This window comes from Glycine max, chromosome 12, assembly GCF_000004515.6.
Source record: "Glycine max cultivar Williams 82 chromosome 12, Glycine_max_v4.0, whole genome shotgun sequence".
Taxonomy (NCBI): domain Eukaryota; kingdom Viridiplantae; phylum Streptophyta; class Magnoliopsida; order Fabales; family Fabaceae; genus Glycine; species Glycine max.
The window spans coordinates 36,349,512-36,414,663 of NC_038248.2; the positions used below are offsets into that span (position 1 = coordinate 36,349,512).

Here is a 65,152-nt window from a genome sequence, read left to right on the forward strand (position 1 = left end):
CACTTGCTATGGAACTTCCCAGCCACCTTTTGCAAAACTGGATCAATTTTGAAATTTAAGCAAAGTGTTTGTGGAATGTGAGGACTGAATAATTCATGAGACGATTGAACTCATTGAAGTGATTACAAATGACCGCCTTTCTTATAAACTAAATCTTTTTTAACATAATTAAATGCGCCAAACCCTTGAAAGTCAATTTCCCATAATGTTTGTTTGCGGTATTCATTGCATGACATATCTCCTGCTTCAACACAAACACATCTCAATCAAAATCTAAGATAGTGTCAGGAATTGCATAATAAATAAACTCTAATTCTGATAATAACATGAAATAAAGTTGAAACTAAAACAGTGTTTTTTAATCAAACCAACTGAAAACACTCCTTTGCCTCCTATCACTTTCCTTTCAATTCCACAAAGAAAAGTAAAGAACACACAAGTTTGAAAAACCACCTGGAAAAATGGAAACACAAAAACAAAAACAAAACTATTATTCCATGGGGGCTACCTTCGGTCACGTAATTTTTAACTGGATAAATCTTGGTCACACTCAGATGCAATTCAACTATAAATTATAGATTATTAACCTAGATATCAGGCTCCAGAATATTCTTGGCCTTTAATTTTAATTCTCTGTCTCGCAATGCAAAGTTGAAGAATAATTAATGTTTGTTCTCACCTTTGTCACGATGCTATGCTCATATAATCTCACGAATACAAATTCCTTCTGGTGTCTGTTATTGATTATTATGCATTTATGTGTGGTTTAAACAAGGTTTTGAAAAACAGAAATTACGTACTCTTCTGTGTCGTTGATTTTCCACTTCTGTGTGGTCTTCGCAATCTCACGAATGCAATAGATTCTTGTGAGACACACATGTTTAATTATATAATAAAATAAAATATGTTAAAATTTGAAAAAAATGGAAAATTGTTATATAGTTCAAGATCTCTAGATCTATGTATTATATATAATCTCGATCCATCTATAAATAAATATCATGTAAAAATTTGTCACACCCATAGATGCATATAATAATTTTTTTTCAGTATCAAATATTAATCTCACTGGACCAAAAATAAAAAAAAAATCATCTGTCTTTCTCAATCCATTCAATCAAATACTAATTTTCCTCATAATATGTAATTACTATTGATTCAAAAAAATTTACATAAAAAAAATTAAACATAATATTTTCGTTAAATAAATGTATAATAATTTCTTTTATCCAAAATGAAAGATGATAAATATTCTTAAGTTAATTTCTTTTACATGTTGAATAATCATGAAAAAAAATAAGACATGTTAAAATTTTGATTAATGCAAAGGAATGTGTGACCACAAATTAATTTTGTATCTTATCGTCCAAAGGAATAATCTCTATCTTACTGCAAACGCATCTTCAGCCCGACGAAAATCTCACTTTAGTGCCAATAAAGATGCCGCAAACCAAATCAATCATCAGTCCTTTCATCTTTTCAATTTTCTTTTTTCTCTCTTTACCAGGACTTCATGTTGTCATTGGATAGAGAGGATGATGAATAATTCAAAACCAAAAATGATAGTGAAATGTTTTGTTGCCACCCTGTTTCTACTAGTTGCCTTACTCCCAATGGTACAACCAATCATGACTACTTTTACCTTAAAACTATACTGCTGCCACACCTTGCAGTAACATGAGAAAAGTCTAAACACACAAATTAATAGATATTCAAAGCTCACTAGTTGATATTAAAATTATATTTTATACTATTCTAAGTCTTCGCTACGAATCCAATTCATGACTTTCATTTAATTTTTCACTCAACTAACTAATATCATGATCAGTCTAGTTAGAATAGAAATGAAAATGAGTGTTAATTTAATCTTTCTTTTTTTTGGTTAAGAGAAACTGGAAGTACAAAAATTTGACTTCTAAAAACAAAGTTTTAATTTCCTCTTCTTCTTCTTCTTCTTCTTTTTCACTTTTCTTTCAATTCAAATTTTAATTTTTTTTTTCTATTCTTTCGCTTTTTCTTCACCATACCAAACCATTAAATAATTTTGTATTATTTGTTTGAAGTTAATTTAATTATCTGATCGATGTAGAATCTTTTAAGACCTAAAATTATTTAAAAATCTATGTTAGAATAACGAATTTTAATTTGTCACTGACAAACTTTTATAAAAGTTAATGAATATATAAATTATTATATATTAAAACAAAAAATGAATGCAATAATAATATATGACTTTATTTATTTAGATATATTAATTTTTTAAATTAAAATAAATTATAAATAATTCAAACCTTGATTTTAAAATTATTTTTTTTAGAAAAAGTAATTTAAATTATTTAATAAATAGAGCAAAGTCAATTTTCCTTGCTTATTACCTAAGTCAATTTATATTCAATGCAAGTCAAGCTATCAATAGTATACTAACCTTTGTTTGGGTGTGTAAAAACTAAAAAAAAAAAGTAGTAGAAAAAAAATAGATAATAGATAAATTTTGAATTTATTCAAACAAAGAGAACAAAAGGAAAAATTGAGCTCTCTATTCATTCGTTTGATTAAATAAAAAAATATAATTACATAAAATTACATTTAAATTGTAGTTTAAATCTATTTTTAATTCATTCGTTTTAACTTTTTCAAAATAGTTTATAACATCACTTGGTGATATAAATGACATATTTCAAAACATCTAATGCCAACAAGGATTTTAAGGTAGCATATAACCTGATATGATGTGATTATATGCATGTTAAATGAATAAGTATTTACAGAGACTTTTCAAAGATTTAAAAATATGTAAGAATTAAAACTAATAAAAAAACTGTAAAAAACTAAGCATATATAAAGTCATATTTAAAAAACTAAAAATATATTTTATTCATTAGCGTTTAGATCATTATAACCAATAAAGTAAATTCATTTTCAAGTTATATTTGTGTCATTATCATGTGTAAAAACTCTCCTTCCTTATCATTTTCTTCCAAAGTTTTGAGAGAAAAGTCCACACCCAAATCTTACACTTTTTTTCCTTCAATTCTTCGTCGTTCCAAACAGTAAGCTTGTTTTGAGAAGCGTGTTTTTTTTTTCTCACCATTTTTGGCTAATTAAGTAAAGAGTGAATTTACATTCGGCTAGAGAAAAAAATAGTACAACTTAATTTGCACAGTTAAATTAGTGTACTACTGTTAGTGCAGTTTAATTAGTGTACTGAACTAGTAAAGTAGGCTAGAGTGATTCAATAACGAGAGAGATGTACCTTGCCATGTGTTCAAGAATGTACGCAAGCCATTAATTTGTTTTTCCTACATGAATCATTTGATTTTTGTGTAGTACAAGATGAGGACTCGGTAGTAAAAAAATAAAAAGGTAATTTTCATAAAATAAAAATTAAAGTTAAACATATTCATAATTTTTTATTTGATCCTCTAAAAAACAGTTTTTATTTGATAATCTTCTACCCTTGAATAACATTATTGTACTCTTATTATTTTGTTAAAGAGAGGACGATACGATTTAATTTTTAAAAGATATATCGAATAAAGTTTAAAACCAATTATTATTATTATATTTATACGAGTGAGTGTAATACGTATAAAACCACAAATTATTATTTAAATTACTTCAAGATAATTATTTTAAAAATTATTAATAAATTTCATATATGACAGATTATATAACTAGATGATTATATAACAAATTTTACACTATAAATATATAATCATTTTTCTCTATTTATATTTATAATAAAACTAAAATTTCATTATTTAATTTCCAACAAAATCTAGTATTATATTAAATATAATTTGAATCCATACATTTCTTACCCACTTCATACAAAATATTTGGATAACATTTTAGTTTTACTTTAGTTCTCTTAATGGATCTAAGCAACTTTATACAATGTTCAGTTTTTATGTTTATTTTCTACAACTTTGGAATATAATTTTTTTTTACTTAAAAACTAAATTATGCACTTCGTCTTTATTTTTTTATAATTTAAAAATATAAATATTTTTAATAACAAAATAATTTAAATGCACAATAAATTAAATTTAATCACGTAATGCTATCGTGTTGTTAGGCGAAATAACTCTCTTTACACACAATAGTGAAGATAAAAAGATATGAGACAAACACACATTCCCAGCTATTGGAAAGAATATATATAAGAAAAAATAATTGATTTCACACTAATTAAAAAAATAATTTATCTAATTTAATTTTAGTAATATTAAGTAAAAAATGAAGTTATTTTTAAAATATAATCTTGATATCATAAATGAAAAAAATATTGAAAATAAACTTATAATTAAATTAATACTGCTTTAGAAATAATATCATTAATTAAATAAGATAAAAATAATTAAATTCACTTATATTTAAATACATCCTATCCAACAAGTTTCTTGTTTATATTTGACTCCAAAAGAAATATTCTCTCCGTTTCAGAATATATATCATTTTAGAGTAAAAAAAATTGTTATGTTATTTTACAAAACAAATGTTGCATTAAATATTTTATTTTTAAGGATATCTTTACTAAATACTTAATAGAAGTAATGCATATGAAAAATAAATGAATCATTAATTAAATAGATAAAAGATATATTAGAAAGTTATTTAATATTTTTTTAAAAAAAATTAATAAATTATTTATATTTTAAAAAAAATCTTAAACGTTATTTATTCTGGAAGGAAGAGAATAAGTCACAATACCTTAAATAGAAACAACAAAAAACACAACTTAACATTGATTTGACATCTCTAGCTTATATTTACGAGAATATCTCAATAATTATCTATTATTTGAAATAAGATTACAAGTTTTATAGATAAATTGAAGAAAATTCTCCTCGTTAGATTATCCCCTCTCTCATTTCACTTGGGTGATATCTTCTCTCCTCATAATGAACCTGTTTATACACATTGCATCCTTATCTTTTAAATCAAACTAATAACATTCTAAATTTAAACGATAAGGCTGTTAGCTATCACTAATGAACGCAACTTGAGTACCAGACTTCCACATTTCTAATAAAACTTTCGACACAATTAATCCTATATAGATTTATCATCAATTTCATCAAGCTTCAATGCTCGTCTCACGTACCAATGTTAGGAAACAAATCCCTTCATGCATAACAATATAATGATCAAAAGATATCAAAACACACACACACACGTAACACCATAAATAGAACTATCGAAAGACACATTTTAGTAAGGTTGGACACTTCTTATCTATAACTACGATAACATCTCAAATATTATAAATTTTCAGCACAAACCGTCACCTATAGACCCATCTCTAACTTAGGTATCTTCTCTCTTCAACAAAACCTATTTTATACACCTTGATTACATCTTAATGTTTAAAACCAAGCTCATATAATCATAAAATCTAAATGATAAAGAACGATATTTTATCTCTATCTGGTCAATATCTTCCAACATATATAAATAAATAAAAAGTGTGCTAGTCATTTTGTTCATAGAATATTCAGCAGGAAAAATCAGACACGGGATAGCCGCAATCCATGTCCGAAAAAGAGTTGAAGAGAATCACAAGGGAGACATGACGTCGAGGCTTATATTCAAAAGAACACAGTACAAAAAAATAAAATTATTTAAGTAATTTTAGAAGTATCGAATATTTATTATTTTAATTAGTTTATGTATTTTAATAAAGTTCATGTGCATATATGCTTATTTTGAAGAGTTTTTTAATATTTAAAAGATTATTTAACATGATTTATATGAGTAATTATATTTTACTTAAAACACTAGTTGAAAGAGAGAGAAATACTTTAAATATAAGATTGACGGTTTATTCTAATGATTTATTTTAAAGATGAAATTGATCTTGTGACGCTTAAAATCGGGTAGAAGACATGTGCAGTAAGCCTCTAGTTAGGATCAGAGGATTTTAGCTAAAAGTTCCAACATGTTAATTTTTAGCATCATGTTTGGTAGTATATATTAGGAGTATCTCTCCTTCTACTACTTTTTATTTCAGCAATATTATTTATTAATTTTATTTTTTATACACTTCTTTTATCTAATTCATTTTATTATAACACGGTTGGCTAAAAGAATGATCGATTGAATAGCAATATAAATTTTCTCAATGCATATATAGTATTTACTTTTACTTATTATACCATCCCACTTTTTTATTTTATTTTTTCTCTGAAAGTGTTTTGTTTCTTTAAATGAAAAAAGAGAAATTTTTAAAATTTAAAATCAACTAGTATTTTTTCTATTTATTATACATGAGTAAAATTTATTTTACTTAATTGAAATTCATCATAAATATATTATTTTAATATATAAATGATATTGTAATTAAAATTAATAATAAATAAATAATTTTAATATAAAAATTATAATTTGAATTTGCAAAAATTAATTTAAATTTTGATACAAAATTATTTTAAATTACCAACAATTGTTTTAAAAATTAAATTTCAATTTAGTAAAAGAAGGTAAATTGATCTCAAACATAAAGATAAAGGTTTTTGTCTGTCATGGTATCTCTCAACTTATCCTGTAAAAAATTAATCATGTTGTGTTACATAAATGTCTTTGGTTCAAGATAAGAGAATTTTATATATAAAAGGAGTCAAATACAAAATTTTCAAATTAAATAAATTATTTTTTATATATAAACAGAAAGAAATCTTACACTATAGAAAACAAAAACAAAAATCAGTTAAAAAGCAATCAAAATTTTTCCTGAAGTATAAAAAATATTCTACGTTCACTTCTATATTCTAATTTTTCCTGAAGAATCAAAATAGAAAGAAGATCCTTTTCAGATTATTTTGGCATCATATACACACTAGATGGACATTTTTGCGTTGGCACCAGCTGCCAGGTGATTTTCAGGTGGCTCGACACCCACACAAGACGGCGCTGTCACAGAGGGAGCAGTGGCATCAAATGTGTTTTGCAATAATTAAATCTTCCGCATTATTTTCTTTAATCATTTCTTTTTAAAATGGCTGCATGAGCCATCATTCAAATCCTTGAATCATACCACTATAAATACGTGTATTACCCTATGATCTTCACCACACAACATTACTTGTTCACCACCTTGCTCTCCTTGCAACTTCCACCCCTACCACCTACCTTGATTCTCTTGAGACTTTTTTTCCAATGGCGTCAAAGTTTATCTTTACCACTGTGGTTTTACTTATGCTTTTGTGCTTGCTTCTGATGAGGGAGCCTTCTGGTTTGTCAATGTTCTTTTTTTCTTGTTATTACCATAGTTATTTGAGTGACAAATATTGGAATATAAGATTGTGTATTGTTTTATTCATATTTTTGTTGCTAGAGTATGTGTTATAGCATTCTTATAATTTTTGTTCACTGGTTGCAGGTTGCGGTTCTGCGTATGAATGCTTTGGTGCTAATGCAGCTGATCTAAGGGACATTCCAAACAGGAAGGTCTGACTCTCTCTCTCTCTCTATATATATATATATATATATATATGTGTGTGTGTGTATGTGTGGGGTTTAAACTTCAAAGGGGTTAATTTCTCTCTCTTTTTTTCACGTGATTTTTGTATGATCGTAACGTGAGAAAGATCTTTTTTGGTACATAGTTTCTGGGGTAAATTTCTATAACTTTATCTTGTGGTGTATATATGCAGGTGCTGTCTGTTTTGAAGGATAAGAAAACTAGTGCTCTGAAGGCTAGTCTGCAAGGATCATCAAGCAACAAGTATGGTGAAAAGCCACTGAATTGGGAGTTAAGGAAGGTTCCTTCTGGTCCAGATCCGCTGCATCATAATGGTGTCAACCCCAAAAAGCCTCAAACCCCTTAAACTCACCGATGGAACCTTCTTTGTGCTCTTGGCCTAGTATTAGTTATCAGTGTGAACATCTACCAGCTTATGGCATAAATATAAACATACACTCATCTTCCTTTTCATCTCTTGTTTTACCTATTTTCCTCTCTCTTTTTTCTTCTTAGTATTTCCACCCCTTTTTCAGGTGTATGTTTATGGGTGTTGAAGTTAATTAGTGCTTTAGTTTTTACTTGTAGTAGAATAGATGGCATCATCTAGTTTCTGTGCTAATTTTATGTTAATTAAGCAGTATTTAATGCATGCAGTTTTTTAAGGCTGGAATGAAATGTCGTTATGCAAAGGCAAATTTAAATTAAGTTAACTAATTTAAAACCAGTGAAATATGGAAAAGGAAAGAAAAGGAAGAAGCAAGTCTTATTTGACAGATTATTTTTTTTAAGTAATAATACTTAAATATTTTATTATTTTTCTTTATTTTTTTATTATATCGTAAATTTTATTGTATTTGTATATTTTTAATGTTATATATCATGAGTGATCATGTAACATTCTTTTTCTATGTGGTAAAAGATTATGTGCACAGCTCATTCATGGATTGGACGGGAAAAACAGTGACATGATGTGTTCTGCTCCTTTCACCCGAATACTACAAAAGTATGTATATGCAGATAACTAACCTAGAGCTTCTATTCATATCTGTTATGTTATCTATGCTATTCTGACGCGGGTCAGCTAGATATGACAGCAATGTCACTAAGGTGACGCAAGCGAATCATTTCCACTTTCAAAAAGTATCCAAATATCCAACCCAACATAACAAATTGAACAAACCAAATAATGGGAGCAAAACCAAATCTGGTAAAATATTCTCTGCCCGTATTAACAAAGGTATATATACATACATATGTATATATTCATGAAAATGAAAGACAAGTGAAAATTATAATAATACACAATAAACATAATCTTTTACCACATAAAAAAAGAATGTTACATGATCACTCATGATATATAACATTAAAAATATACAAATACAATAAAATTTATGATCAATAAAAAAGTAAAGAAAAATAATATATATATATATATATATACAAATTATATTATTCATTCAATATATGGATAAATGAAAAAAATACTATTACTCTTACTCATACAATATTTGTTTATAAGATCATTTTTTTTCTATCTCCCTTTCATAAAGTCGAAAAGAGTCGCTGTTGTGCATATGATTTGTTAAGATGATGATGGCTAAACCTCACCAACTCGTGCCTTTCTACGCTACACTTCTCGACGCCTGTTCTTTCTCAATCTAAAACGAAACCACGCACTTACCATCACCTTAGGCATTTCACACAATGACTTCATTCGAAGCAAGCTTGGGTCTTCCTACGCTTGCTGTGCCCAATTGCACGAAGCCAATATCCTCTTCTCCTTCACCATTCGCCAGCCCACTTTCCTCTTCAACTCTCTCATCAGAGCTTATTTTCTTCTCTCAATCTTTTCTCCCAATCCCTCTCCATCTTTCGCCAAATGGTGCTTGCTCATAAACCCTTTGATCGTCACACCTTACCCGTGGTGCTCAAATCTTGTGCTGGCTTATCGGCTCTGCGGCTCGGGCAACAAGTCCATGGAGCAGTTTTGGTTAATGGGTTTGGCTTAGATTTGGCAAATTCGAATGCTTTGATGAACATGTATGGTAAGGGCGGACATTTGGTATGTGCACGCAAGGTGTTTGATAGAATGTGGAAAAGGAATGAGATTGCGTTTTCAACTATGATGGCGGGTTATGGAATGCATGGAAAGTGTGGGGAGGTGTTTGATAGAATGGTGGAGGCAGGGGAGGCCAGATGGTGTGACTTTTACGGCAGTTTTGAGTGCATGTAGTCATGGGGGTTTATAGATAAAGGGAGGGAATATTTTGAGATGATGGAGGTGAGGTTTGGGGTGAAACCTGGGTTGCAACATTACACGTGCATGGTGGATATGTTGGGGAGGGTCGAACAGGTGGAGGAAGCAGAGAAGTTAATTTTGAGAATGGAGGTTAAACCTGATGAAGCCTTTGTGGGGTGCCTTGTAGGGAGCATGTAAAACTCATGGGAAGCTTGAGGTGACTGAGAGAGTAGTAGAGAGGGTTTATGGAAGGGAATTGCGTTTTGCATCGTCGGTTTGAGTTTATTGTACGTGGCATTTGCTAACGAGAGAAAGCGTACAACTTAAAGGATAAGCATGTTCATGTATCTTGCGTGGCCATAGTTTTAACCTTATATTCATTATTATATAACCAATTTTGATCGTGTCTTTCAAATTTATTTCCCAGTTAATGATAAGCAATTTAGACTGGTATATATAGTTATAAAAAATAGTACGTTTGTAGATTGGTGTGCTTGCAGAAAGAGTACATTTGCATTAATTGCTTTTTTGAACTGAATTAATAGGTCTATTACCTAACTGTGAGTTTGCAACTCAATTACAAAATTTAATCATCCTCATAAGATTCTTTTCCGGAGAAATCTGGAATATAGCCACATATTTGCAGCTCAAAGGACATAAGCTCCAATGCTGCGTAAATATGGTCTTTTTCCTCATGTGATTTATCACCAGAAACAAATTTGTGAATGCTGGAGTCAATCTCAATGGAACTAAAGCCTGGTTTCTTTTGTATACCACGCTTCTTCATTCTCCTCCTAACCTTGTTTGCACCATCCCACTTTCCAACGGCTGCATACATGTTAGAAAGAAGCACATAATTGGAATCTCCCCCAGGGTCCAATTCAATAAGATAATTCATCACGTTTTCAGCCAAACTAATGTTCCCTTGAGTCCTACAAGCTGCGAGCAATGAACCCAAAATCACTTCATTTGGCTTCATGGGCATATTCTTCAACACATTCAATGCCTCCTCTAACCTCCCTGCTCTACTATAGAGATCCACAAGACAACCATAATGCTCGATTCTTGGCAAAATTCTACGAACTCTTCATGTTTTCAAAGATTCCAAGTCCCTCATCAATAAGTCCAGCATGACTACATGCCATTAGAGCACCTGTGTAGCTGACCCCATCTAGTTTGAACCCTTCCTCCTGCATTGAATTGAAGTTATTCAGAGCCTCATCCGCAAGCCCATTAGCAGCAAAATCCACAATGATCGAGTTCCATGAAACTAAGGTTCTCTGGGGCATTCTATCAAACACTTGACGAGCAAGCTCTATGCATCCACAACGAGAATACATGTCTCTCAACGAGTTGGAAACTTTAACATTGTTCCTGAAATCTTGCGTCATCACAAGTCGGTGCACCCACAAGCCAAGACCGAGTGTGCCCAAGTTGGCACACGCCGCAATGACGGCAATAACAGTCACATAATCAGGTGCCACACCAGAAAGCTGCATTTCTCGAAAGCACTCTAGAGCTTCCTCGTGATAATCTTTCTTCACAAACCCACCAATTAGCGCAGTCCAAGAAATAGCATTCTTCACGGGCATTCCATCAAACACTTGGAGAGCATCTTCGAATCTCCCATTCCTCATGTACCCATCAATCATCATGTTCCAAGACACCAAATTTCTGACACCCATTTGGTCGAATGCCAACCTAGCGGACTCCACACGACCGCATTTAGCGTACATGTCAATCAGTGCAGTGTCCACCATGACATCAACACATCGTTGATGTCCAAGCCCAGTTTGCGAACATGTGCATGTATGGCAGTTCCAAAGGAGAAATTAGTGCGTGCGGGATAGTGAGCACAAGCAGAGAGTAACGTGATGAAAGTGATGTGATTGGGTTCAATGGCAGCTTCTCTCATTTGCACGAATTTGGAAGCAGCTTTTACCAAGTGACCACTTTTGCAATAGTCTGCTATGGACGTTGTCCACGCTACAATGGGGTCGGTATATTTTGTGGTGTGTCTTAGGGAGAGGCTTTGGTTGGTATTGGAGTTAGTAGTAGAAAAAGTGGAATGAGTTTGATTTAGAAGTGAATTTGGTGAAGGAGATTTTGGAGGGTGCGGAAGTTGAGTTGGTATAGCCTTGAACGGAGGAAGGATCATTCTTCTCGCAAAATCAAAATCCCCTCTCTCTCTGGGATTACGCTTCTGTATTTGAATGTTTTTTTTTTTATTATTATTTACATTATTGTTTTTTGAATAATTCTTCCAATATATATATTTTTTTATTATTTATAGAAAATTCTTCAAGTATATCAATAGTTCAGCTTCAGCTATAGTACATAATTTCACGAGATGATAAAAGCTAGAACATGGATGCTTAAGAAATAATTTGAGATTAATTATACATGTGTAGATTTGAAATAATATATATATGCAAATAAGAAATGTCAAACAAGATATTTTTTTCATATTTTTTAAACTCTTTCTTTATTTTAAATAAAACTTTATGTTAAGTCCATAAATAAAATGAACCTACATAATTCTATTGGAATCAACAAGAAATTCTATCTAAAGAAATATCGAGTAACTTTTATACTTATTAATCTTCTCATATAAATTATGAGTGTGTTTGGTTTCACATCTTTCACCATCAAATATGCGTAATCATTGAAAAAGTGAGATAAAAATGGTTGATTAAGATGTTTGGATGTTCCAATAAATATGATTGTGTCTCAATCAATTTTGTGGGGAAGCTACTCTAGGTAGCTTTTGCTTAAAGGGAGAATTGATTTTTATCTTTAGGTCTAGTTTTTTTTTCTTCTCAAATTTCCCTTCAATTCACTTCTTCGCCAAATATATTTCATGTGTGTTTCACAAAGTTAATGAAGCAAAGACTCATTACCAACACTATTGCCAGTGAAATCTTTAGTCTTGGGAGGCACCACTTGTCATGACTCTCTAGTCATGTTACTAAGATGAACAATGATGGAAATGCAAAAAGAAGGAAACAAAGGAGTTCATGGAGGTACACGACAAAAGAGAAAATTAACAGATAAAAGAGAAAAATTACAATAGCAAAATGTCACATTTTAATATAATATTATCGTTAGTAGTGGGGTAAGATTATTTTTATAACAAATTGTTGTGCAATCGAGGGATAAACACTGAGAAAATTTACACTAATGAAACCATGAGCAATCACATAAGTGAATTTGATACTACACTTTAACCAAAAATCTTAAGAATCGGGTTTATGAGTCTTCTCTTCACTTATATGGTGTTCAACTTTGTCATTTTTACCTTAAGTGAGATTTCACCTCACACTTGTACTCTGACAATTTGCCTTGACCCTTGCCTTGTAAGTTGTGTCCTTTCACGTTTTTGTTTCCTCTTGACATATAGACCATCGCCTTATGAACTCCCCATCACATTTTGTCTTTGTTGAGAGTGAGACATAAGTGCAATTTGTATCGCCTCTAGATCGATTGAATCTTTCTCGTACGTTAAGGTTGTCACCAAATATTCGTAAGAAGAAGGCAAAGAACACAACATAATACATGTTTTACCCTCGTCCTCAATCATCACCTCCAGCCTTACCAAATCGTTGATAATTTGATTGAAGACATTCACGTGTTGTTGGAGATTCAAACCCTTATGTATCTTTAGCCCGTATAGTTTTTTCTTTAGATACAATTTATTTGTCAGCAATTTTGACATGTATTGACTCTCTAATTTCTTCCATACCCCCAAAGACGTCAACTACATCACGTGATAGAGGACCTCGTCTGCCTAACACAAGTGTGTTGTTGCCACAACTCTCTCTTGCAACTCCTCCCAATCCAAAGCCTTCATCTTATCAGGCTTAAAAACTTGTTAACTCCTTAGTAAGTATACCAATTTTTTCAAGTAGTAATTTAAAACGGTAAGACCAAGTATCGAGTCCACATGGACTTCGACTGTACTCAGGGTTTATATATGTCCAATTTTAAGTAATTAATGAATTGAATTGAATATTTGTAACATAATGACGCATAAATGTAAATTCGACATAAACTAAACAACAAAGCTAGCATGTGCCTGGGTGAGAAAACAAACACTCAGAGCAATGAAGTGATAGTTGATGCAAAATTACAAGCATGTTAAGTGCTCAACCTACAAAAACTACTCTTGATGCAACGTTAATGATTTTCTCTATTTAATATTATTTCAGTTATTACTTACATCTACTTGCATACTCTAGTCATGATTCCTCACATGAAAAAGCCTAACATACCTAATTTCACTCCTAATCCCTTAAGAGATAAATCAGACAAATTGCATTATGAACAAAGATGCATAATTTAGGCTAAATAACACCATTCAATCCCTAGGGATGGATTACCTAGATGTTTTTTTTTCCAATTCTTAAAAGTTAAACACTTTCTAATGCCTAAACCTTATAACACTACATGAGCATGGGCGATTAAGCCATAAACACAATACTAAGCACATAAAAGAGACAATAATATCATAATAACATTAAATAGATAGTTAGAATCATTACATCAAAAGTATTTGGTAGCTAAGCTCCCAACAATGATAGGTTTAGCCTTTCATTGTAATGAAAGACTTATAAATACAAAAATGGACAAAGGAAGTGGAAGAAAATGGAGGAAGATGGAGAAGAATGGAGATGAAATTCTCCAAATGAATGGTTCTCTCTCCATTGGCCGTGCCCTAGCTCCTTGCAATTCAATAGAATGAATGAATGTATGTTCCCTCCTTTTTTTTTTCTCTTAAAACACAGCACAATCATGTTTTTCAACATTGATTATGCACTAAGCAAGATGGTGTGTTGAGCGCAACACAAAAAGTCCAATTGGCTTAAGCGCGCACCATGCGCTAAGCGCACATGCACATGACAGTTGACTTCCCATGTGACTTCTGGCACTAAGCGAAGCTGTCACGCTGAGCGATCCTCACACACTAAGCGAGGTTGACGTATTGAGTGCGACTCTTCAACTTTTCAATTCTTTTCCATGTCTTCTGTTGTATCTCTACAAAAATTATACCACCAAAAAACACTATAAATTTACTAGTTTTAGCATCTATGGGATAAAAACTCAGAAGATGTTAAATTCTTAATGTTTAAACACAAAAAAAGCAATAAAAGAGAGAAAAATTGGATTAAGTGCCATAACTCGAAATTCTCAATTCCATTGAACTTTCCGACTTCGAAGGCCTCGGAGTTAAGTGCCATTTGATAGCAATATGAATAGGCTGGTCAGTGCTAGTCAAGACGATGAAAGCACGGGAGCATTGGCGCGAGGCTATGAGGCACCTTCAAAGAAAACCGGAGTACCACCTGGTTGATCCTCCGGGAGGCACCAACAACCTCTTAGAGAAGGCCACAACTGAATTAGTTGATTTAAGATTTCTATTCCATGCTTCGAGGACCACTTAGTTGAAGAAGTTGGTGAAGCTGGTGGCCAAATAGGGCAGGTGGTCCTAACCGTCAAGGATGCTAGGGAGGTAAGATTAATTTTTTTATATACATAAATAATAGAGTTACAGAAGTTTATACATAATAACAGAGCTAGTAGTAGAAAAAGTGGAATGAGTTTGATTTGGAAGTGAATTTGGAGGGTTAGGAGGCAGAGTTGGTGTAGCCTTGCACGCAGGAAGGAACATTCTTCTCGCAAATCAAAATCCCCTCTCTGGGATTACGCTTCTATATATCTTTGTTGGGATAAATTAGGAAAACAGAACCAGCAATTCTGAAAAGGAATGTTTTCGTTTGCATTATTTTTCGAATAATTCTTCCAGTATATCAGCACTTCAGCTAGAACATGGGTGCTTAAGAAATAATTTGAGATTAATTATACATGGTGTAAATGTGAAATAATATACAAGTAATGCTTGTGTTCACTATTATTTATTATCCTCTTTCGAAAAATAAGATGATCCTTTTCTCATTTTATTTTTCTAGCATTAAGGTGAAAAGAACAAAATGTTATCTCACCTTCTTTACTTGAATGAAGTTAAGAGAGGTGCAAGCAAATGACTATGTATAAATAAAAAGGATTTTTTTCACTCTCCTAGTGATGTGTATTTATTATTGAGAAGTAAAAAATAGATTTTGCAAAAAACAAAGAAGGGAAGAAGAGATAAAAATGAACAAAGAAAATAGTCACAAATAATAATGAATAACATAAATAGAAAAATATGGGGAAAATTGTAAAGGAAATATAATCACATTTTAATGATTATTATATGAATTATTATTTATAATGATATAAAGGAAATACAATCACATTTTTAAGATTATTATATTTTTTATAGTTCATCTCAATCTCAAAGTTTTTTCTTCTTCTCCCACGTGATTAAAATGTAACTTCATTCACGTTTTTGCAATTTCTATTCAACCTTCCCCCCTCCCCCCTCCCCCCTCTGTCTCCTTTCTTCAGTTAACTAATGCATTATAAATTGTTATAGATTGAAATACTTGCTAATTTTAAGAAAAATTATCATTAAAGGAATCCAGGTTGTAGAGGTCTAATCTTTCGATATCATTTTTTTTGTGTTCATTCTTATTGATCTTTCCATTTCTTCTCGCTTTTATGCTTTACGTTTTTGTTCCCAGCGAATTTATCTAAAAGCAAAACTATGTCTGGTTCGTCTGGATGATCGTACTAAGGAGAAGAAAATAATCACATTGTTTAGGAGTTTTAAAATAAATGAGAAGACGATAAAATTTTCTATATGCTCCTTAGAAAACATTTTTTATTTTTTAAAATTAGAGTATACTTTAAGGAAACAAAACTATAGTCGTTATTTGTTAATAATTTAATATTCAAATAAAATAATAAAGTCCTGTTTCATTGTCTTCTTTTAATACTCCAAATAAGGAGAAAGATATTTTTCTTTCATTTCTTCTTGGGCCTTTTAAGCCTATTTCCAAATTTGACATATTTATTTCTATAGTATCTGCGTACAATTCAAATTCCATGTAGATACCCACATGATCAATAATCTTAGTTCCAATCTCTTCCCGTGAAATGCCATAAAGTTTTGTTGAAGATGGGAAAGTATCGTAAAATTATGGAAGTTTGGGGTAATACAAATCAAGTAGCATGATATTCCAGTAGTTCTCGGGAAGATTCAATTAGAACAAAAAGCACTTCAGATGCTTCTAAGACTTGGGTACCAAAAAGCCAAATGTGTCACCATATTTAATTTATCCATCCAGGTAGAAAATAATAGGCAACTCTTCGGATAGATAAAAATATATTGCTAAGCATTAGCAAAATAATCAAACCTCCTATGACAACATGGATAGGATAACATAGATGAATATAACTTGTCACGCAGACTCATTACAGGGCCACATAAAGAGAAAAAGAAATTAAATTTATCTACATCTTTGTATGGTATTTTGAAGTATTTTAGTGTCCAAAATCAGTACAAAGAGCAAATACATAAAATTTTTTCCTCTTGGCTGCAGACACAGACTTGAATCCAAGTAAATTTTAAAAGGACACAGCAACATTTCACTAAAGTTACCTCTAAGTCATCTTGCATCAGCAGAGGTAAAAGAGTCTGCAAAACCAGAAGGCCTGGCTGCAATACTGCTTCTGCTGTTCTCGAGACAAGAAGCATAGCTAAACTCTCCACTTTCTGCTTCCTTCCAAATCTTCAACATTTGAGGAAGTGGTCTTGTGTAGTCAATGCCAGAGTAGCAATCTAATTCATCATCAACTGGTTTCCATTTTTCCACTAATGCTGCCAAGACATTGACTGCATGACCCATATCTGGCCTATGATGTGCTTCCCTTGCAGTACAGTGTCCAGCAAGTTCAGCTACAATGGTTATGCTCTCAAAAGTTTCTTCAGATGCTTCCAGAACTGGATCAATAGCAGCCATAAGCTTCTCCTTGCTTGATTTAATTCGCCAAAACCATTCGGCCAAGTACCGGCTTTCCTCTGGCCGACTCTCGTCAAGTGCCACAAGTCCAGTCAGAAGTTCCATCAACACCACACCGTAGCTGAACACATCAACTTTTGTGGTGATTTTCCCCATCACTGAAACACACGGAAACTTAATTAGTATGCAAAGCTAGGCGCATCAAACTGAGAATACTAAGATGATAAGACATCATATATTTCCTATGGTCTGAACTCCACTATTAGATAAGGGATACAAGGATCGTATTGCTTACAGATGTTGAAACATTTAAGACATGTAATTAGATATCATTTTCTTGTTAAAATACAAACACAGAAAGAGAAACCTTTTGCACGCTACTAAGATGTTTTCATTGTAAGAATAACATAACTAAATATAAATTAACAGAAACTACATGCATGACATATAGAGAGTATAATGATACCATTATGTAGATAATGCTCATTTTCTACAATTGCATCATGGTCAGAAGAGGTGATTTTAAGCAAGCCATACCTGCATATTCAGGGGCAAGGTATCCAAATGTCCCAGCAAGCTTGGTTGCTACAGACTTCTCACTATCTGGGGCATGCTTCACCAAACCAAAGTCTGAAATTTTAGCCCGAAAATCATCACCCAATAAGATATTAGAAGATTTAAGATCTCGATGAATAAAGGTCTGACGGGCAAGACTGTGAAGGTACTCCATCCCTCTAGCAACATCTAGTGCTATTGCAAGCCTCTGTGACCAAGACAAAGGCTCCAACTTCAAGCTTTTCCAATGAAAAAGATGCTGGCTTAGAGCTCCAAGAGACATATATTCATAAACCAAAAGTCTTTCATTGCCATCAATGGAATACCCCAACAAGGATACCAGATGCCGGTGCCGGACCTTGGAAAGAACAGCTATTTCAGCTTGAAACTCCTCCAATGCCTTACTGCTAATAACCCCATGCTCCATTCTCTTCACTGCTATTTTTGTCCCATCTTCTAGTTCTCCCTTGTAAACAGTCCCAAACCCTCCACGGCCTAGTTCATTTTCTGAAGCAAAATCATTGGTAACCTTGCGTAGTACTTGTATAGAAATGACAAGGTTTCCATCCTCAATTATGTGAGAGTTTTGAGTTTCACCACTAATGTTACTCTGAGAACTTGTCCCAGTCTTTGTTGACAAACTTCCAGTGGCGTTTGAAACCGTAATTTTAACCATGTTATCCGAATCAGATGGATCGCGTGGGTGAACCATGATGGAACTTGGAGCATCCAAGGAGGCTTTTTTGTTCTTCCTGCAACATAAGAAGGGATAAACAACCAAAAGAGCTACAACTGCAAACACAGCAACTCCAGCCACAATTCCTACTGCTTTGAATATTTTCAAGTCATTTGGTTTGGATTGATTTGATCTTGAACTCTGATCTGGAACAGGTGACTCATGAGAGGATGGAGGATGTGATGGATTCTGTGGTGAAGGTGGGTTGTTAATAGGCATAGGACTAGGACTTCCTCCAGTTTGGTTAGGAAGAAGAGGGTTACCCACAGTGACAACCTTCGGGTCATTATGAAATTTTGGTAATGGAGGCTCAAGGTTGTTATCACTTAAGTCCAACAACCTTAAAGATTTTAAGTCGGTAAAATTACCGGGAACTGAACCGGTTATATTGTTTCCTGCAAGCCTAATTTCAAGGAGTGAATCTAACTTAGCAAGTGAAGGACTTAGAGTACCATTTAGCTTGTGTCTAGGTAGATTGATAACAGATACCTCTGAGTTGGAATTGCAGCTCAATCCAAACCATGACCCTGTGCTGCGTGTGCATGGTTCATCACCAACCCAATCAGATATGAGAAATGAAGGGTAATTCAGCTTGTCCAGAAAATCCAGTAGTGCAGCAACTTGAGGGGAACATTCAAGCCCAGGCTCCGGTTGACAAAATAAGTTGTTATCATAAGAAACATTGGCAGCCTTAAATTCTGGTATTGGACCCATTAGCATGTTATTATTTAACACTAGGATCTCAAGTTCCATATGTGCTAGGGACTCTGGAATCAAGCCAACAAGTTGATTACTATTGAGATTGAGTTCCTGCAAGGAAGTAAGATTTCCAATATTCTGAGGAATTGGCCCAGTGAACTGGTTTCCATGTAGCAAAACATGTCTAAGTAAAATCATTGAAGCAATAACATCAATAGGACCACTCAACCCTCCACCTTCTTGATTATTTAACCACAAATCCTGGATTGAAGATTGAGCAAAAGTAGCAGGAATGGCACCAGTCAGTTTGTTGCCTGAAAGGCTCAGTTGTGTGAGGGATGGCAACCTGCCCAGAAAATCCGGCAACGGTCCAACCAAATTACAAAACGCCAAAGAAAGATTCGTTAATTGAACTGATTTTTCTAAATCCATGGGAAACGACCAGCCACTACTTACATTCAGTGGATTTTTTTCCAATGTCAAGACCATAAGACTGCTAAGTCCATCAAAGAAATCAGCCGGGATTGCATCAAATGCATTATAATCCAAGAAAGCATATTTCAATTTGGATAATCCACTAAAAGTAGGCAACATCCCACTAAGGTTGTTGCGTTGGAGACCCAAATTGAAGAGTTCTGAGAGTTGGTTAAAGTTGTGAGGCAATGTCCCTCTAAGACCAAGATCCTTAGCCTGAATCTGAGTTACTCTATCTCCAGAACAGTACACAAAAGGCCATAAAGGAGGACCACAGGGATCATCTCCCTCCTCTGGCCACTTCAAAAGCTCTGGATTCTCCAACCCTTTTCTGAAATCATTCAAAACTTTGACATCATTTGGGTTTGTAGCCCCATAACTCATTGTAATTATTAGACCAAAACATAACAAGAAGACTACTTTTTCTAACTGAACGCCTTCCATGGTTTGCCTGGGAAAACAAAAGACAGTATCATCAAGATAAGAACTTTCTCAGTAAACTCAGAACCCCAAATATTAATCAGACACCAAAATGAGAGAGTGGCCACTAACCACAAAACTCGGAAAAATGATTAATGAGAAGCTTAGAAGTTACTACTATTAGAACATAACATGAGTATGAAAGTGAGTGCTTAGTAGTTACTCTTACCAGGAAACACGCATAAACAAAGAGCTTTTTATTGAGAAAATGTTGAATGTCTCAGACTGAGAGAGGGAAAATTAAAGTTCCCAAAATTGAGAAAAGGACAGGTAGGGGAATGTGGAGTGTGGAGTGTGGAGTTTCTTCAACTTTTTTCACATTTTACGAAGGAAGGAACGCGAAACAAAGATTCACATTTTCCTTTTTGCCTCTTACCATTGGTTGGCTGTGATTTCTATTTCTATTAAAAAAATTGGGACGCATGGTAAAAGGAAGAAACAAAGAAATAAGTTAACAATCATTTTGTCCCATTTGTTGTGATTAACAACTAGCAAGTGGATGACAGTGTTCCATGTAGGAATTATGTGGACCAAGGGGGATCTTGTTTGAGATATTTTTGTTAGAGGCATTGGCAGTTTTCTATTATAGGCACCTAAATCATAGGCACGTTAATGTAGGAATAATTTCTTACTCAAGAGTGGGGTTGGACTCTCTCCATTTGGAAGAGAGAAAGACATTTGCAATGCATTTGGGTCCTATTAGTTATTTATGTGAGTCTCATACAATGTGCTTGTCTTTCTTTCTTTTATGGATAATTTTGATTATGGAAAAGATTCTTACTCAGAAGAGTGGGTTAAAAAAGAAATCATATTAGTTCTATGAATCCTAAAATTCAACTCGAGCTATAACTCATGAACAACATTAATGTTGTTGCAACTGTAGACTGTGGTGGCAAAGCCAAAAACAAACAGTAGGTCCCTCTGTTAAGGAAAGTTCGTTAGAATGTGTGTAGGCTTTGATGGTGGCGGGTCAATTTAGGAAGTTCTCCGCTAATGTCGGTCCGTAAATAATTGCTCAAATACCACTATTTGATTTTCTTTGCAATAATTTTTCTTTTAAGTAAAATCACTCAATTTGTTGAAGAATTTTCACTGTTTTGGAGGCTACTTGCCTTTTTTTTTTTTTTATTTCTCTTGGTAGGTAGAAACTAGAAACTACTGCTTTTATTGAAGCATATCCTGGTCTTTTCCACATTTGTTTTAGAACTTCTTTAATAAAATTATATTTTTTCAGTATTCATAAAATTTCACAATTAAATCTTTTGTATATTAAATCGAGAGAAAAGAAAAAAGAATACGGATAATGGTTTACTTTTTGTGAGATAGTGACAAGAAAAGGAGTTAAAAATGTAATACAAAATATGTGTATATATTTTAAAACATTAATTACAGTAATGATATGTAAAACCATCTCTCTTATGTACGATGAAAATCATTTACCATCTACAGTAATTTTTCAAATTTCCTTTTAAAAATAAACAACTTTTTAAATATTTAGTTGCATTTTAAATTCTTGGTCCCTCCATATCTAAGGATGGAACACACCTCCTCTCTCATACTTAGTGCGTGTTGTTCAATGACTATAAAAAATATTTATTTATCTAAAAGAGAAAAGAAAATGTCATTATATTTAAAATTAAACACAACACTTAAATATTATTATGTACAAAATCAGACCTATTAAATAAAAATAACTAAAGATTAAAATATCATCTATAAATAAAAGTTAATGGGAGGAAGTTAGGGGGCACCCTATAGCATACTTCCGCCCCTGTATGCAAAGGTACTGTGAGGAATCAGCTAAAATAGCCATTCACATGGCCTTTGGGAGTAACGAGTAGATCTCAGAAGTTAATCACCATCTTAATTTTAAGATCAAGACGGATCATAAGCTACGTTGGTTTAGAATTTGCAGTCATATAAAAAATGATTTTCCAAGTAAAAAGGTTACAAACATAAATGGAACCCAAGAATTACTATTTGCTCTTGTTTAATAAAACTTCTTCATTTGTTTCTCATGTCCTTTATGTATTAGCAGTAGTTAATTATATGTATATATAAGAGACATTTCCCAATAATAGAAGGGAGTATTGTGCATTTAATTCAGAAGAAAAAAAAAAAGGATGTATTGTGCTCATACAAATTTAGACTTGCTAGCACTAAAGAATGACCCACTTGCAATAAATTAATTGATGCACTGCTTAAATGTTTATGCTCCTTGGAATAAAGACCTACATATGCATATGCTAACGGAAATTAATTCTGCAAAAACATAAGGTGGAAGACGGAAGAGAATTTTGAACCATATCACATGATATTATTATTTAACTGGAGGTTGAAGTTTAGGGAGGTCTTTGCGCCCACTAGAACAAGACATTATATTGCAATATGATTCGAGGGAGAAATTTGGGGTTACTTAATATATTTATTTATTTATTTATCTCTCTCAAAAAAAATTATTTATTTATATTTTATAATGTGGGAAAGTTTACTTCACTAGACATATATTTGCTTAACTTTAAAATTAATATTCCTAAAGCATACTACTTAACTTTAGTTTAGCATCCGAAGTAACTTAGGTATCTTATACCAAGAAAGCATTATTGCATAGCAAATTGCCTAAAAATAACATGTGAATGGACGAACCCGCGCGTATAGTTAGTTCAATCTTACCCCTAATCATTTGAAGATTTTAATATCAAGTTGTCAACATGCTTAACACAATCCAAATTGTTTATAATTAATACTATAATTAACTTTATATTTACATTTAATTTAAAATATATTAGTTATAAAAAAGTTTAATATGTGGTCCTTCTAAATTAATAAAAATGTTTTTTTTAATTCACTTAAAGTGATCGATTTGTTTTGTTTATGATGAGAATTATTATATTAAAATATATTTAATGTTTTCGTAAATAAATTTATTAGAATGGTCTGACGTATAATTTTTCACTTTTGATTATAAATAACTTTTCATAAAATTTGTCAAAGGAATCAATCCAAAAAGACTAAATATGGTATAGAGGTGTGTATTGAAAGTCTCATATAGCGGGTAATCATGAGAAAAATAAAACATCTTAAAATCTCTCATCGAATAAAGATAGTGTCAAGATTAATTATATAAATCTCACATGTCGGAATTTATAGGATTAAGTTAAAGTTGAATCCCACTTTTTAACATTCAAACACGTACATATGTAAGATATATACAAGATTGAGTGAGTGGTGAAAAAAAGAAGAAAAAAATTATAAGTTTGATTTTTTCTTTGTAATAAAAATTAGGTTTGATTACTTATTTAGTCTCTATAGTTTTCAAACTTATCCATTTTAGTTCCTATAGTTAATAGGTGGTTTTTTTAGTCCATGTAATCTACCTTACCTTTTAATTTCTAATAGGTCTCTATCGTTAAAATTGTTTAACATCGTTAAATAATGTTTGTCAATTTGCTCTTCTCGCAGCGCAACGATGACAGGTGTGTTTGCTCTTCTCGCACGCACCACACCGACAACCGACAATCGGTGTATTTTCGTTGCTCTTCTCGCACTACACCAAAAAATTCCCTATGCATTTTCAATTAGAAAATCTTGTAACAAAATTTGTGAAAAGTTTTACTTCAATCCTATTATCAGTTTCTGAATGTTATATAATATGCTTATCATACCTCGGGCCAATGAATCCTCTTTAACAAATAAGAAGTTGGATTTTAAGCCTAGCCCTCATTACTCCTTGCCCAATTTCCCATTCTTTTTGTTGACTCTACCTAGTAATGAGTTTGGTCAAACTTAATTTTGCCTCTGATTTTTGGGGCAGGTGTATTGTATGGTTGCACATACTTTGCAGCCACATCTCGTAGTTGTTGGAACCAACATTGATGTTATTATCTGTGAGTTTGATGCTAGATCTCTTCCTCCTGTTGCTCCTCTACCAACTCCATCAGACGGTGGAAAGCATTCTGCCATATTTGTAGTTGAAAGGGAATTGAAGCTATTAAATTTTTAGTTAAACAACTCTGCAAATTCATCTCTAGGAAATAACAGCTCTTTGTCAGAAACAGAAAGACCCAAGGGAGATTATTTTTAACCATTACCTGTCAAGCAGGGGAAGAAGCACATTAGTACTCCTGTTCCACATGATTCGTATTCAGTTCTTTTTATCAGCCCCGTTCAGGAAAGTAAGTTGTCACTGATTTTTGCTACAACTCAATTGATTTTCTTTCTTGTAAAGAAATGAAGACCCACTTCCGCTCATGACCAAATTCTTTCAAGGTATGATAAGCAAACTGATAACAGGATTTTCTAATTGAGAACGCAGAGAGAGTTTTACAGTGCGATGCGAGAAGAGCAACGAAAACACACCGTCGTACAGTGCGAGAAGAGCAAACACAATTGTATCTGTGCGGTGCGAAAAGAGCAACTAAAAGGTCCTGACAAACATTATTTAACAGTGTTAAACAATCTTAATGGTAGGGACCTATTGGAAATTAAAAGATAAGGGACTAAAAAAGCCACTTATTAACTATAGGAACTAAAATGGATAAGTTTAAAAATTATAAGTAATAAATGAATAATTAAACCTAAAAATTAACAAGTTAATAATTATTATTTTTCAACAGAAAAATACAAATCTGTGAGGTTCAAGAACCTAAGTTCACCCAACAATTTTTGTTTGTACGATAGAGTCGCTCCGAATAAAGTTCATTCCAATTTTCATTCCACTGTCGGCGGCGCCAATTAGGCACAGCTTTTCAAGCCTAACTTGAAAATATCTAATTTAGTTTCAACATCAGGGGACCTGGTTGGTGTTCATGGTCTGCTTGGCAGGTAAAGAGAAACCTTTTTCATTAGTCACTCGAAAATTGTAATGCCTATGCTTCTGTTTTTCATTGATGTAATCATGTTTTTTGTCAAAGCAGATTATTCATGGCATGTCAGAGCAAACTGTATCATCCCACAATTCGCATTCATACCAGATTGGCGTGCAATCAAGGAATTCAATTGTTTTTTAGACTTTTTATACGGTCCCTCCCAAGATCAAACTGCATCAATGTAATGGTGTAGAGACTATAGATATAGATTTATTTGGTGCCACTAGTAAGCATCTACTAATTGCGGTTCGTCTTGGTTTAGATTTTTGCTCAAGTATTCAATTATTTTTTATGTTCACATTATACTTGGTTAGTGATGTGATATTTTAAAGGGTAAAATATGTAGTTAGATCCAATATTTTTAATCAAACTTGATTTTAGTCTATATAATTTAAATCGATTAATTTGATCTATATATATATATATATATTAATACATTGATTCATATATTTTAAAAAATAAATAAATTTAATGTTTATATATTGATGATTGAAGTATCAAAAATATATTTTATCCTATTTTAAACTAAAAGTAACACAAGATGGGGGAAAAAAGAGGAAAGAAAGACCTATGTCAATGAAACATTTTTTTCATACCAAACTAATAAGAGAAGTGCAAAAATAGTATTAAGTGAAAAAAATGAAAGTGGATCTTAAGAAGTTAATTAAATTCAATTATATATATATATATATGGTTAGATCGTTGATTTTCATAATAATTATTATAAAACTAAATATAAAATAATTCTTTAGTAACGTACAAATCTTTCTTACCTTCACATTAAATGAAAATGACAACCAAATCTTAATCAAAAGATCAACTGGACAAGATTAAATTTATTTAAAATAACCTTGAAAATCCCTCAATAGTTACACGATAAATATTAACCCTTCTTGAAAAGTATCAAGATTTATTTCACACGCACAGAAGGAAGTGTCTAGTGAGTTTCTCCACTAGCACACTTTATCTTTTTGATAATTCTTAATGGCTTCTATAACTTGGACAGAAAATGTCTCGTCGTCTAGGTAAAAAGCAATAGGATCCGCTAGTAGAGGCATTGGTAGGTTGAGAATCCCCTCAAGTGTTGCATGTAAACAATATGCAGAATATGTGACATGATATCCACCTTCCTGGACAATTAGAAGGCGTCCTGCACTGTGCCTTTTCGCAAGAAGATGGACAATTCGCCCTATTTCTCTATAGCCCTCCATTGTTAAGCATTGCCTTCCATTGGGATCAAACTATGGCACATGAGGATATAATAATATATAAGTAAAGGAAAATTCAGTTTCTTTTTAATACTGTAACCTTGATGCAACATTACAACATAACCAGATAAGGCAATTGTTGCCGTAACCTTAGGAGGTGTTAAGTAGGGGAGATGTTTTTTCATGTCCATGAATCATGTTCCTAAGAATGAATTGAATTTGTTTGATTGATTATTGAGAATTTTTTAATAATTTTTCCTAGGAATCAAAGAATTATGCATATTTTTACTGATTATTTTAATTATTTATCACATTATATAATTTCATAAACAATAAAATAATTTTTACTGTAAGAAAAGAATAATTAAACTTGAAAGAGTAAGATTCTCACCTCCTCCATGGGAAAGTTTTCGTGAAAAACTTATTAAAAAATATTTTCGGAAAGCATTCATTCCCAAGAATGTTATTTGTTTAAAATATAGAAAACTAAAAACGTTCCCTTAAAACAAATAAGAGAGGTGATTAATCCAATGCAGGAAAGAATGTGGATCATGAAAATTGGACTGTTAATAAAATTGCAACCATTAAATTACAGTCTCAGGCAGGTAAAAATATGGAGCAAGTTTTTTTTCCCCCTACTTTTTACCTGAAGGAAAAATCATGCAGATTAAATGTTTGAGTGATTGAAAGGAAATGGACAATCTGATTGGCACAATTGCTCAAATTGCCATGCATTAAATCTTTGAGTGATTGAAAGGAAATGGACCATTTGATCATTAATAACATACTATAATTTGTCAGTAAACTAAATTCCACTAGTAAATGGCAATTGCTCGAACTTGGATGGACCGTTATTGTCTATTTATCCAAGGGATTAGTCTCACACCAATGACTGTGAGGATACCCTGGTCAAAATGTTCAAAACCATAAAGAGAAAAGCTAAACACCAGTGCTCATGTCTTTTTCATATAATCAGTTAGTCACCCTCACATTAGAGCTATGATTTGTTAAATAAATCATGATGAAACCCACATGTAATCCTTTTTTAAAACAAAGAGAACCTGAAAAGTTATTGACAGATTTGCTACTTTCAAATAACCACTTACTGAAACATGATATATTCCCTGGGGATTATCATACTAAGTCACTAACAGATCATAGATCATAGTGACTTGATCAGTGGTGTTTTTCTCAATAGAATACATCATCTTTGTAACATGTTTGCCTTATGGAGGGTATATATTTTCAGAATTCAGCAAAACATGTTTCAACTGTTGGCTACTTGGATTGATGAAGGCTATCAAACTCAATTTTGTTTCTACACTCTTATCTGTTTGGCTCCATTGCATTTGTCCAAGTTTTCACATCACTGTTAAAACTAATTAAGGACGTCTCTTGAAAGTCATGTGCTAATATCTTATCAGGTTTTAATTTATCTCAGAGCATGAATTCAAGTCTACATAAACTAGGCAATAAAATGCTAAAATGATCAAAATATAAATTGCCAACAGCAAAAATAGAATAACTTACTGCATTAGAGTCTTGTCCAAGAACCAAAACTATCATATCAGGCCCAAACTTTTGGATGGATGGAACAACCAACTCATTGAAGGCATGTACATATCCCTTGTCCCCAGTTCCATTTGGTAGAGGTATGTTCAAGTTAAAGCCATAACCTTCTCCTTCACCTAGCTCATCAACAGAGCCACTTTGCGGATGAGATGGACCCCATGATCCATGGTTCATATGAAGAGAGATGGTAAGAACCTTATTAGATCGATAAAACCCCTCTGCCGTTCCATTTCCATAATGCACATCAATATCTATGACCGCAACCTTCTTGCAGCCGGAATCTAAAGCCAATTGCACAGCTAGACCTGCATTGTTAAGGAAACAGTAGCCATCGGCCAGAGAAGGCTGAGCATGGTGACCAGGGGGCCTAACCAATGCATAGGAAACTTTTCCATCCCCATTCAGTAAATGCTTCATCGCAGATAGTGTAGTCCCAGCAGCAAGAAGTGCAGCATCCCATGATCCAGGGTTCAAAAATGTCCCACCACAAAGCTGCTTCCCCCCTTCTTTATCAACTTCTACCAGTTCATTTATGTATTCTAGGAAATTGCAACATTTGAAACCAATCATGCACTGTTTCATATCAATCTCCAAATTATGTCCAACACAACTACATCTATCGTCGAGGAGTGCTACCTAGCTTAACATTTTCTTACACACTCTCTTTCATTAGTTTTTTTTATTCATAGGAATCGAATACATGTACCATGAGGGTTTACAAAAATTCACACATGCTGCTCAACCAACTAATTAACTTAGATAAACCCCCTTCTTACTCTCTTTTATTAGTTAATATACCCAATATACTTTTACGGAAAAAGATCCCTTTTTCGACACCAACAGCCTCTATGATTATGCCAATATACCCAATATGTTAATATATAACGACAGAAACTGGAAAAAGAAAAGTACTAAAGAAGCAATGGTAATGGGGAGAGGATTAGGAAACAGTACCAGGAGTGTGAAAAGAAAAAAGCTCAGGGATTTTTGCAGGTGTACCAAGGTGCCAAGAAATGTAAGGGGAGATAGGACCCCTTTTGAGAATAGACACTAGGTTTTTCACTCTGTCTGAGTTTTCAGGGTGCTTCTCCAACACCTCTAAGAAGCCTGGATCCATCCCCGTGTCAAACACGCCATTGCCCGTGTCATGCTTCAGCATCCCTTCGTGCCAGAAAACGTCAATTTGGCCTACCGTGGAAGAAGATGCTCCTTCTGCACCTGCATCAGCCATTCTGCACCTCCTTGCGACTTCTCACTGCTGATAGCAGCCACAACTCCTTTGTGCTCATTAAGTAGGATAACGCCAAGATGTTGCTAGGGGCACCCAGCAATTTAATGAAGTACCGAAAATACCCTCCGTTTAAAAAATAAAAGTAACGTAATAAAAAAAAGTTTGTTCTTCCGTGATAGCTTTCTTCTTTACCTTGCTTCCGCGCTTGTTTCTTCCCCGTGCACCCAGCAATCTCATTCGTGCTTGTTCTTCCTCCTCGCCCTCATTGAGCTTCTTCCTCCTCGCCCTCATTTCGTTCTGAATTTGAAATTTGGAGAAGAAGCTATTGTTCGTGTCCTCCATTGAAGTTCACATCCTCCATTGAAGTTGTTATTCATGTTCTCCGCCATCAAGGTTAGTCTTCTAACCTGCTCGTAACTGTTTCAATGGCGTGAATGGTGTAAATGGCTGTAGGAACCTTAGGATAGACGACATTAATGGCTGGAGGTTGAAGACGAAGGTTCTTCCACGAGAAGAACCTTCTTCCGCACGTAGGAAAGGGGCTTCTGGAACTCCCGCGGAAGAAGTGTGGAAGGTTCTTCCGCGGATTCCTGCGGAAGAAGCTTCTGAAGGATCTTCCGCGTGATCCAACAGAAGAAGGTTCTACAAGATCTTCCGCGTCATCCAGCGGAAGAACCTTGTCTTCCGCGGACCCGCGGAAGATCCTGCAGAACCTTCTTCCGCAGGCTACAATTTGTTGTCACGGAAGAACCTGCTGAAGCTTCTTCTGCAGGCTACTTTTTTTTTAGATTATACCTGAATTTGTTCATATTATTAGGTAGTTTGTGCTATTTAGTTGCTATTAAAAATTGCATTTGTATGTAAAATGAAATTATATTAGGTGTGATTTATATATGCATTAGGATGTCTAAATTGAAGTGTTAGGATGTCTAAATTGAAATTATATTTGCTGTGATTTATATATGCATTAGAATGTCTAAATTGAAATGTTAGGATGTCTAAATTGAAATTATATTTGCTGTGATTTATATATGCATTAGGAAGTAACTATGTGATTTTAGCATAATAATAGCCATCATTTTAAATAAAATATAGTTGAATTATTATTTTTTTATCATAAATATTTCACATAATAATAGTCTGAAAAATTTCTTAATTTCTTAATTTTAATTAATTCATAAATAAAGATAATTATAACTTAATAAATAAGTTATCGATAAAATGTAACAATTTAAGCATTTCTCAAGACACACCCACAATAAGACACATTGTCTTTCAAATGACGTACACGTTCAAACTCAACAGAAATTTCATTTAAAGCGTACATTGACACCATTCCCAGAAGCCTCTTGTATAAGGTTTTCTTAAAAACATGACCAACAACATGTGTACTTGTTTCGAATGATGCTCTAATTTCAGTGTGCTGCAGCGTCATCATGTTGTTCATTGCATCCCAAACACTACAGAGGTCTCCAACGCTATTCTGTAATATCCTCTTCAAAGACCAATGAGCAGATTCAACCCTACATTTAAAACACACAACAGAGAAGACAAATTAATAACAATAATGTTCAAAAAATCATTAAAAGAAACTTGACTAATATAGTAAAACATTTGTTTGATTGTGGTGCAACTGCTGTTGTTGTGCTCCTTCAACGTTAGCAGGATGCTTCTTGGTTTCACATTTGACTTCGTCATATCAGTAATGATATTCTTCTTATCATCTGTCAATCTCCCAGCATACGGATGTCCAACTAAGGTCTTCGCCAATTCATGGTTGTGAATCCCACATATCAGCTTCACCGCCCAACCTTCACCTCCATGCACTGGTTTTCCACGAATCTTAAATGGACAACCACATTTTCTAGTACCTGTGTCTTTTCTAACAAATTCTTTTTTCCTACCCTTGTACTTACCGCTCCTTTCACACCCAATTAAGACAAATGACGTTCTTCCTCTGCTGCCAGTATATGTATCAGACCTCATAATTACTGCAACAAAACCATTTTCATGGACAACCGTTCGAACCCACTACAAAACATCTTCTCGGGTTTCAAAGACCTAGGACACAACCACGACATATTAATTTTTACACAAATCATACATTAGACCAAACAATTAAAACTGATCGACATGCTTACCTGAGAAGTATTAAAAGCATCTGAACAATCAACATGTGCTTCATTCACACCACTATCTTCTTCTTCATTTTGAAAATCCATATCAACTTCTTCGGACATCGCACTGTAATATGCCCATTGATCTTCGTCCATCTTAATTCAAAGGATAACTATCACCTGATTCAACATTCAACTAAATAATTTCAACAATTTGACAACCTCACACAAATATTTAATCTACATATACATAACCAAATTCAACTTTTAATTACATAATTCCAAAATTATAACCTACAAAGCTCATTTAACCAAAAAATACCTCAACCTAGGCAAAAAAAATCAACAATTCAACCAACAAATATATTTTTATGTTTCACATAAATTACAAATAGAATTAACCAAAATAACATTCAAAATAATCTTAAAACAAAAAAAAATCATAAAATAAAACAAATTAATCCACGGAAGAAGCAGTCTTCCGCAGTAGTAATATTAACTGCGGAAGACTGCTTCTTCCGTGGAGTCACGCGGAAGACGTCTTCCGTGAGACTCCACGAAAGAAGTTTTTTTCTTCCGCAGCTATAATATCTTCCTCAGAAGAAAATTTTTTGCGTCCAAACTTACACCATTCTACTACCAAAAATAAACAATCAACCACACAAACCAGCTACGTACCTTACTTGACAAATATCACACCAAAGAAGAGCACAAGCACAACCAACATCGACAAAAATCGCACAACACAAGCACCAGAACGGAGAAAACGCACCAGAATGGAGAAAACGCGCACCAGAGTGGAGGAAACACAGGAGAGAGAAAGCAAAAAGGAAGAATGAAAAAATAACAGTTTTTATATAAGGAAAAAGTATAGGGGCATTTTTGGATTTTTAAAAAATTGATGGGTGCACCAGCAATGTTGCTGGGTGCCCCTAGCAATTGCCTAACACCTATATTTTAGTGAGAAAAATTAAATCCAGTGGACCTGTTGTTGGCCTCTTTGCTTTGAGTGCTGCTAGGTGCACCCAACATTATTGCTGATGCACCCAGCAATTAAGAGGAAAAGACAAATGTACCCCTGGGCTAATTAATTTAAAAAAAAAACGGTTCATTTCCGCCATTTCTTCTTCTTCACGATTTCTATTGCTTCTTCCTCTTCTTCCTCGCCATTGTTGCTTCTTTGTGACCTTCATTGGTGACCTACGCATCCTTCTTCGAATCCTTCTTCTTCCTTTCGAAAAAGCTTGGCTGCGTCTTCTTGTGCGTCTTCTTCGTGACCTTCGTTGGTCTTCTTCGTGACCTTCCAATCGCGTGCTTCGTTCGTCTTCTATGGGTGTTGACGGTGGTGTTGTTGCGTCCTCGCGTCGGCATTGTCGAGGTAAGTTCCTCTTCGTCTTTGTCTTCGCCATGGGTGTTGACAGGGAACCTTTCGGATCAAGTTGATCCGGAAGGTTTGTAAACACAATTTCCTGATCCGGAAATTGTGTTTACACCTTTTCTTTATTATGGATCAACTTGATCCGTAAGTAGTGTAGAAACAGCTTACGGATCATGTTGATCCGGAAGTTGTCTGAAACTGCATTTTTAAAATTGCTAACTCTGAATTTTGTGTGTTTTTTATTCTGAAATATGCAGCTTACTTCATCAAGGCTATTTATTTAATACAAGATCTTCGTTTGAACTTTGAACAAGGTGAGTACTTGATATATTTGACGATTTTTTTTTTCAATGTTTAGCATTACTTTGGTAGAATAGTAAATATTGGTTGTAATTTGGATCATTGTTATTAGATTGTTGTTACAATTTGTTTTGACCTTAGTCACAATTTGGTTGTAAATAATGACATGTTGACATATAGATAGATAAATAGTATTGATTGATTAGTATGAATTATGATTATATATACATATATTGATTATCCAAATAGTATGAATTATGATTATATTGACATGTAAATAGTCAATGTTACATTCAACCATTTAGACACTTTTTTTACCCCAAAGTCTTTCACAAAACTTCTCTTGACACTTGTGTAAGTCTCTTTTTTAATTAGGTACCTTTCCATCAAAACCTCATTAAAGATAAATGACTTACATTGTAAACCTTCCTAACATAAATTGATTCTCTGCAATCCTCATGTCTTCCTTTATAAAGTTTCGAAGTCAATGATAAAGGGTCCAAAACTAGCCTCCCGAATGTTCAGAGAAAAATTGTCCCTAGAAGCTTGTTTACATTGATGTAGACTACAAGTGTAGCACAATTTAATCTATTAGGAGAGGGTAGTGTAATTTTAAAAAATATAAGAGAAAACAATATTATTTGAGCATCTCTCAAAGGGAGGGGAGTGTAATTTATTCTAATAGAAAAAATAAATGGTTTAGTGTTTCTAGGTTACACCACTATATGACCCATGTACTATTTGAATGTGAAAAGTAATTGATCCTTACAACAACAACAACAACAACTACAAACACCTTATTCCAACATGCATGTATTGAACCAAATCCCTAAATTTGATCCTTACACCAGTTAAATATATCCAAATGCTATTTTCCAATATTTTAGTTTATTTATATAATGCTTAGCACTTTGGTTAATTTACATTAACACGATTAGCCACACTCATTGTGACTATCTTAAATTCCTCCAAAAATGTCTCTTGAGAAACAGGCTTATCCAAATCAGAGCCATCTTGAGATAGCAGTGCCGGTTCCACAATGTTGCTCAATACCTAAACCAAAAAAAAATGATAAGCCAAGAGAGGAAGGAATTAAATGAAACAAGTTTGAGATTTTTATGTTTCTTGGTTAAAGTATAAAAATAAAGCTTCTTAGCAACAAATGAAAACTTGTTTTAATTTCTCATGACTTTTTTGGTAACATAAGGAATTCCTTGTTCAACAATGAGCTTGCCAAGAGCTTCAATTATATGGTCATGAAGTGATCTGTCAGGGGACTCAATCTGAGAGAATATGGATACCATTTCAGCTTCATAACCTGAAACATTCCTGCTTCCCATGTGTGAATTCATTCAACACCTATGGAATAAATCATTCTACATGTCAATTCTCTCTTCCTGATTAGCTCAACATTGGTCAATCAAAGTCTTGATACACAAATATAATTAATCTTATAGACGAAAAGGAAAATTTAATGAAGAGATAAACAATCCATTTAACCCTCATAATGTCAAGTTATTTTAGAACTAATTGCTGCTACTTTTTTTTTGGCTTCTTGTGACATTTATAAAACCATGCATGGAGACATTTATAAAACAATCCATTTAATCCTCATAAGGTAAATTTTACCCTTAATTCTCGCAACAAAGTCCTAAATTCTTTGATCCATTGAATTTTGTGCCTTCTCTGGCTTGAATTAAATTGTCCATACTCTACTGATGTTAGTATCAATGAGACGAACACAACCAAAACCATGCATGGAGTTAAGGTATATTATACTGATGTTAACAGGAATGATCTATTTCTCAGATTCCTGAATCAAGGTCAATACCACTAAGCATTTGAGATGTTGTTGACCATTGTTTCTCAGATTCATAAAGCTGAGCAAGTTTCTCTCTAATAACTAAAACATATGATAAAACAACAAGTTGGCATTTAGAGTAATTGAATTGAGTCAACCAACTGCTTGAACAACCATTGGGTGATGGTGTTTTGCTGTCCCAAATCAATGTCATATATGCGTTAGACGCATGAAATTTGAGAAAATGAAATGAGTGATGGATTTTGCGGTACTCATTTGCATATCATGGTTAGGACCAGAGGATTAGGTCGTGCCTTAGGTTAGGTCACTGGCAAAGGTGTGGGCAGAGGAGATCATGATGATTCCGATGATGCTCCACAGCGTCGATGACCTACTGCATCCGCACGGAGGCAGCGAGTCGCTGTGACTGCGGATCACGTCGATGAGCCAGTCATCCCTGACCCAGATGTTCAGGATGACCCGATGGAGGCACCAGCTGCTGTGGAGGACATTCCTACGGACGCAGGTGCAGAGGCGGCTGAGGATCAGCCTCAGGAATTTCCGGGTGGTCCGAGCGACCCATTTGTGTTGACAGCGTATGCGGATCACGTTGCTTGCAACGTATGGACGGGAGAGGTATTTATACTATTTATTTTTAGTTACTTGTAAATTATACTTTATGATTGAAATTAGTTTTTCTTTAAATGATAATTTTAACAAATTTTGCGTTCCTTTATACTTCAATTCAGGAGCGTCCTGAATTGAAGCTATCCTCTCATGGGAGGAAGGTCCACAGTTTAGGCAGGCCTGTCCCTGCCATTGAGGGACTTATTGCTGGTACAGGACTAAGTCCTCTGATCGCGTGTTCGGTAGACACCGGCGATCAGGGACTTTTGTCCGCGTTTGTGGAACGGTGGCACCGGGAGACGTCTAGTTTCCATCTCCTGGTGGGAGAGCTCACCATCACATTGGACGACGTCTCCTCTCTTCTCCATCTTCCCGTTATTGGCGACTTACACGCATTTCAGCCCTTGAACATGGACGATGCGGTTCAGATGCTGGTGGACTTGTTGATGGTGTCTCCAGAGTCTGCTAGGGCTGAGACAGTCCAGTGTCGCGGATCGTACGTACGCCTGCAATGGGTATGTGATATATATCAGCACCGATGCCAGGCAGGTCATTGGACAGCTGCGGCTCGTCCATATCTTCTTCACCTACTGGGTTGCACTCTGTTTGCTAACAAGAGTGCAACCAATGTCCATGTTGTCTACTTGGAGGCCCTTCGTGACCTCAGTATGACAGAGAGGTACGCTTGGGGAGTGGCTGCTTTGGTTCATATGTACGACCAGCTGAACGATGCATCTATGAGCCACAGTCGACAGCTTGGCGGTTACATCACATTGCTGCAGGTAACAAATATGTTTTTCATTCATTCAGGCTAAACAATGTTCAACTTTAAATTTTGTTACACTTTCATTATTAAAGTTTATAATTTGAATGTTACATCTGTAGTGCTAGATTTACGAGCACTTTCCCTCGGTTGCGGAGTCCACCGCTGATCAGGACTACGACGAGGCTTCTCCGCGTGCGTGCAGGTGGATTGCGACGAAGAAGACCGTGAAAAGCATTCGCACGCCGTCGTATAGGGAGCGCCTGGACCAACTCCGGATTCCGGATGTCTGTTGGATCCCTTATGGGGAGACTCGGGAGGTCCGGGACTTCCACGTCAGATCATGCTATTCCGGTCTCTTGCGTTGGGGGCCTGTTGTTGTTTATTGCCGACCGGAGAGGGTCGTGCGGTAGTTTGGTTACACGCAAACCATTCTTGCTCCTCCTGTCGATTCATGGGTCTCGTATGATGATATACACGACAGGTGGATGCACTACGAGGATCATATCGTACCTGCAGGTGAGGTGTGCGTTGTGCCAGGGGTGTGTTCCAGTGACTACATCGACTGGTTCTTCCGCATCTCTCATCCTTTCATGACACCAGGCCACGCATTAGATCCTCTGCCTCATGGTCACGCCCCACAGGCCCGAGTCGTCCCTCAGGCCCCGCAGACGGATATCTCTCGCGTGCCGGAGTCAGGAGCATCGTCAACATCTGCGGAGGAGCCCAGACATACAGTGGTAAGTAATACTAATAATTTACGTCATTTACCTCAATATTTGCATAATAATTTGTGTAATTAGTTTGTTTTGTATGTAACAGGAAGTTTGTGATGACATTGCTGAGAGGTTGAAGCGCCATCCGAGTCTAGGGGTGGTCATGCCTGGCTCATCGACACATGAGGTGATCGAAGAATGCCTCAGATTGGCCAGGAGTATGACACATGACCATCTAGTATATGTTAGGTGTAGACGCAGGCGGCACACTGATCAGGCGTAGTTTATGTATATATTTTACATTGATATTCCTTGTATATACAGATATTGTACATGAACTCATTTCATGAGTATTGTTGGTTTTATTTATTTTCATTACTAATGTTAGTTTTATTTATTTTCATTGATTGTGTATTCCATTTGTGTCTATATACACGTGTGTTATTAAAATGGTCTAGTTAACTTAGTTTACCAACTAATAAAAAATAATTTAAAATATAACTTTAAATATAATTGAAATAAAGAAGTTGAAAAGGGTGTAAAAAAAATAATTAACCAAAAAATGGACATCATTCGTTATCTAAGATATTATATAACGTACTAATATTTTTAAATTCTCTTATAATTATAATTTTCCCACTTATACTAATGATCATGTAAAAAAAATTATTATAAAGTAGTTAGTATTTTAATTTTTTATATAATACTAATTATTTTTTTTATATTCTTTATAATATTAATAATGATATGATTAATTCTTTATAATATTATCTTTTATGTATTTATTGATTTTTATTAATATGTATAAAATAACCTTCAACAATAATTATAATGGAACTGAGTAAGTATTTTAATATTATCTTCTAAACAAATTTATTCTAAAAAAATATATTAAAAAATTAATTATTTATAATAAATCAATATTTATAAATATATTATAATTAATAAAATAAAAAATAAATTTAATTATATTATAAATAAATATGCTGTATTTTAAAGCATATTATAATTATTTTTCCTCTTACGGATCAACTTGATCTGTAAGTCTCTTACGGATCAACTTACGGATCAAGTTGATTCGTAGGAGGAAAACTAAACAAGGACAATTTTACCATTTTTTAAGAATGATGGGTGCACCAGCAATAATACTGGGTGCACCTAGCAACACTCCTTTGCTTTTGGGAAATTGGTATTGGCCCTCCAATTGTTTTTGGCCCATGAATGCACAAATACTAAAATGTCTTTTTCTTCTTTTATCTCGTATTGGTATCCAGCCCATCCTTTTTGACAAACCAACCAAATAGGCCAAATAGTAACACAATAGAATCATGATTTGATTTTGTTAGGATAGAATCACAATCATTCTATTGCATGAAATGCAACAAAATAAAATCATAATTTCATTGTGCAACAGTTTATGCAGCATAATCATACTTTCATGGTCTTTTTTTTAGAAAAAAAATGTACAATGAAAGTTTGATTACATTGTACAATATGCAAGAAAATCATATTTACGTTGTACTTTTGTAATTGGCTCTCGTTTCTACAACAGAATCGTGGTTCGATTGTGCACTTTTCTAACACACTCAGCTACACAACGAAAACATACCTCGACTAAACTAGCAGGGATGTGAAAAAAAAGTACAATGGAATTATAATTTTGTGGTACATTATACGACGAAATCACTTCGTTGTATAACATTTTTCACACTCTCACTGATGCAGTGGAAATATGTTTCCATTATGCATTATAAGGAAAGATATCTTTAGAATTTAAGAATGTTGATAGGAACTAAAACTAATGTGGTTGGGGCCCATAACAACCCCTTGCTTTTGCCATTCATTGTCTTTTCAATTGGATCTTCTTATGGACCCAAAACTTAACCTGATTGGATTTTTACTACTACTTCATGGCCAAATTTTCACAAGTGTCATAATCATACTCAACAACAAAATTAATCAATACAAGATAATATAATATTGGAGGGAATTTTTATAGGCAAATGTAAAGATCTAAATTATAATTGGGTAAACGTAGCTAAGTGATTTTTTTAATACTAATCATATGTATCTTTTATATGAGATAATAATGCTCAAGTTGAATATAAATATTATAACTTATGAAAAAAATTCTAAGTATTTAATGTATCTACATACTTAAAACTCAAACTAGAGGTAAGTGATTTTGTGTTTATAAGATATGATGAGTATAAATTTAAATCTCCTAAAATGTTTTATGGCAATCCTTCTTGGTATTAAGTAAAAATGTATCAAATATTCTATTAGGCTTTTAAGATATAAAATATATTTATTTTTATAAAATATTATGAGGATTAATAAAAAAAAATGACTTAATTGATTTTTAATCTTTTAAATAGTCATTTTGCAGAATTTTGGTTTATTGATCGGCTTTCAATTATATCAATTGAGTCTATAAAATTTTCTTCCATTTATAATAAGGTCGCGGTTCATGAATTCTTTCAACATTCAAGTCAATAATTTGCTTAGAATGGAAATACATTCTTTTTATCGTTCATTATTGTTATGAAAATAATAATTTACTCCATAGTTAGTACAATCAAGATATTTAGTTAGGTCATTATAGTTTAAATATTTAAGAGACATTTGTTTCATGGACTAAATTATATTCTTAGGAATATTATTATCATAAATTTTATTTCTATTAACATGTTTGGTAACTAAGTAACATTTCTTGGAATATTTTAAAATTTATTTTAATTAAAAAATAAAAATAAAAATAAAAATGGAATTAAGTAAAAGTGGAAAGTTATTTTAGAAAATAACTTATATTCCAATGGATGGTTCATGTCACCTAGTGATAATTGTTATGCATACTTAATTTGAACATTTAAATCACATAGCAATTATCTAATTTATTCTCTTTTAATGCTTCTTTTGATATAAAATATATGAATTTAACTTCTTCTAAGTTTTTATCCAGAAAATGCTAAAATTAGTGAATTCAAAGTGTTTTGGTTCCATTTTTTTTAGAGTTTAACACAGCAAGAGATATGGAATATGTGAAGAATTGGAGCAACATGCTTAGCACAAGAATGCACATTTAGTACAAAAAGTCAAACTGAACTAACTGGTGCATGTGCACTAAACGCGCATTTGGAAGCTTAGCGCGTGATCACTTAAGTTAACTAGACTTTGCATGTGCACGCTAATATTGACAAATATATAAATTTTTTATTCTATCTTTATTTTGGTGTTATCCTGTTTTTTTTAAAAATTGATTAAGTTTAAATTTGACTATCATGTATCGGTACCATATGCCATATCCGTGACGTATCATACATTTTTTCTTTTTTAAATCAGTATGGATACATGCGGGATACAAATCCAATATTGGTATGCTTCCCAAAATGGTGTATTTGTGTTTTAGAGATCATCTTCGCTGGAAGCACTACAACAAGAATATGAATACTTTCACAGGAAAAGGAGGGTTCTCCAGGTGGTTGCAAACAAGGTTTTAAAAAATGGTTTAGAATTGTGATTTGGGCAATAACATCATGGTATTTTTATTGTCTACAACAACAATGGAGCTGTAATTGTACTGCATCGGTCACGTTTGTCCATGATATTAACAAATAGATTCAAGATGAGTTCGCTTTCTAAACATTCTTCTTCGTCACCATTTGACGCTAATTGCTTTTCAGGAAAGGTATAATCAGAATTAAGAATGAGATTCATTGGCACAACTATAGTTACTATAGACCATCTCAACAAAAGAAAGAAACCAGAAATTGCAAAGGCAAACAAGTTAGTTAGCGTAAGTTTTCTTAAGCCTAAACCTAAATGATAACAATAATAATAGGATAAATAACCACTTTTGTCTCTAAATGTGTAATTTGCTGACAAATGCATCTTTGAAATATGAAAATACAAAATTTAGTCCCAAAAAGTGTAAAAAGTTCGAAAAATATATCCGACCGTTAATTTCTGTCCGTTAGCGTTAATAAAATATCCTACGTGACACAATGGATGAATTTCTCACTAAAATGATTGTTAATGTGACCATGCTGATTAGATTAGATGAAAATGTTAATAAGATACGATGATTGGACATAAATGTCAGTAATTTTTTGTTTGACGAAAATGTCAATATTTTTTATTGGAGAAAAATGTTGGTAATTTGTTTTGTATCTAGATGTCAATACGTTCCATTTGATGAAAATATCAATAAGTTATCATGATTGGACGAAAATGTCACAATTGTTATAGGACCTAAATATCAATATGTTTCTATTGGACTAATTTGTTAGATTCGAAATTTTGTTTTGTTTAAGGGTAAAATATAATTTTAGGATAAATTTTTACCATTTTTTATCGTCACAAACATAACATTACAATAATCATTTAAAAAAATATATTGACAAACATAATTTAAAACAAACATAATAATAATGATAATGTTGATTATCAACCATAATTTTTCTGTCACAATATAAATTATCTAAAATAAACATTGTACTAGTTTATCAAAATAAACACTGTAATTATGTACCAATCATTATAAATTTTTTTAAATTATAATAATTAGTCACAATCTACTATAAATAAAAGATAAATATATCCTATATTCCACTTCTTCGAATCTTGACTATTTTATTAACAGTGACGAACAAAAATTAACGTTCATATATATTTTTTGCACTTTTTACATTTTTGGGGACTAAATTTTGTATCTTTCAGAGACGCATTTTTAGCGGAGTAGGAAGACAAAAAGTCAATAAAATATTATATGACAAATATGTCTCTATGTTGATAATTAGAGATGATCATATTGATAATTATTTCAGTGATAAATTGGTTCCTATGTGTCACGTAAGCTATTTTCAGCAAATTACATATTCAGGGACAAAAGTGACTATTCACTCATAATAATATCTCATGGTCATATTATGTTATGCCGCTACAGCCATGGAGAGAATAAAAAAACTTGATCTAACAAGTGGAAGATGTGTATTAGTTTTATGGATCATATCAATTGACAAACAAAACAAAACTTTTTTGATCTCATTGATTAGATTAGATGAATCGAAATTCAAGTTTGAACTTGAGTGAACGAATCAACACAATATCAACAACACTATCTAACCCCAACTCGAACATGTGACTTTCACGTTATTAGCACAATGCTTTAACCAATTGAACTAATAGATCAATTATGTTATAAAATAATTAATGTCGCTATATATAACACTAAAATTTATAATATATATTTAATACACATATAAGTTTACATACTAAATTTTGTAACAATTAATTTTGATCTAATAATATATTTTTTTACATATATAAATTGAAAATAAAAATAATAGGTTTAATAAAAATTTATATATGTAAAAAATACATTATTAAAACTATGATTTTTATTTAAAATTTATATATGTAAAAAAGTACATTATTATATTAAAGTTAATTGTTACAAAATTTATTATGTAAACTTATATGAGTATTCAATATACATTAGAAATTTTAATGTTATATATAACGACATTAATTATTTTATAATAGAATTGGTCTATTAAATCACTTGGTTAAAGTGTCGTACTAATTATTTTATAATATAGTATGGATTCGTACGGATTTGCACAAATTCGTAAATCGTATGAGCTTTACGGAAAAAAAATGTTGAAATTGTCCAAAATCTACGAGAAAAAGACCGGGTGCACGAAGAAAAACCCATGTTATTTTTATAATTAGTTAAAAACAATTATCTCAATCATTTCAAATTACTTCTTTTTTATCTTTATCTATATTTTTAATAAAAAAATTTCATATCATGATTTAAATTATTTACTATACATTCAAAATATAATTACTTATTATATATTTTTAATTATAATATAACTTATATATAAATAATTATTTATTATTTATAAATAAATATTTATCTTTTACAATGCCAATAGTAGCTTTATCAAATAACTTTTTCTTTTCTTAGAAGAGCTTCTTCTAGAGAAGTCAAAAGCAGTTAGTCTTCTAGTGAAGCTACAGTTTTCAGTTTCTCCAATTCTGAAGGGGGTATGTGAAATATTTTTAGATGGACAATAATACCCTTATGAAAATTTGAAAATGACAGTCATGTCCTACACTCTTGACTGCACGAAACCCTGTTCTCTGACTTTTCTCTCTCGTAACACAAGAACATATTGCTCCCGTTCTTTCTGCTCTCTATTGGGCTGGATTTTACCGATCAATCTCTCTGTTCTTCGGTTGCAATCTCGTTCTCTCTTTTGGAATCGTTTCCTCTCCATTTAATCTCTCTGGTCTTCGGTTTCAATCACTGCTGTTTAGGTATTCTACATTTCAATCTCATTCTCTAATTTCAATATTCTGTGAATTGAATCTTCTCTATTGTTGTTGATTTGGATGCTGTTTAAATGATTGGTGTGTGTTGAATGATTTGGGTTCTTAGCTTGATTTTTTGGGTTCTGTTTTCTGGTGCTACTGTGCTAGTTTTGGTTTTCAGTCTTGGTTGTTGATGGGTTTTCATGGTGAAAGAAAGGAGAGAGGTTGGGAGTGTAGTGTTTGTGTGGGTTTCTGGAATTGTGAAAATCCTTCTTACTGGATATGCAGGATACCTAATACTAGGTCAATGTGAAGGTTTGTGATACCAAACTAGATTTATATATAAAAATTCTTACAGGTCTGAATTATCCTACATTCCTACTTCATAGCACATTGTGGTTTGACAAAAAAATTGTTCTGCCCACCCACTAAGATGTTGATTTGCTTTAAGTAACTGCATTTAGATTATATTTTGAAATTCACTTTGCCTAAAGTTATTATATCTTGCCTCACAATCCTTGTGTTCACTATTTTGGTGCTGCACACCTTGGTCAAATTAGGAAAAATATGACCTTGGTATGTCATATTTACTCTTGCTGCTTCAATTGTCTTGCACTGCTCAGAAGGATTGTTACTTTCTTTGATGATGTTATGTTAGGGACCAAGGGTATTAAAGTTATGTACCAAAAGGGAACAGTGAAGTGGGTAAGATAATTAGAAAGGCATACTAATGCACATGCTAGTTAGGCAATATCTAATAAGAAGGATGCCCCATTTTGGTTTACATATTTGTTTTACATATTTTATCCCTTTAACTACTATAGATATAACTGTATGTGCCTTTTCACTACTGTAAATAAGGGGTTGAGGAATTGGGAGGGCAGTGAGATTGACATGTTACTAACTGATTATTCAGTTGCAGAAGTAAGTTGTTTGATCTGCCCGGAGATATCCATAAAAAAACGAGAGATAGTAGAGGAGTTATACAAGAAGTAGGTGAAGTAGCTCTCGTTCTCATTGGACTGAAAGGTGAAGTAGCTTTCGTTCTCATTGGACTAAAATGTGTCCATTCCAAGCACCACTTGCCCAATACTGTTCAGATTTGTTCCAAAGAATCAAATATGCAGTGCGTCCTGCATCAATGGAGTATATGGAACCATAGAAACAGAATCGTATTTTCAAACAATAGCCCCAACACTAGTAAGATACTGGATGATGCCATTTTCTTTTGCTGGAGCTGGTTAAGGAACCAAGAAAAAGGATTCGACTATCCTTTCCATCAATGGTCAAGTCATATCAGAGAAGGGTTTTGTAATTAGTGGAAAATAGCTCCACAGATAGGGATCATCAATATATACTTAGAGTTTTGGTTCTTTAATCCATCATGATTAGTTTTGTATTAGGGAACCAAACCTCCACATGGGAGACTTCATTGGTGATTGTAAAAATCACAGTATGACTTGTACTGAAACTTATCTAATATATAATATTATTTTTGCGGATCAAAAAAAAAAATGCAGTGCGTCCTGCAGGGTCTAGTTCAGGAGAGAACAAATCCGGTGCAGGATCTTCCCTATTCTGCCATGAAGTTAAATATTGTGTCTTCTTTGTTTTGTTATCCAATTTTATCTTACCACCAGGAAGCCATGTATCTGTGGGGTGATCAAAACTCTGCCAAATAGCATCAGATTCTGATGCATTAGGCCTATTGCTTAATATAAGATTCCCAGTATCTAGAAGCAAAGCTACAACAGAACTTGAGCTAGGAGAACTCAAATTGGTTGACCAAACTAGATTTTTTGACTGCTCTAAAGCTCTAAATCACCATCCAATATTGTTAACTTGGCAGAATTCTTATCAGAAACTGGTTGGTCTCTATTTGCTACCCAAACATAGGTTCTCTGAGATATCTTTTTGTACCACATGCCTATGTAGAATTTGTTAGAGTTGTTACCTGGGGTGAAGAAACCCTATTTGAAGTGGTCACCTTGGGAGACAAGAGTTTCATCCCTAGAGAGAGATTGGTTTCCTGAGATGGTGCTCAAAGCAGCAAGGGAAGTGTGGAAAGAGAAGCATGTGATGATGAGAGAAAGAGAAAGACATAACTGTGGCTTCTTGTTCTTCATGTTGAGTGAATGGTTTGGTTGGTTTGGTTCCACAGTGCAAATTGCAGAGAAGCTAATTAAGGTGGATATTACTATTATGTGCTTGGTGTTGGTGGGGTAGGGTGTGAAGGGAAGGAATGAGATGAGGAACAGGTCCAAGCAATGACCTGGTCCTGGTCATGTCTAAACTGAGAAGTTAATAGCTTCTGTTTTGTTTTTTTTTTTTAAGAGTGTTTATATGTTTTGAAATTGAAAACTGAAGGTGTATAAAGTTTTTCAGAAATTGGTTGGTTGAACTATGAGTTTAGGAGTTTTGGTGGTGTGATGGGGGCTATCTTGAGAAATTGGAATAGAACTTATTGCTTGACTGTGCAATGATTTTTGAAGCTTTGTTTGTTTCAATCCTGATGGACTAGCAATTTTTTGGTTTTTGGGCATTTTCTCTGCATTTCTTTAGTATTCATCAACTGACTACAACTCTATTTTTTGTTTACTTTGTATTGTTTTATTTGCTATGTTTTTATGAAATAAACTGAATTAAAAATAGTCCTTAGGTTGTGTCTACATATTGACCTTCCTTGATCCGCATATCTATGAATTGTTTGGTTTTGTATAAAGAAGAGAAGAGAGGTTGGGGTTGGGGGCAATAGCAATAGAGCAATGGAGGGCGAGGGAGGAGGAGAGGGGTTGAACCAGGCAGTGCAGCAGCAACTGAATCTGAAGCAAGTGAAGACCCGTGCTATCAGCCTCTTCAAAGCCATCTCCCGTATTTTGGAAGATTTCGAGGCCTATGGTCGCACCAACTCCACGCCCAAATGGCAAGACATTCTGGGTCAATATTCGATGGTCAACCTTGAGCTTTTCAACATTGTCGATGACATTAAGAAGGTGTCCAAGGCCTTTGTGGTCCATCCCAAGAATGTTAATGCTGAGAATGCTACCATACTGCCTGTCATGCTTTCCTCCAAACTACTCCCTGAAATGGAGACTGACGACACTGCTAAGAGGGATCAATTGCTTCTGGGGATGCAAAACCTCCCAATTGGAATGCAAATGGAAAAGTTGAAGGTAATTTTAAATTCAAATTGCTTCATCCATGACCTAATAACCTAATATGACTCCATGATCTATCCAGGCCCGTCTTGATCTGATTTCTGCAGCCTGTGAAGGTGCTGAAAAAGTGTTGGCTGACACTCGCAAAGCCTATTGCTTCGGAACTCGTCAAGGCCCAGCCATTGCCCCCACTTTGGACAAGGGTCAGGCTGCCAAAATTCAAGAACAAGAGAATCTACTCCGTTCTGCTGTCAATGCAGGTGATGGATTACGGATACCAGGAGACCAGAGGCACATCACTCCTGCACAACCTCCATTGCATTTGGCAGATGCACTTCCTGTCATTGTCAATGACCCTACTGCACAACCACAACTCTCATCAAACACCATGCCTGCCCAGAATTCCTTGTTACAGACCTCCTCCGCATCACAACTTTTGGGAAGATCGGCAGCATCTCCTTCTGGTGCAACCAGCACCACTTCTTTTGACAATACAACAGCTTCACCAATCCCATATGCCAATTCACCTAGGTCTTCTACAAACATGATGAATACTCCATCCCCTCAGCCACAAACAACCCAACAACAGCCACAAGTGCAGCAGCAGCAACGGCAGAAACTCATGCAGTTACCTAAACAACAGCAGCAGCACCACCAAATTCTTGCTCAGCAGCAACAGTTCAGGCAGTCTGCAATGCAAGGACTGGGACAGGTAATATTTTCAAGTTATGTATTTTGCATTCATTTAATCTTAAAGTCTAGTTAGAATATATTATACATATGGTTCTTGACTTTATTAAGTCTCATAATCATTTTGTGCACTAGCTTCTCTCTTTGGCACGAGTTAAGGCTGTTTTTCATATCAAATTTTGTCCTTTTCATAGAGAAATCATAGTTTTAAAACCTAGACCTGTTCAGACCAGTTTGATCATGAAGCAGTCCTTTGGCTAGTAAATTTTTTCCTCTTTTCTATCTCTCTCTGCACTTGTTTGCTTCAGGACACTAGTAAATTTTGAGTGATCAATAAATAAATAAATAAAAAGAGAAAAACTTGAATATGCACTGTTTGGGAAGTTTAACCACCATGATTACATGCATGGACACATTAATTGCCAAGTAGAAATTAAATTAGTGCTATTTGTTGTATCTTTCAATTCTCTTTTTTGGTGGTAACAAGCTTGCTTGCTTTCATCATCAGTTGCATGGACAACATCAGATGCAATTTTCTCAACCACTTGGGCATCAACAATTTCAGGGTAGGCAGTTGCCTTCAGGACATGTTCAGCATGGCATTGGTCAAAGCCAACTCAATCAAGGAAATCAAATGACTCGATTAAGCCAGTTTTCTGGTCCTGCTAACAGTGCACTATTCAGTGCTGCTCAAACAACACCTAATACTCAAATGGTATGATATTCATGTAATATAATTTATTCAAACAGCAGGCTTTTTTACTGATTATATATATTCATGGACAGCTAACTGCAGAAGGAAGTAATAGCTAATTTGTTGAATTACTTTGACTATCTTGGTGCTGTGTTGCTTTCCTCTTATCCTCCTCAGTTCTTGGTACTTCTATTTGAAATGTTTGAGTATGAAAACATGCACACAAAAGGATCCTCAGCCTTAGTTTGCTGAGAGATGTGTGTGTATATATATATATATATATATATATATGTATGTATGTATGTATGTATATGAGAATTAACAGATAGTACAAAAAAAAATAGTTCATGATGAAGGCTACAGCCTAGCCTATGGTGACAGATTACAGGACAGCTTCTAAGAGCTTCTACAACAAGCTAGAAATATAAAACATTATCAAACAACAACTTTAACACTCCCCCTCAAGCTGGAGCATATAAATTGTGTGCTCCTAGCTTGGAACATATAAAGTGAAAGTGGATCTAAGGACCTCTCAAGGACTTGGATAGGATGTCTGCAAGCTGGTTGTTGGAGTTAATAAATTCAGTACTGATTTCTTTGGACTGTAGCTTTTCCTGAACAAAATGACAATCAATCTCTATATGTTTAGTTCTCTCATGAAATACAGGATTAAAAGCGATGTGCAGAGCTGCTTGATTATCACAATACAACTTCATCTATTGAACATCACAATTTTAATTCTTGAAGAAGTTGTTTAATCCACACCAATTCACAGGTAACAAGAGCCATAGCTCTATATTCTACTTCTGTTGATCGGGCAACAATACTCTGTTTCTTGCTTTTCCAAGAGACAATATTTCCTCCAAAGGATACACAGTATCCAGTGGTGGATCGCCTGTCTATGGGACAACCTACCCAATTGGCATCACAGTACCTACAAATTTGGGTATTTCCATTATCCTTATACAATAATCCCTATCCTGGAGTCTTTTTGATGTATCTAAGAATGCGAATCACAACATTCCAGTGGTCAATGTGAGGATCCTGCGTAAATTGACTGACAACTCCAACTACAAATGATAGATCAGGCCTTGTAATTTTGGGATAAATGAGTTTCCCAACCAGCCTTCTATACCTCTCTGGATCTGGAAAAGGTTCACCTTGATCTGGAAAAGGTTCACCTTGATCTGACATTAACTTCTGATTTGGATCCATAGGACTATCAATAGGCCTACAATTAGTCATACCCGTCTCTTCCAAAATGTCCAGAACATATTTTCTCTGTGAAATGACAACACCTTCCTTTGATTGAGCCACTTCAATACCAAGGAAGTACTTTAGGCAGCCAAGGTCTTTGGTTTGAAAATGACTGAATAAGTGCTGCTTTAGTTGGGAAATTTTGGTAGCATCATTCCCTGTGATAACAATGTAATCAACATAGACAATTAGGTAAATACACTTCCCGGGAGAAATATGACAATAAAAAACATAGTGATCTGCTTCACTTCGCTTCATTCCAAAGTTCTGAACTATATGGCTAAATTTCTCAACACATCATGTATGGAAGTATTTGAGTATTTCCAACACATCATGTTCTACTGATTGCCATAAAACAACACACAGTTGGAAGACAAGTGTCTTCCACTGATTACTTCTCTTTGCTGGAATTTCACTAGCTTCTTTCTCCAAATGATCATAGTGCCCTTGACCAAAGGAACCATAACACAACCGAGGCAGACCAAGATAGATAATTTTTCCAGTTGAGTTTCTGAGTAGTAATAGTGGGAGTTCTAGAAAGAGGACTAGAAGTGAGAGTGGAATTCGTAGATGTCATTTTGAGAAATCAAGGGCAAGTATCCAGTAATAGACGCATAGCACAAAACCTAAGGAGACAAATATAGGCCAAGGGATGGAGGTGTACAGACCCACTGTCCAAATAGCACCAATACGACGATCCGAGGACTGAAACAGAGTGGGGAGAGGCCAGCGACCAAAACCCAGGTGTCGTGTCGTAGTTCTGGCGACCGAAGGCAGGTATGTGGGACACACGCGCTTGAGAATGACGCGTGGAGAAATGGTGCATGGGAGCATGTGTTGAGGTTTCTGACTTTGAAACCTCTGGGGTTGAGACGCGCTGAAAGAGATGACCTAGATTTGGGTATCGTCGGAGATAGCTCCAGCGGCATTAGTGCTGGCGCCGGTGTCTGGCAATAGACAGACACAAGTGCAGAGCGGGATCGTCCCGCTCTGGTACCAACTTGAAATGTTTGAGTATGAAAATATGCACACAAAAAGGATCCTCAGCCTTAGTTTGCTGAGAGATGTATATATATATATATATGAGAATTAACAGATAGTACAAAAAAAATAGTTCATGATGAAGGCTACAGCCCTATGGTGACAGATTACAGGATAGCTTCTACAACAAGCTAGAAATATAAAACATTATCAAACAACAACTTTAACACTTCTTTGAAGGGAAAGCCATCCTCATAAGTAATTAAATAAACTAAAAGGAAGAAAGAAGCTTCTTTGAAGGAGGACAATATTTTGGAGTCTATTTTTTTGTCCTGTGTTTGTGTGTTAATTTTGTTTTTTTTTTTTCTTGCAGACCTCTTTTTTTTTTATCTCCTTTTATGTGGGGCGGAGTTAGGGGGGTTGAGTTCATCTTATTTATGTTTTAGTCCTGTGGAGGGCTACCAACTATTTGAACTCTGTATTGCTGCCAGTATATAGAGTAGGTATGGCTTTTCAAATGCTTTAACACTCAAGAATTATTTTGCCTTGCAAAAAGGAAAAATCTTTTCAGTTATTTTATGACAATAAGTCTTCTATGTTTTTGGTGTGACCAATATATGGTGCTATTATTGGACAGATGGAAACCTTATTGGATTTCCCTATTACAATATGTTATGGGGAGTTTGTGATCTTTCCTGCAGAGCTGGATCATCCCTCTGGCAGGGGGATTTTTATTGGCTTCTTGGGTGAGGAAATGAGCCGTGACCAAGAAGTTTTGTTGAAAATTGAATTACATTTGATGGTGCAGATTCTTTGGCCTTAGCCATAAAAATTAACATTTATATTCAGCTAGAACATTAGCTTGAGAGTCTGATCGGGTGAAAACCATTCTTTATTTTAATTGAAATGGAGCTTTCTGAACATAGTATAGTTCTTTTGAGATCAATTATAACAATATATTCCTGGATGTGATTTATGTAATTTGGGATGTGATTTCTTGTCTTTCTATTTGAAAAGATTATTTTTCTGGATCTTTGATGATGTGCTGTTGCTGTGTTTCTTTGTGCTCCCCTTACTGTTATTGTGCTTTGCTTCAACAATTACTTCTATAATGATTTTTGCTTCTTAACCTCAGATTCCAAACATTTCTGGCACATTACCTTCGCAGTCTCTTCTCCAACGGACACAGGTTTGTCTCATTGGTTTTATTGAGGTATAAATTGTCAGATTTGAATGAAACAAGGAGTCAAAGGAATTTGTGGTGACTGGATCTATCTATATGGTGTTCTGGACATGTTTTTGAACTCCACTTTTTAGTCCCAGTAAAGTTTAGTCACTTTTCTGTTTGACTCACTCCATTGACGTTATACTTCCAGATGATTCAAGTGCAAAATTAAGAAATTGATATTTTAATTTTGGCCACTTTTATTGTCTTATTTTTTTGAAATTTTATGGCATAATTTTCATTATAACATCTTTCTTGACCGGCTGGTCTACCCTGCGACTCACTTTAAGTTGGCCATTTACTTGAACAAAATAATTTCTATCATGAATTTGGTTCATCATCTGTATAGACTGAATAGTTGTCTCTGCTTGCTTTTGGTTTACCTCAAATCATGAGGATAACATATTCAAACTTACTATACATGTATTATTTCCTCAGTTCGGATTATCTGGAAACAACCCTCAGCGAAGTCATCCTTCACAAATGTTGAGTGATCAGAGTATGAACTTTATCCTGAATATCTTTATCTTATCATTTGTTGTCTGTTTAGTCTGTCCTCCTTGAAAGGGTTGTATTGCAGCCTGGTGTGTCATTTATTCCATCTTCTATATGTGTGACTTATTACTGAATCATCACTGTGGGGTTTACCTTGCAGTGTTTAACATGGGAGGTGGCAATCCTGGTGGTATGATGCCCATACAGCAGCAGCAACAACATGGTTCACAAGCATTTGGTAGCATGGCATCAAATGCTCAGAATCTACAATCTGGGTTGGTGACACTTCAAAACACACAACAGAATCACCCCAATTTCTCTCAGCAGAGACAGCAAAATCTACAGTGATTAGGACTCGGCATCGATGGGTTTGGTCGAACCATGTTGATGTAGAAACATGGTTCACAAAAACTGAACCAAACTTCTAGTTTAATTATTTTTTGGGTTACCATTTTTTTTTTAAATTTTGTAAAAAAAACTGAACTGAAAAAAAAAAACTGGTTAGTCCAGTTCGGTTAGTGGATTCATTGGATTTATACGGCAGGCTTGTATAAATGCATTACAATATTGCACACGTATGTTAGAATTTAGAAAATAGTTTCTGTGAAGAGCATAAAATGGCCGGTTGATTCAGAACTATTTGTAGGGGCGATAATCGAAAATCACCTCTAAATTGAGATGAAAGTAGTGAGAACGATACATTTTTCAAAAACTTTTTGCTTGTTGAAGAAGGGAACGGTGTTTGAGGAAAAATCAAACAGTATCGATTATGGTTCCATATGTATAATATCAATTTTTTTTCTTTTTTTTTTTAACTATCAAATTACTTTTTAAATATTTCTCCTCTTTTTATCTCTAACTAACAAACACCCTTACTTTTCATTTCCTTTCATCTCTTTCATTCTTTTTCTTTCCTTATATTTTCATTTATTTTTTTCCCTACCAACCGAACACTACCCGAGTCTGAGGGATGATATAACTAACTAGTTGAGCAGAATCATCATCAAAACATCCTGCAGATCATACTAGATATTTTGGTTGATGGGCAAGACATCAATGATCAATCATTAAATTACAAGTTTACAACAGTTACCAAGAGTAAACAAAATTACTACGGTACTACCTCATCATATCGATCAAGGTTGCCACGTTCCTGCAACCAAGACAATCAAAACATTAGTCCAGCATGCAATTAAGTTGCAGTGCCCGACCCAAAAAAAAAATAAAAATAAGGGAGACATATAATTGAGGGGAAAGGGACTCAAAAATACACAAGCAGACATGAGCAAGCATGCCAACAACTACAAAACTCCTCGTTAGACATTCTCATTCCCATAATTTTTTTTTATCTAAAAGCCTGGCTCAAATAATTTGCTAGAGCTGCAACATCATAGTCCCTGTCATGTAACATCTTGTAAAGCAGTCGGACGTCTGTACACAAGTAAAGGAAAAATAAACAGATAAATCAAAATTGGATGTAATTGTAGTGTTATGATTATTGAAGAGAAGCCATTTAGGTATACTAATTAGTGAGTATGATCCAAGCCCTTATTAATCGAGATAACATCCACGTAAGGGCATGGTCTTGTCCCCTTACAATTATATTAATCAACCCCATTAACAAACTTTATGTTGGGGAGAATTGATCCTCCCAATAAAACTCTTGCTAAGCATTTAGATTCAGTTAACAGCTTACCCACAAGCCCAACGGTGAACATTCTTAACCACATTAGGCTCCTGAAGAACTGAAGCTTGCCATTCATTGCACTCACTATTTTTCTGCAGATGTTAAATATACAAGGTTGAAGTATTCAAAGAAAAGTTCATTATCTACATAACTTCAACATGAAAGTTCAGCTTCATTATCTCAAGATAACAATTTAAGGCATAATTCACAAATCCTCATACATTTATATAAACAGTAAAAACTATGAACCTCTTCCGATGCTAGAAATATTATGATATACACAGCTAACCTGAAGACATATCAGCATGAGGTTTCGATTATTTCCAGCAGCAGGTACTGTTGGCTGCAAAATAGAACAATTTAGTAAAGCAATTCTGATAGACTCGATAGCCAGGGTAGAGATTATCTATTATTCACTTCATATAGGTCTTATCACTGAAGTTTATGTATGTTTCCCCCCCTTCTAATTCAATAAAACATTGAAGAAAAACATGATAACATGATCATACCAATATACAGTTGTGACCAAGGCAATAAAACATCCAATATATCAGTTTAAAGCATCCATTTACCAGATTTATGTCAGAAGAGAGAATAGAACGTTTGTCTGCTTGGAGAAATATAATCTTCCAATTAAATCACACTCTCGAAGAAGATGTTCGACAATAGCATCAGTTTTGTTCTCCAAACAAGATAATATGATACTTTCTACATAATGGTGTAAGGAGTTATTATGTGGATACCTGTACTAGAAGAGCATACTCAGACTAGTTAAAAAAAAGTTAGCATTAAAGATAAGCAATAATGCTGTATCCATACGCTCGGGCCTTTCAAATGCTAAATACATTTTCTGCAACAACAATAATAATATATAATAATAGAAATTGAAAAGCAATAATGAACAGAAGTTAAGAAAATAAAATAATGAACCAATAACAATTCATTAACAATGAGAACAAAAATAAAGATATAATACCAAACAAAAGTTAAAAAGATGAAAACATTGGAGCAATAACAAAGCAAAGTAGCAAAGCAACACAAAAGAAATAAAAACAAATACGAAAAAAAATATAAACAAAAGTAATAATAATTATTGGATAAAAGCGCTACGTAGAACAGAGAAGGAAATGTGTGTGAGAAATATATTATAATAACAATTAAAAAACAAATTCAAATACATCCATGATGTAGAAGTCATATGACTAGGGAGTTAGACTTCTTGGTTTGGAGATTAAGATATTATGCCTGCAACAACCAGAACGTAAGTTGTTATTTTGTAATTTTTTTTCTTAAATTAAAATCGTATTGGTATTTATTGACCTTCATACACACCGTTTTAGATCAGATGGTAACAAATCTGAAAATTTAGTTCAAGGGTTAAGTAAAAAAAAAATCTGGAAAATCTGAAACAAAACACCAGTGTACAAAAACAATACCAGGTATATATTAAGAAAATCACAACTCATTTGCTCTCCTTAAAGGGATGAAGTGACTAAACTGCTATTCAAATAGATACTCTATCCTTGATGATGATTTTGTTTTTTATGTTGATTGATTTATTTTGTTTGTTTTAACATGAAAGAAAAATTAATTATGTGTTTTTGTTGTTTTTTTCAAAGGGTTTGTAGCTTAAATTAGGCTTTATTGATTTATCGGAAAAAATTAAATACGCTTGTAATTCTTACGGATGATGATTTTGTTTGTTATGTTGATTGATTTATTTTGACTTTATTTTGTTTGTTTTAATGGAAAAGAAAAATTAACTATGCAAAACTTATTTTAACTATTGATTGACACGGATATTAAATTTACATTTTATAATTTATGAGAATAATTTTATTATTATTTTGAATCATCAATATATTATTAATTATTTAGTTTAAATTTTAATATATGTATATTGGTAGATACATCAATAAATATATTTTTATATGTACATATCCTCCAAAAAAAATTTAATTATTAGAGATGTTGTCCAAAATAGGATTTTCCTCACTTTAATAATATTTTACATGTTTCCTTTTCACTTTCTTTTTAAAAAATTGATTTAGTTCATTTTTTTATCAATGATTAATTCTAGTAAAAAATGACAAAAAAATTTCTTTATATTATATTTTTAAATTTAATTAATTAAATATGTTAAAGTTATGATATATACAAAAATATTATAAACAATCAGAACAATTTATTAAAAATAGTGATAAAAAATAATAGAATCATTTGGGTATATTATAGGTATGGTGTAATGCAATTTATTTTTTTGTTTGATTTAAGTATTAATAATATAACTAATAATTTTTAAAATTGATTTAAATAAATGTTTATTTAATTTTAAATAATAATATAGTATTTCTAATACTTAAGTTAGTTTTGTTAAAATTTTAAAAATATATTTTCAGAAGAAAAAAGGTATCAAATTAAAAAATTTTGTATAAGGGAGTAATTAAAATACTAATAGAATAATTATATTAAATATTGATAAATAATAGAATGTATACAGAACACGTAAAATATCACAAAAAAAATTGTGTCTCACAAAAACGAAATGTACATGTATATTATAAAAAATCATGACAAATAATAAAAAATTATCATAATTATAATACATTAAATAAATTAAATATGATATAATATATAATTTTTAGAATCAATTTAAAGTATAATGAATCAATTAAATCTTGAATTATTTTTAATTTTTAATCTTATACATCATTTAAATTATAATTAAGAAATGTCTCATTTAATAATATCATGATCAATTGATGAAATAGAAATTAATAAAATGAATTGATTAAATTGAATAGTGTTATTTAATAATATTTAATAATTTTAGGAGAAATGAATATGAAATTGTCATATCACATCACCTGTAAAATCAAATCAAATCATATATATATATATATATATATATATATATATATATATATATATATTATAGATTGATTGGTTACATTATTTTAATTTATGACTTTTACTTTTGAATGATTTTACATGTATAATCTTTGATCTTATATTAAAACAATTAAGCTTGGCGTATATATCTTTATATTAAAAAATATGATCCTTTCAACGGATTCATATTAGTCCAATAAATATTGTTCCCCAACATTATTCTTTCACTGATGATAGCTTAAATTTGGCCTTATTGATTTAACAAGAAAAAATTAAATATGCTTGTAATTCTGACTGATGATGATTTCGTGATGGATAGTCTACAACTCAGTCAGTCATTTTTTTGATTTGTCATAAATTATTGTAACAATAATTATTAATTTAGATAGGGTTGTTACTCATATTTAATTTTATTTGAGTTTCTCTTTCTTTGGCATACACATATAAAGTGTTTTAGTGTCTTATATTTGGCCCCGACAAACACTACAAGTGTTACAGTTTCTCTCTAAGGGACCATGCATGGTTATCTTAAGGAAATTTAGGATTTGGTATGCAAAGAGAATAGATGGCTCTGTTTCTTTTTTGAGCCATTTGGTTCCTGTTTCAGAGGATCCTTATCATTCCCCTAAATCATAGTTCTCTAATGAAATTTTCTTTTACACAAATACACACAAAGAAAGGGTGGACACCAACCACATTATTATCAAGAATCGTACCAGACTCTACCGGAGGTTGTTACTCATTGAATCGTACCAGACTCTACCGGAGGTTGTTACTCATTTTTCTACTTGCTGCTTTATTTTGAAATTATTTCTTCAATTAATAGAAGATATATATATATATATATATATATATATATATATATATATATATATAAAGAATTCTTTTATTCCAATCAGAATATTAAATTGGTTCGGTTTGAATTATCTAAAAGATATGTTATTTATTTATATCTATATAGATAGATATTTTATAAAAAGAATAGATTAATAAAATTTATTGCTCGATTCAATGAAAGCTCAAATTAATAAGATCTTAAATAATGAGATATATGTAAAAAATAAATTTGATTACAGTTATTCCTGATCTTAAATAAAATGGAACCAGGAGAAATCTACACGTAAACATAATATTTATTTATATACATGTAAACATAATATATATATATATATATATATATATATATATATATATATATATATACATTTTTTATATCTTCTTAATTTGAATTTTGGTAAAAATAATAACAATGAATATGATGTTGACTATAAAAAATAATCCAACATAACAAACATGATAAGTTCTAGGTAAATTTGGCATATTTCATCATATAGATCCAAAAGTGAAAGGATCAAGCTCTCACTCATCATAGGTTCCCAAGTCCACTGACTTCGAAGTTCTTCTTGTCTTATCTGAACTAAAACAATGTGTAGTTAACCTGATGTGCAACTCCAGATAATTAGCCAATTACGAAATTAAAAATTGGCTTTTAACTTAATTAAAACCACAAGATGCTCCAACTTCGATTTAACATGACATAAATATAAAGTGAAGCTGGTGTTAGGCACCTAATAGTTAGGCACCTAATAAATGAAAAGGCATAGTCAAGACTTCAATTGAGTTTTTTGATTAATGCTTCCATCTCCACCATCATCAGAATCAGATCCAGTTGGAACCTTCCACCCAAATGAAGAGGAAATTTCTGCAGCATAAGATGACAGGCATTTCTGCACCTTTCTCAAATTCTACCATGCATATATAGGAAAACGAGATCGTGCCCAGAAAACAGCTTTGGAAAATGAAATCGGAAGGATTGAGGGATTAATTAATATCAACTAAAACATCAACCCATAGCATCGGAATGCACATCCACTCCTGCTGGCACTCTTGAGAAGTTATTCCACTTAATTTGAAGTCTGAATTGACTGATCCAAGAACTACCACTATCCTTCTCTTCACCATCATATCTGGAATTGTTGGCAGCCAAATATCATCATTTTCATCATCCAACTCAATGACTTCAGAGATGATACAAGGGCATTGGTACATTGTGTTCCGACAAAAAGTGGTATATATAGTATATTTATTCATTATCATATCTTGCTCAAATTGTCACGTCAACTTTTATCGTTAAATATTGAATAACCTCACTATAAATGAGAGAAAAGTGGAAAGATTTAATTCACACAATCATAACTTCTGATATCACAATTACAAAATCATCATAGCGAAATTAAAAATGGAATCAAGCTTAAAAAATATTATAAAAGATATAGAGTATTCCTTTATAAAAAAAATTAATTACTATAGGCTGGTCCGTCTTTCCGAGCAAAGTTGTTAATTGTTGAACTCCAAAACCTAAAGAACATTCCTATTTCCTAGCATCCTATTTTACTATATATATATATATATATATACACACACACACACACAAAGAACATTCCCAGATCCTAGCTAATTTCTATTTTATTAATTTACTATACATTTGAACTTTTTTTGACTATGACTTTTCCCAATGGTTGTTCCCCAAAGAATATAAAAAATAAAAAAAAATAAATGTGCACCGAAATGTTAGCGATCTAATATTAGTATTATTTTTTTACTTGTAAGAATGAGAGACGGTGTCAAAAAATTTATATTAATAACTCACGCAATTTACTCAATTAATTGAGTTATAACCCTTTTATTAATATTATAAATCAAACCCTGAAATTATTTGCATGCAAATTGCAAATAAATGAAGCATTTTATTTGTAATTCAAGGCAGTAAATAGTGGATGAAGCCTGAGTTATGAACCGACAGAAAGTCTCATGACAACAGCTGTCATAATAGCTCACATGGTACTCGATCGTTGTAATATTGTAGAGACACCAATGCTATGTAAAGTGCTTGAAGATAAAAAGTACAAAAATGACAAATTTTTAATGTAAAACAAAGAAGAAAAACCCAGTCAACCAATTAAGCACACCTATATATGGCTTGATTAGCTGGAAAATTGGAAATGTAGCGGATGGCAAAGTTGATAAGTAACAATGTAGTAAATATATAACGTCTGACTTTTGACACATTTAAATGTTAATTATACTGTGAAGAGTCTTGACGTATGAGTCAGAATATTCCTTCTTGCTAACTACGCGATGTGATCTCACTCCTTTAAAACAGCACGTTACTTTTTCATTAGAAGAACACGTTACTTTAATAGAAATTGAAAATTTTAAGTTTGAAATTTTTGTTCAAATCTAATTTGATTAGTAGTACGCAAATTCGATTCTGAGTGATTAGTTTATTTTTTATACCATGAAGTATTAATTCTAGCTAACCTTGTACTTGCAAGTACACAGAGATCGATGAAGTATGGCCACCTTTTAACAGAAAACAATACAATTTTATTTTCTTAAAATATCTAGAGTCTAGAGTGAATACAAATATAATTTGACTGGGAGTGATTTCAACGAAATTGATTGGGTTGAAAATGGATAAATTTTGAATAAGCTTTTATTTATTTATTTATTTAACTAGAGGTATTTGAGTTTCTTATTTGACCCGTTGTGTCTCTATGCCTAAATTAAAAATCAAAATTTAGATTTTAATTAAAGAATCCAAGGGTCGAATTATTTATGTTAATAATTCTTTCTGTTCAAATAAGATACTATATATAGTATGTTTTTGTAGGTGGATTTTAAAGAAGTATCTAATTAAACTCACCTATATTCATCATGTTAAGATATTAGTTTTGATCCATAATGTATGTTAAATATTACTGGGGGCATGTCACCCTAATATTTTCTCTCTCTACAAGTTTAATTTTTTTTATTATTAAAGACAATTCATTTATACATATTTGTACAATTCTTATAATTAATAACTGGATATTAAATTTTTTTGAGATAAAATAGTTCTATAAATTTAACTCATTGATATTTTTTTAAATCTTGAAATTAGTTTATTTAGAATATTAATTTGAAATTAATTCTTGTGGAATTTATTTTAAGTCTATGTAAATTCAAGACACTTGATCATTGCCGTTGAATCAACATATATTATATATTTCTTTCGTCCCAAAATAATCGTTGTCTTAAGTTATTTTACACAGATAAAAAAATAATAAATAGACGAAAGAATAATAACTTTACAAAATTAATCTTATATTATCATTTATTTATTTATATATTTTATTATTCATCATTAATATATTATAAGGGACATAAATGAAAAAAAAATTAATATTACATTTAAAAACTAATATAACATTGGTTTTGGAACAAATTTTGTCTCTTACATGATAATTATCAAGAATATATAACAAATTATGAAACTATTAATTAACAAGACTTTAATTTCAATCATTAATTTCTAAATAAAAATTATAAATACACTTTAATTATAACCTAATTTTTCACTTTCGACCGAGTCAAATATGATATAAAGATCAAGGATTAATTTGGGAAAAAAACTGATATGACATTATTAATAGAAACCATAATTATTTGTTGTAACGGCTTATCTGCCTACAAATTTGATCCATTTCGTTAGTAAGTTTTTCTTCTCAATTATTGTGATCAATTCTAATCTTGATGTTCACTCAGCAACGGAAATGACATGAACCAAACCATCACTATTAGAAATAGGTTGCACTGTTCCTCGATGGAGTAACTCAGACGGCACAAAATTTGCTAGGGTTGCTAGTTCGTCAACAGCTTCACAAATATTCTCAACACAAATCACAATATCAATTAGAAGTGATGCCACCGTAGCTGCTGGTATTATCTCCAAATGATCAGCTCCTTCCCACGGGTTTGTTCTTAGAACGGATTTGAGAGATTCAGCAGCATTTTTAGCATTCGCCACATGGGGATTTGGCATTGATGACTTAGTCATGTGTTTAAGTATCAATAGTGATTCTTTAAGGGCCATCCCAGATTCCATGCTAATGTTTGTGCATGGCTCTTGAATCCTGTTTCGTAGCTCATATGGGGTCTGTAGGGCATAGCAAAAAAGCAGTGTTAGCATCACAAATTTGTTAGGGCACTTGTTTTAGTGACGGCGGAGTAGTATAAGAAATTAATGTATCAGTGACGAAAATTAATTAATGACGAAAATTGCTTATTTGTCATTAATATATATTAGCTACACAAAATTTGTTGGGTACTTTTTTTAGGGATGAAATGAGAAATACTTTACGTACCTGTTCAGAGCGGAGGAGGAAGACACTAAGAGCTTTAATTTTGTAAGCACACAACCGTATTTGGTTTCCAACCTTTAAGTATTGCTTCCATGGGTGGTGAAATCTGAACCCGCCATGACAAGGTTCCCATCTTGCGAGAACAGCCTATACATGTCAAAAGAAATTAAACCTAGAAGATTAACGTGATCTTTACACCAAAAAAAAAAAAAATAACGTGATGAATTGATAGAGTGATTTTTTCTGGATAAAAAGGTTATGTGAGAGAATATTAAATTGTTATTTTGTTATTGGTGTTCACCATTGTTTCTTCACTGCCTTTTGAAGATAGGACACTTTCATATCTGTGGAAAAATGGCTTATTATCACCCGCAGCTTCTTCTGTATTCCCTAAATTATTGAAGTATTCATCTCCAAATCCTGCGAATGACCACTGTTTTCATGAGTTTTGAATCTAATTTACATATTAATAACAAATAGTTTAATTTTAAAAAAATGGCAAAAGGAATATTTGTAATGATTTTTTAATTTAGTTCTCTACTTCTCTAATTATGCTTCTTTGAGTCTATAATCATTGTTCTTTTTGATTAGTAAAAAACTATTAAATGAAGGGTAACTGTGTAAGGAGTGTCCACCCCGAATATAGTATATATATATATATATATACCAAGATCTGAATGCAGTAAATTAAATTATAGTGGCCCGTATGCAAATACCAAAAGATTGCTGTTTAAGCCTGAAGCATACAGAAAATGCAATATAAAGGGTTATTGCACCAATCTGCGAAGGAAAAAAAGCCCACTTAATCTTTATTAGCAGACAGGACTAAGAGGGACATTTAGTCAAATCGATCAAGCAGAAAAATAAGTTAAAAAGTCATTACCAAAATCAATTCCATTACGCATCAATCGCTAAGACCAAACCAAAGAATTTCGATGCATTTTCTACAAATATTCATATATAAGTTGTCGAATGGTAAACATCATTAATGAAGCCCTATTTATTAATTAGGATCAGTTTGGTATACCTGTCTTCTGAAATCAAATTCTCTACCCATGTTTTTTTGTTATTTTTTTTTTCTGTGGTACACTTAATTGCGAGGCAGAAAAAAAGATCGAAAAAAAGAACACGACTTGAGAATCAGTCGTTTATTATGGTTGGACTGAAATTTATAGTAGTGCGATAAAAAAAAAGGTAGTCATGTTGTTTGTTTGGACTGAAATTTATGATCAGTCGTTTATTATGGTTGGACTTGCATCTTGAGTTTTACGATACACCGACTCAAAGCTGGTTTCTGAAATCTGAAATGAGAAAATATGTATTTTTACATCCCTTTCTATAATTTTTTCTACAATTAACGAAGAGATGACATCAGAGAAAAAAAATATAAAATAAAACAACTAGTGCGATAAACAAAACGACATAAAAATATATTATAAAAAATGTAAAAATAATATAACTCTTTGAAAGTTTGATTTAAGGAGAACGTATTTTTTCACACTTACTTTTTAATGTATTTTTTTGGTTGCTATTTTTTGAGAGCAGGGCATGGGCATGGGTTTATTCCCATTTTTTTTATGTAAGTAGTTTACTGTACAGCATATACATACTGGCTTGCTTTCATATACAAGTTATTTGCCTTTCAAACAAAAAAGAAAATGTCCTTTTTTACAGTATAAAGGAGACAAAATTTCTCAATATTTACGTATGACAATGAATGAATACTGTTATTAGGTTTGATTGCACCGCAAATGAAATAATTAACATTACCTTCCAAAAAATCAGCGAGCTTTTGAATATTGCCAGCAATTTGATTATGGAGATCCTGGCCAATCCAAACGGGGCATATGCAAATAGATACCACAATAGCTATACAACTTCCAATGATTATCGTTAATAACCTCTCTTGGGCAACTTCTAATAATTCATTTTCAGTATTATCCGAAAGAGACACTAAGCAGAAGGTCAATATAAATATAATCAACCCATAATCGTAACTCGCCTTCAGTCTCGGTGAAAATCTCATAAATGTCACTGTTCCAGCTGCAAATTATAGAATTCAATTAATTAAGAACATATTTTTGGTACATAAATTATATAATAGATTATTAATTTATAAACTGTTAATTAATTAGTCATTAGTAATTACCTATGAAAAAGACAAACATTGAAGTCAATACAGCCTTTCCTTTGTCCCCAGAAAAACTAGCTATTCTACGGATTGAAACACCGAAAGCACCAGCTAAACCCGTTGCCAACACCCTGTTTAAACCTTTTCCAAGTGTTGCACCTGAAAAATGTTACAAAAACTAAGTTGATAAATCAACATCATATATAGCATTTGTTAACATAAGTATATATACATTAATGAAACGAATTCTAAGATATAGATATGTATGTATGGTTACTCACCCACAGAAAATTCTAAGACAAGAACCACGGTGAGAACCGCCCACATTATGTTGTCACCAAAAGCATAGAATGAAGGACGAAAATATTGCAAAATAGAAATCAATATTAGTGCCAATCCCACCTTAAAGGAGTGAATAACTCGTCTGGGGTCATCTTTTCCGAGGCTTATTACCATGTTTGTGAAGTTAACTAACTTAGCCTGTGATTTCTCGAGTAGGGTTTTACATGTATGAGTGTAGCCTGTGGTGTGTTCCGCACCTGCTAGCATGGCCATTTTTTACTATTGCTCTTCGAAGGAATTAAGTAAATGATAAATTACAAATACAAAATACAATGTAGGCTTTGTAAGGTGAATCCGGGTTCATATATATAGGTAGGAGTATTGCCGGTTCAAATTTGACACTGTTAGGGAGACAAACATGTTTCACGCCGTAAAAAAATAGCTATCTGAATGTCAAAATAAAAAAAAATAGCGATCTATAGTAGAAGTGTGAAAGAGATTCATGTACCGTCAATGTGATACACATATGAAAATGTTGATGGTCATTGCTTGACAACATTGATGTACGGGTTAGCGTTTTACTAATTTTATCTGCCATTATTTTTATTTTTTTATTTAAGGTGAGAGCTAGAGAGAGGGAAGAGAGTTAAGAGAATGAGAAAGGGACAGAGGATAACGTTAAAGAATGAATTGGTATAGTCATAATTTATGGCTTTATGTCCCATAGTCATAATTTTTAGTAAAGTATTAAATCATGTGTTTCTTTAATTGAAAATTTATTTTTTAAAAAATAAAAAGCTGAGATCTTTTTTTACTTATTACATTTTTACTTGGGAATAATATAGTGCGTGTCATACCCCATTTTTGACCCGTTTTTATTTCTTTTTTCTTGTCTTTTAAGCCGGAAATTTCCATCATTTCAGATGAAATTTCGGCAGGGAGGTATTTTAAAATACCTCAATTTTGTTTTGAAGACGCCCCTTTTTTATTATTATTTATTTATTTACCTTTTTTATTATATAA

General features: G+C 32.9%; 6 protein-coding genes, 1 long non-coding RNA gene and 2 pseudogenes across 12 annotated transcripts; 4 read left to right on the forward strand and 5 right to left on the reverse strand.

Annotated features, from left to right (window-relative positions):
- Positions 1 to 6,999: 6,999 nt before the first annotated feature.
- LOC102662349 (protein CLAVATA 3) lies at positions 7,000 to 8,427 on the forward strand. The gene is made up of 3 exons (XM_006592710.2): positions 7,000 to 7,234; positions 7,382 to 7,449; positions 7,656 to 8,427. Exons 1-3 carry the CDS (start codon positions 7,159 to 7,161, stop codon positions 7,827 to 7,829), a joined length of 318 nt encoding a protein of 105 aa, XP_006592773.1. The 5' UTR covers positions 7,000 to 7,158; the 3' UTR covers positions 7,830 to 8,427.
- Positions 8,428 to 9,061: 634 nt separating this feature from the next.
- LOC100819483 (pentatricopeptide repeat-containing protein At1g03540-like) lies at positions 9,062 to 10,036 on the forward strand (annotated as a pseudogene).
- Positions 10,037 to 10,167: 131 nt separating this feature from the next.
- Positions 10,168 to 11,889, reverse strand: LOC100784568 (pentatricopeptide repeat-containing protein At1g05750, chloroplastic-like; annotated as a pseudogene).
- Positions 11,890 to 16,896: 5,007 nt separating this feature from the next.
- On the reverse strand, positions 16,897 to 20,953 carry LOC100785090 (receptor-like kinase TMK3). Its single transcript, XM_006592711.3, has 3 exons — positions 20,722 to 20,953; positions 18,146 to 20,523; positions 16,897 to 17,766 (listed from the first exon to the last, which is right to left on the reverse strand). The coding sequence occupies exons 1-3, from the start codon at positions 20,733 to 20,735 to the stop codon at positions 17,255 to 17,257; spliced, it is 2,904 nt and encodes a 967-aa protein (XP_006592774.1). The 5' UTR covers positions 20,736 to 20,953; the 3' UTR covers positions 16,897 to 17,254.
- A 5,288-nt stretch (positions 20,954 to 26,241) lies between these two features.
- Positions 26,242 to 29,500, reverse strand: HDA14 (histone deacetylase). Its single transcript, XM_003540215.5, has 3 exons — positions 29,155 to 29,500; positions 28,159 to 28,739; positions 26,242 to 26,661 (listed from the first exon to the last, which is right to left on the reverse strand). Exons 1-3 carry the CDS (start codon positions 29,429 to 29,431, stop codon positions 26,374 to 26,376), a joined length of 1,146 nt encoding a protein of 381 aa, XP_003540263.1. The 5' UTR covers positions 29,432 to 29,500; the 3' UTR covers positions 26,242 to 26,373.
- A 91-nt stretch (positions 29,501 to 29,591) lies between these two features.
- LOC121173206 (protein MAIN-LIKE 1-like) lies at positions 29,592 to 37,536 on the forward strand. 3 transcript variants are annotated; one of them, XM_041007579.1, is made up of 6 exons: positions 29,592 to 32,926; positions 33,184 to 33,240; positions 35,321 to 35,663; positions 35,777 to 36,436; positions 36,540 to 37,157; positions 37,240 to 37,536. In XM_041007579.1, the coding sequence occupies exons 3-5, from the start codon at positions 35,511 to 35,513 to the stop codon at positions 36,543 to 36,545; spliced, it is 819 nt and encodes a 272-aa protein (XP_040863513.1). In that variant the 5' UTR covers positions 29,592 to 32,926; positions 33,184 to 33,240; positions 35,321 to 35,510; the 3' UTR covers positions 36,546 to 37,157; positions 37,240 to 37,536. The 3 variants fall into 3 exon arrangements, with proteins under 3 accessions (XP_040863513.1, XP_040863515.1, XP_040863514.1); XM_041007581.1 differs by having other exon boundaries at positions 29,592 to 29,824; XM_041007580.1 differs by having other exon boundaries at positions 29,592 to 29,824; positions 33,184 to 35,663.
- Positions 37,537 to 43,229: 5,693 nt separating this feature from the next.
- On the forward strand, positions 43,230 to 52,490 carry LOC100785628 (mediator of RNA polymerase II transcription subunit 8). 4 transcript variants are annotated; one of them, XM_006592714.4, is made up of 7 exons: positions 43,230 to 43,460; positions 46,114 to 46,627; positions 46,695 to 47,324; positions 47,811 to 48,017; positions 51,370 to 51,423; positions 51,898 to 51,958; positions 52,115 to 52,490. In XM_006592714.4, the coding sequence occupies exons 2-7, from the start codon at positions 46,220 to 46,222 to the stop codon at positions 52,300 to 52,302; spliced, it is 1,548 nt and encodes a 515-aa protein (XP_006592777.1). In that variant the 5' UTR covers positions 43,230 to 43,460; positions 46,114 to 46,219; the 3' UTR covers positions 52,303 to 52,490. The 4 variants fall into 4 exon arrangements, with proteins under 4 accessions (XP_006592777.1, XP_006592775.1, XP_006592776.1 ...); XM_006592712.4 differs by having other exon boundaries at positions 43,236 to 43,460; positions 46,107 to 46,627; XM_006592713.4 differs by having other exon boundaries at positions 43,236 to 43,460; positions 46,178 to 46,627.
- Positions 52,491 to 52,645: 155 nt separating this feature from the next.
- LOC106795430 (uncharacterized) lies at positions 52,646 to 54,696 on the reverse strand. The gene is made up of 4 exons (XR_001383964.3): positions 54,214 to 54,696; positions 53,931 to 53,984; positions 53,651 to 53,733; positions 52,646 to 53,385 (listed from the first exon to the last, which is right to left on the reverse strand). It is a non-coding gene; the product is annotated as an uncharacterized lncRNA (long non-coding RNA).
- Positions 54,697 to 61,112: 6,416 nt separating this feature from the next.
- On the reverse strand, positions 61,113 to 64,303 carry ALMT24 (aluminum-activated malate transporter family protein). Its single transcript, XM_003539435.2, has 6 exons — positions 64,129 to 64,303; positions 63,866 to 64,006; positions 63,487 to 63,759; positions 62,018 to 62,136; positions 61,720 to 61,863; positions 61,113 to 61,511 (listed from the first exon to the last, which is right to left on the reverse strand). Exons 1-6 carry the CDS (start codon positions 64,301 to 64,303, stop codon positions 61,113 to 61,115), a joined length of 1,251 nt encoding a protein of 416 aa, XP_003539483.2.
- Positions 64,304 to 65,152: the final 849 nt, after the last annotated feature.

Coding starts and splice junctions, on each gene's coding strand:
- ALMT24 (XM_003539435.2), bottom strand. CDS start 64,303: ATGGTAATAAGCCTCGGAAAAGATGACCCCAGACGAGTTATTCACTCC. Junction 63,760..63,865: donor AATGTTTGTCTTTTTCATAG/GTAATTACTAAT, acceptor TATAATTTGCAG/CTGGAACAGTGACATTTATG. Junction 61,864..62,017: donor AAGGCAGTGAAGAAACAATG/GTGAACACCAAT, acceptor TGACATGTATAG/GCTGTTCTCGCAAGATGGGA.
- LOC121173206 (XM_041007579.1), top strand. CDS start 35,511: ATGGAGGCACCAGCTGCTGTGGAGGACATTCCTACGGACGCAGGTGCA. Junction 35,664..35,776: donor GCAACGTATGGACGGGAGAG/GTATTTATACTA, acceptor ACTTCAATTCAG/GAGCGTCCTGAATTGAAGCT.
- LOC100785628 (XM_006592714.4), top strand. CDS start 46,220: ATGGAGGGCGAGGGAGGAGGAGAGGGGTTGAACCAGGCAGTGCAGCAG. Junction 47,325..47,810: donor CAATGCAAGGACTGGGACAG/GTAATATTTTCA, acceptor TTTCATCATCAG/TTGCATGGACAACATCAGAT. Junction 51,959..52,114: donor ACAAATGTTGAGTGATCAGA/GTATGAACTTTA, acceptor TTTACCTTGCAG/TGTTTAACATGGGAGGTGGC.
- HDA14 (XM_003540215.5), bottom strand. CDS start 29,431: ATGGCTGATGCAGGTGCAGAAGGAGCATCTTCTTCCACGGTAGGCCAA. Junction 28,740..29,154: donor TTTTTCTTTTCACACTCCTG/GTACTGTTTCCT, acceptor GCAATTTCCTAG/AATACATAAATGAACTGGTA. Junction 26,662..28,158: donor TTGGACAAGACTCTAATGCA/GTAAGTTATTCT, acceptor CATGTGCCATAG/TTTGATCCCAATGGAAGGCA.
- LOC100785090 (XM_006592711.3), bottom strand. Junction 17,767..18,145: donor CCTTGCCCCTGAATATGCAG/GTATGGCTTGCT, acceptor CGTGTGTTTCAG/TGATGGGGAAAATCACCACA.
- LOC102662349 (XM_006592710.2), top strand. CDS start 7,159: ATGGCGTCAAAGTTTATCTTTACCACTGTGGTTTTACTTATGCTTTTG. Junction 7,235..7,381: donor TCTGATGAGGGAGCCTTCTG/GTTTGTCAATGT, acceptor CACTGGTTGCAG/GTTGCGGTTCTGCGTATGAA. Junction 7,450..7,655: donor GGGACATTCCAAACAGGAAG/GTCTGACTCTCT, acceptor GTATATATGCAG/GTGCTGTCTGTTTTGAAGGA.